We start from the raw sequence: 72,089 nt of genomic DNA on the forward strand, positions 1-72,089 counted from the left end.
TAAATTTTTCAGTAGTTTTTAAAAAACAAGATTTATTCATTATATAACATAATTTGAATTTTAAATTCGGATGAGAATTATTAAAAATTGTGAATAGTGTGTTTACAAAATTAAAATGAGATAAGGGCCAGTGAGATACTATAAAATGTTTTTATAAAATAGTGTTAGTAGTGACGGTATGGTGGTAATGGTGGTATTGTTGGTAGTGGTGGTTACAATGATCGTAGTGGTTGCGATGATGGTTACAACGATCGTGGTGGTTGCGCTCGTAGTGGTTGTTGTAAGGACATGGTGTTATTTATGGTGGTGGGTTATGGTGATCGTTATGGCTATAGTGTTGGTAGCGGTGGTATAGTAGTGTTGGTTACGGTTGTGGTGGTTACCGTAGTCATGGTTACAGTGAAGATAACCATAAGAAATAGCATAGATAACAGGAAAACAGTATACCCTAAAAAATACAACATAAGCAATCAACACGATCGAATTAGACACACACCATAAATGATATATTCTAAGCGATACAACATAGAGCATACTTGGGCCCCAAACCCTCCCCGGATTCGGGATGATGCTTATTGGGTGAACCGACAACTACATGGTCCACTTGGTAACATGCATCGTAGAAGGTCAAGGTTTCCAGAAGGAAATAATCTCGGTTCGGGGGCTGATCAGCTCGAGGATTTAGGGGAGCTTGGTTTCCGAACCAACTGAAGAGGCGAAGAGACAAGCAGTAAAAAAAATTTCTTGAGCTTTAAAAAAGATTCAACTAAGAGACTCTTACGTTACGGCGTGAATGCTAGGATCGAATATTAATTACCTTTTCAGTATAAATACGTACGGATCATTGTAACCTTACAAGGGATACATGTTTCTCAAGGCAAAAGCTTAAAAATACAAATATTTTCTCTAAACACTTGTTCTCAAGATCCGACTTGTTTCAGACCACTAAGGTGTGGGATCCAGCTCCCAAATTTTGGTTATGTGGGGACCAGGGAACTGAGAAAAAAGCAACTCTACTCCTCTTAAGATTAGTATCTCCAGAAAGAAGCTATGTCTGTTGAGTCCATCTTTGAAATTCTCCAAGTTCTTCTCGCCACCGTAAGGTCTCTATTGCGAAACTAACAACGGTGGAAAAAAAAACTCATCAAGATCTGTGATTCTCAGGTATCCATCTTCACAACTCTTTCTAAAGTGTCCACATGTTTGGGCACTTTGGTTGTGGAACATGTGTCTGAGAGACACGGACCTTTAGCTCACCAGCGCTTCAGTTTGGGTTTTTCACTCTCTTTGGTGGATCCGCTGTTTCCTGGAGCTCAGAAAAGACTATCAACGTCCTTTCAGATAATATGTCTTTTTAGCGACAATGCTAAATGTGACGTAGTAATTGCAGGTGAAATTTCTCTCTTATTCTGGGGTTCCCAAATAACATTTGAAGAAGAGGAAACTCGATGCCTTGCCAAGGCTCACGATGATGTGATGGTGGTGACCCTCGATATCACAAATTTCAAATTATCGAGAATCCTTATCGATACTCGCAGTTTGGTCAAACTTGTCTTTTTGAGCAAACTTAGTGGTATGGCTTCGGGGAAGGTGATGTGATAGGAAAGCCCTGTCTTTTCACTACTTTCACAGGAAGTTCAGTTATGTCGTTAGGAGTGATCAAGCTCCCGATAGTCTCAGACGAAACTATAATGATGGAATTTGCCGTGGTGGATGTCCCAACTGCTATAATGTTGTCCTCAGGACCCCTGGTCATGGTTAATGAAGGTGGTCCCGTCAACTTATCAGCAGTGTAGAAAATTTCCCACCTTTGGGGGAATCTCGACTATCCGTGGGGAGTAGAAAGCCTCTTGGGTGTGCTATATCCAACGTTTAAAAGGCAGTTTTCAGACTGGAACCCATTTTTTTGAGCAGGAAGGATCAAACTGAAGTAACAGTAGAGGTTTCATTATATCCTGAGTAGAAATCATGATCGGTGAAACATGATTTATATATAGTGGTGTGAATGATGATGTATGCAATGGTGAGATATGAATGGAATGATGGATGGGTGTTTCAATTCCCCTTATGCTATTGCAGTACAAGAGATATCAATCCTAAATGAGTGTTTGTGAACAATTAAGATATGCATATGAATCTAAGTTAAGACAAATGTAAAGATTGTTTGTCACTAACAATCCTAGGAAGAAAATGTAAAATGCAGAAAATAAACTACAAGAACTAACAACTAGATGCAAATGAAACTGAATGATTGAAACAGTAATAAAGCAAGAACAGAAACAGAGACTACTACTAATGAACTAATGCAAGATAATTAATGAACTGAAAACTAAATGTATGCAACTGGAATGAAACAGGAATGAAACAAGACAAACACAAATCATAGACACAGAGTTCTGGGGATGAACTCGAGCAGCACTCGACCGAGTGTAGGTCGAGTGGGTGGTCGAGCTAGACTAGACGCAAAAACAGAGCAATGCAATAAAAACAGAGTAATGCTAAATCCAATCAAACAACAAGCAAGCAACAGGATTAAGACTAAGATTTCAATAAACAAAGAAGGTCCTGAGGATGGATTCATGGGATGGACTAATCATTGTGGTTATCTAACTTGGTCAACAAATCTCAAGCAAACTTTGAGCTAACCTCTAGACATATTAATCTAAGACAAGTTTCTCCCACTCTCATGGTCAAGAAACAATCAAACCTATGCAATTCTAGACTTGTTCTCACACAGTAAAGAATCTACACAAGCAGGCATTAAGCAATACATCTCAAACCAAACAAGACCTCTAATCTCTTAGCAAGCCTAATGGTAAGCTCTAGATCTAGCCTTATCTATGCTTCCTAAACATTGGTGTGATGCTAAGAAGCTTGAAATCAGACTCTACCCTCTCAGATATAGAATCAGCATTAAGATCATCTACCCTAGAAGAGATCTACAACAATCAAGCTTGACCAAGTCACACAAACCACAAGATCAATCCATCCTAACTCATCCTCAAGATCCTAAGGAAACTACTCACAACAATACATGGTGATCAAAGTCAAAAACCCAGAAAATATTGAAACTTGCATTATTAGAAAGATTAAACAAAGATCTTCAATATTGATGAAAGGATGAAACTCAAATTCTCAATATCTTGAAAGTTATAGAACCAACAAAATATAAGAATCTAGTCTTCTTTCATAAGGAAGTACAAGATCTTAAAAATAAAAATGCAAAAGGAATAAAACTAAAAAAGGTAAAAACTAGGTTTAGGGAATATCTAAAAAGTTGCACACTTTGGTGGCTGCAGGTACAAGGCCTTATATAGGTGAGGAGGTGGAAGCCCTAAAAATAGAAAAAGTCAAAGTAGTCAACGGCTCGGTCAACTCGACCAGTGCTCGGTTAGTCCTAAATGCAAATGCATTAAACTCTAATGCATGATTAGTCCTAAAGCTACACAATAATGATGAAAATGGCTAGCAAAAGATGCAAAAGATGTGAATAAACTAAGGGAAAACATGGTAAAATATATGAACATCAACACCCCCAAACTTAGTCTTTGCTTGCCCTCAAGCAAATAAACAAGACATAAGAAGGTAGATGAGGTTTGAAAGTGGGATCTCAGCTCCTAAAGCTTGCAAATAGACTATTTAGAATCAATGTCCAAGTTACTAGTACTATGATGCAAGTTGAATGAGCAATACTTAAAGACTTTAGACAAGCATATCACAACCTTCACTGATTTGAGCCTTAGACATCCACATGCATTCAAATCAACCATTTCCTTTAACATTCATTAATCAAGAACATGAATCAATTCTATGCAATGCTTAAACTCATTTGGCTTGGCAGTAAAAGGTTTAGAGACAATGATGGTCTCTTTTTAGAGTAGGGCTTATCAATATCAAGGTTCTCTCATAAAAAATGGATTGAGCTTTAGAAGAATGCTAAAGGTAAGAACACTTAGACACATACAAGAACAAAACCTTGTCTACCCAAAGGCTCCCAAAGTGTTTATCCTATCAATCTAAACCCAATTGATCCTAGTGCTACCCTTTAACTTCTTATTTTCTCTTTCACCCTTTTCTCTTTTGGTGTTCAAGTCTTAGGAGAGGTTTCTTAATTGATCTTTCTAGTGGAATGGGAATTTTTTTCTTATTGCTATGGTTCTCTTTTCTTCTTATTCTTAAGACATATAAGCTTTTTGCTAAACTTCACTTTGCTTTCTTTTCTTTTCTTTAACTAGAACCATCTTAGATAACAATTTTTACTTCCCATCCTTTCACTAGACTTTAGCTTTTGCTTAAACTCATTCCCCTCCTAAAGACTCTACCCCCTTTTTTTTTTTTCTCTTTCTCTTTTCTTTCTTTTCTTTTCAAAACAGCCAAGTTCCAAACCCAACAAGTGAACCACCTAGTCCTATCTAGTTTGAAAAATGCAAACTAGAACTACACAAGGTTTTACTCTTGTCAGTTCAAACCTAACACTTTCTACCAAGCTCAATCCCAAAAATAGGCCTCACACACACAAGAATAAACACGGCTTGAAAGAAAGTTTGGTTAGGGGTAGGGAAACTGATTTAAAAGTGAAATCAGCTACTTGGATCAACAAGAGTGGCAAAAGGAGAAAGATGATCCAAATAAGTATATGGTATCCATGAGTTTAAAGCAATGCATACATTGATAATTAACAGTCAATATTAGGTTCTTATAGATAGGAAATGGCATCAAATCACAACATGCTTCAATTTAGACCAAATGCAATTCAGGAATTCAAGGCTTGGTTCAATCTTATGCTTCTAACCACTCAACTAGCATCAAAGTACTATTAACTTGGGCATTGATCCTAGTCTAGTGAATTAAGCAAGCTAACAAGGAAAAACTCATCATAGATCCCTAATGCAAACAGTCCTATATGATAAACAAAATACTTAAATATGCAATGCAAACTACATGAACACTCTTTTTTTATAAAGATTTTTGCAAAAAAATTTCAAATTTTTATGGTTTTCCTATGCTTTAGATGATTATGCAAGTGCTAACATGATGATGATAAAAATTTGAAATAAGAAAACAAAACACAACATCAAATGCTATCTCAAACCCTCCCCCAAACTTAAATCACACAGTTCCTTGTGTGAAAGAAATTTGCTTGAGGATTCAAGACTTAAAACAAAACACAACATATGAAATGCTATGGTATATACAATGGTAAGGTGATAATGTTACCTCAAGGATTGGAGAAGAAGCTGTCCACATCCTCCTGCATACTATCAAAGGTGTAGCTGGGGTCCTGCTGGTGACTTGGAGGTGGAGATTGGGGCAGCTCGACGATGGGAATCGACCGGGACTCGGTCGAGTACGTGCTCGAGTGGGGGGGGTCGAGCTGGACTGCGAGTCTATTTTTCCAAGTCCAATTCTCTCCAAACCTATCTACACTCTCATTAAACAGCCTGCCCAACACAAACATAAAGCAAAAATATCAAAACTACAAGGAAAATAAAGCATATGTACAATGATACCTTAGGGACTTCCTCCCTAGTGAGCTTGTTTAAAGTCACTAAGGTTGACTTTTGATGCCTTTTCAGGCTTGTTTTAGAGACCAAGGAGGTGATGAAATTCCCCCTGGTTCTACTTGGTAACCTTGGTGTTCCTTCTTGATCACTACTTCTTTAGCACTTGAACCATGTTTCTTCTTAAACTTGAGTCTTGGTATTGCCTTCTTCAAAGACCTCTTGGTGAGCTGAACTTGAAGACCCTTCACTAAACCAGCTAACACTTGAACTGAATCCTTGAGATGTTGAACTAATTCTTCATGAGATGAGACCTTAGCTTTTGAAGTTTCTTCTTCTCTCAAAACCCCAAAATCATCCTTATCTTCAATCTTAAATGGTTGACCTCCAATGGTTGGTAGGTTAGATGGATTTGTAATATCAAAGTTCATGGTCAAACCTTCAGATATGTTCAACCTTATCAGCCCCTCCTTAACATCAATGATTGCTCCTGCTGTGGCAAGGAATGGTATCCCAAGCAAGATTGGATCCTCTACCTCCTTATCCATCTTTATTATGATGAAATCAGTGGGAATTCTTGCCTTGCCTATCTTGACTAGGAGGCTCTCCAATTTACCAACTACATCTTTGTGTGAACCATCAGCTAGACTTATGTAGAGATTGCTTGGCTTGAATTCAGTGTGTCCAAGCTTTTCTGCTATACAGTAGGGCATGACACTAACAGATGCTCCAAGATCACACAAGCATTTGTTGAAGTGAAGGTAGCTGATGGAGCAAGGTAGATTGAATGGACCTGGATCTTCAAGTTTTGTTGGTACAATAGCTTTTCCAATCTCTTTCAAATCCTTCATGTCTTGGTCTTGAGCCTTCTGCTTGGATAATTCAAGAAGCATGTCCTTGAGTGCAGGATGGTGAGCATATTTTTCCAAAGGAGGTCCTCTACCTTCCTCCTTCTCCTCAATGACAACCTCTTGTTGAATGGCCAATACTTTCTCTTGTTGCAAAGCCATCATTTCCTTTCTCTCAATGATTTCCCTTAGTTCCTTCAGCTTCTGCGCCTTGAAACGTCCTGGGAATGGTAGAGGCGGTTTGTAAGCAGGAGGAATGTACTTAGCAGGCTTAACAGTTTCTGTGTCCTCAGCTCGATCGACCACTCGATCAGGCACTCGGTCGAGTGCTGGCTCGAGCACATGGTCGAGTGCACTACCGGATTTAGTCTGCTTTGCACAAACTTCACTCTGAGCTTCAAGAAATGACCAATCCTCCCCAGCTTGAACCGCACTGTCCTCAGTGACTTCTGCCTCATTGAGATGAATGGCCTTGGCAGTGCATTCCCTTGGATGTTGAAGTTGGTTTGGTGTAGGAGAGGAAGTAGAAGTTATGCAACTCTCCATGTTCGTGATTGTAGAGCTCAGTCTCTCCAACTGGTTATTCACTCCAGTAGAATAAGAATTCAACGTTTGGTGCAGCTCAGCAAACTGCCTTGCTTCCTCAATCTGCTTAGTGGCTTGCCCAAGCAACAGTTGTTGCATCATATCTCTTAAGTCAGGTTCTTGAGCTTGTGAGGTCTGGAACCATGGAGAGGGATACAATTCAGCCTGGTATATTGGTTGATATTGCATGGGTATGTAATTGAACATACTGTTGTTGTACATCATTACTGACTCGAACATGTACTCGGTCGAGCGCAGGCTCGAGTGGGTGGTCGAGTCGACTAGGAAATAATGGCTATTTGGATCCGGCTTCTGGCTCGATCAAGTGCTCGATCACAGCTCGGTCGAGTGGTGGTCGAGTTGGTGGTCGAGCTGGTACCTGAAACTCAATCACAGACAAGCAGTAGAAGAAACGAGATCAGTAGTGAACAAGTTGATAAACGAACTTAATCTTAGACTTCTTTTGATCCTAAATGTCACAAAATACACTCAAATGGGCAACGGCGCCAAATTGAAACATGATTTATATATAGTGGTGTGAATGATGATGTATGCAATGGTGAGATATGAATGGAATGATGGATGGGTGTTTCAATTCCCCTTATGATATTGCAGTACAAGAGGTATCAATCCTAAATGAGTGTTTGTGAACAATTAAGATATGCATATGAATCTAAGTTAAGACAAATGTAAAGATTGTTTGTCACTAACAATCCTAGGAAGAAAATGTAAAATGCAGAAAATAAACTACAAGAACTAACAACTAGATGCAATTGAAACTGAATGATTGAAACAGTGATAAAGCAAGAACAGAAACAGAGACTACTACTAATGAACTGATGCGAGATAATTAATGAACTGAAAACTAAATGTATGCAACTGGAATGAAACAGGAATGAAACAAGACAAGCACAAATCATAGACACAGAGTTCTGGGGATGAACTCGAGCAGCACTCGACCGATTGTAGGTCAAGTGGGTGGTCGAGCTAGACTAGACGCAGAAACAGAGCAATGCAATAAAAACAGAGTAATGCTAAATCCAATCAAACAACAAGCAAGCAACAGGATTAAGACTAAGATTTCAATAAACAAAGAAGGTCCTGAGGATGGATTCATGGGATGGACTAATCATTGTGGTTATCTAACTTGGTCAACAAATCTCAAGCAAACTTTGAGCTAACCTCTAGACATATTAATCTAAGACAAGTTTCTCCCACTCTCATGGTCAAGAAACAATCAAACCTATGCAATTCTAGACTTGTTCTCACACAGTAAAGAATCTACACAAGCAGGCATTAAGCAATACATCTCAAACCAAACAAGACCTCTAATCTCTTAGCAAGCCTAATGGTAAGCTCTAGATCTAGCCTTATCTATGCTTCCTAAACATTGGTGTGATGCTAAGAAGCTTGAAATCAGACTCTACCCTCTCAGATATAGAATCAGCATTAAGATCATCTACCCTAGAAGAGATCTACAACAATCAAGCTTGACCAAGTCACACAAACCACAAGATCAATCCATCCTAACCCATCCTCAAGATCCTAAGGAAACTACTCACAACAATACATGGTGATCAAAGTCAAAAACCCAGAAAATATTGAAACTTGCATTATTAGAAAGATTAAACAAAGATCTTCAATATTGATGAAAGGATGAAACTCAAATTCTCAATATCTTGAAAGTTATAGAACCAACAAAATATAAGAATCTAGTCTTCTTTCATAAGGAAGTACAAGATCTTAAAAATAAAAATGCAAAAGGAATAAAACTAAAAAAGGTAAAAACTAGGTTTAGGGAATATCTAAAAAGTTGCACACTTTGGTGGCTGCAGGTACAAGGCCTTATATAGGTGAGGAGGTGGAAGCCCTAAAAATAGAAAAAGTCAAAGTAGTCAACGGCTCGGTCAACTCGACCAGTGCTCGGTCGAGTCCATGGTCGAGCTGGCTTCTCTCGTGCACACTCCACTCGGTCGAGTCCATCTACCCACTCGGTCGAGTGCTTGGTCGAGTTGGACTCTGGACCTTGGTTCTTCAGCCTTAACTCTCTTGCTTTCCCTTCAAGATTGCTTCACTTCTCCTCAGGATTGTTTCCATGCTCCTTAAGCTCCAAAATCACCTGTTTATGCATGAAAAGATGCAAATGCAATGCAACTAAACTCGAATGCATGATTAGTCCTAAAGCTACACAATAATGATGAAAATGGCTAGCAAAAGATGCAAAAGATGTGAATAAACTAAGGGAAAACATGGTAAAATATATGAACATCAATCGGTTTGGAGTTGTCTCCCAAAGTGAAGGAGCAACTTCTCTCTTTTCTTACCAAGAATTTGGCCACCTTCTCATGACCTATAGAGGACATGTCGAGAATAGACCCACAAGTAATCCCTCATGAGTTGCAGGTAAATCCTATCTTCAAGCCAATTAAGCAAAAACAAAAGGAATGGTTGATCGAGCTAAAGATGTCAATGATGAAGTGGAAAGATAGTTAAAAGTTGGTTTGATATGTGAAGTTAAATATCCTGATTGGCTCGTCAACCCAGTCATGGTAAAGAAGACGAATGGCAAGTAGAGGGTATGTGTCGACTTTACGAATATCAATAAGGCATGCCTAAAGGACAGCTTCCTTGTCCCCTATATTTACCGACTCGTATAGTCAACTGCGGGCCATGAACTGTTGAGTTTCATGGACGCCTTTCCCGGACATAACTAAATTAAGATGAACCCAGAGGACCAAGAAAAAACCGCATTAATCACGGACATGAGAATTTACAGTTATGTGGTAATGCCCTTCAGACTCAAGAATGCCAGAGCCACTTATCAGCGTCTTCTTAACAACATGTTTAAACTATGCAAGTCTACATCGAAGACATTTTTGTTCGGGATGAAACTCAATCCTGCCAAGTTGAATGTTCTGGGACTTCGAAGGACTAGATTACCACGTGACGAAGCATGTAACAACCAAATGTTAGTAGATTCTATGAACACAATTTATGAGCGACGAGACCAAGCGCTGTTATACCCCGAACAAAGCTTTGAATCGCTCAGGAAGGAATGTGGGGGTCTCAAAGGCCTTAATATTGAGATTGTCTTTTTTGATGTCGTGATCGGCTGTTAGGTCAGTCATCTTCTTTTTATGAAATGTATGCATTTATGAGGAATAGTTGTGTGGATCGAATATTAATTGCATGTTTTAGTATAAATACTGATCATTCACTACACGAAAATACGATCATTGTAATTTTGCTACGGATTTTTGAGTAATTTGCTACGGAGACGAGGAACCTTGCAAATCTCTCACAAATTTGTGCGGGAATGTTTCATAACAAAATTGCGAGGGAATTGCAAGGTTTTGCGAGACAGAGTAGATCCATCGCAAATCTCGCAATATTGCGACACTTTAGCGAGTGACTGCTTCCATAGTAAATTTGTGAAGCACATCTCTTGCAAAATTTCGACGCATTAGCGAGTGACTACTTCCGTAGCAAATTTGGAATGGAGTTGTGAGGGATATTGAGGTCACCAAGCACGTTTTAACCGATAGTAACTATTTTATCGGAAGAAGTCTAACAACCTTGCAAATTGGTGGAAAAAAAAACTAATATAATATTGCTAGCGAATCCCTTGCAAATTTCCTAGCAAATCCATAGCAGTCTTTTTTAGTAAGGCTATAAATAGAAAGTTCATGAGACATCAAAACCAAAATATAAAATACTTACAAAAATACGTTTGCAAAAAAAAAGCCTAGAAATTTTAAAATTTCATAATAATATTTAGGCGCGAGAGCATGAGATATAATACGACGGTTGATGTATAATCATAGAGATCTGGAGACTGGTGATCTGTCGAAACAATTTTTGAGATCGGTTGCGCGGTTGGATGTATCAGGCGATAAACCATGACTTTGTTCTTGAAAATGGTACAAGATTTTGTCCATGTGCTTAAACGATATTTATTTGGAATTAATAATAGAGGATTTATGCCGAATTATTATGTATAATTACGTCATGGAGATGGTTGTAGCAGTAATGTAGGAGTAGTAGTATGAATTATGCTGTTGATCAACCTAGTAATTATGGGCACCAAGAATCTGATCAATTTGTTTTTTTTGGGTATAACGAGGAAAATAGATTTCATGATATGGTTAATCACTACAAGAATTTTGAGTTTTAATAGCACAGTAGTATAGTGTTTATGGCAATAATGCTATCGTTATTAGACCTTTATTTTTTAGATAGCATTTGTGTATATGTAAACGCTATGTTAGATTATATTTAAAAAATGAAAAAAAAATTGCGTAGTTTTAATAGCAATACCAAATAGTAAACGCTATGATAGTGTTAGGCGGTAAACTAAAAATTAGATCGAGTGACATTTAGAAAAATTTGGAGGCTAAAACTTTTCACTTCTCGACAAAAATCCCCAATTACCCACCAACCCTAAAAATTTCATTTCTTCCCTCTCTCTTTTTTTGCTCGAAAGTTATTAGAAGTAAGGTGTGGATAGCAGGACACACACATTCTGATGGAAGACCTGTGAGGGAAGAATTTGCAGAAACTGTTGTAAGAATCACCTAAAATCATAATGTATGTTCTTAAAGTTATTTGAAAGTAGTTTCTATATGTTGTGTATCAATTTTGAATTCAGGAAACGATCAAGACAATTGATAGTGAAATGGACTCCACAAACACGGATAATGTTTGAGACGATGATGTGAGTCAGATACTTGGAAAAGACAAACCAGAAAGACTTAGGGGCATGGGCAGAGGCGCTACTGTTACCAAGATGACATTCTTACATACTAGAGACTCCCATGTCCAGAAACTTGAAGCTACTCAAGCAGAATTACTTACCAAGATTGCAGATTTGGAGAATGTAGTTAGTAACTTAGCTGGTAAAAAGGTAACTATTTTAAACTGGTTCCATGATGTGAAATTTTAACATTTAATTTCCATTTAGATACCAACTTATATGCAACTATCTCAGTTGCGGCCTCGATTCATGATTATGTTTCTTCTAATTTAGTCATGTTACCATTTTTTGTTCTTACACTAATATTATCCTCACCACCAGCATCCATGGTCTCATCATTGCCACCATTAAAAATCCAAGTTTCTATGAAATCGAAAACACCACCACAGCCGCTTTTATCGCTAAGACTCAACCACTATTCCTCCCGAAATCACAACCACTACTCACCTTAATCTTCGTTTTGGATAATTGAAAACGAATCATTTTAATCTTTGTGTCTACTTCATGTAGATGAATATATTTCTCATATATTAACAAGATGTACAGAGGTTGAATATATATACACAAGGAAGAGAGGAGCCTCTAGGTTTAGGCTAATATAGAAGATTCCTAATTCAGAGAGAAGAGATATTGAGTCATTAACGTAAATCTAATCATATCGCTAACATTTCACTCTTAATTAAAATTTATCATTGTCAAAATCACCATTAACGGATCCACCAAATGAAACAAACTGATTCATTGACAATAATAGAATAGACTACCGTCAACGACAATGATATGCACTTAAAAAGGAAAAAAAAACTTATCGGAATTTGAAACCACCACCCGCTTTGACCTTTCACATAATCAGATATCCAGAAAGCTTACAAATGGTTGCTTCCGGTGGTTCTTATGTCGCCGATGAAAAAAAAAAGAACATAAAGAAGGTGTTAATAGTAGAAATATTGTCGTCTTTTAAACATGCACACATACACAATAGACGGCCCATTTATATAGATACCCATTACTAACTCATATAGTTTTACATTTTTCTTTCTGAATATTTGATATTGTGATGCATTTTTCCTTTTTGGTTTAAACTTAAATTAAGTTTATGTTGTAGAAGCGAACGAGACACATACCTGAAAACTAAAAATCAAAAAGACATAGGAAAACTAAACGTGGAATAATAGAGCACTTGACCATTGTAGCGGTAATTAAATCCATAACACACCTTAACAAATACATTAACTAGGAAAGTAAAAAAAGTGAGCGAGAGAGAAAGAGGAAAGCTATGTTTCCATTTCACTCCAGCTGGTAACGCCACGTCATCCTGCAAAATCTCAAATCCAGGGAGATAATGAAAACACAATTCCTCTTCTACGAAACCCTAGAAATCTTAACGCCATGAACCACGACGTGAACCACCGCCACGTAAGCCGACTCTGTCACCAAGCGTCGTGAGAGTGTAACCTGTGAAGCCATCACTCGGGGGAGAGAGAACCACCGGAAGATAATTGTCGGTGTGGCAAGTGAAACCTTGAGTCCTTGAAATGTTTAGTCAGCTCTTCTTTTCCCTATAACAAAAATCAACCACAAAATTTTAACAACTCTAAATACGCAACTGCAGTAACTAAACAAGGAATAAAAGAGTCTTAAACAACCAAAACAAGCGTCTTTAACAAACAAAACGATAGATATCCAAACACTAAATCATATCAGAAGAAGAAACGACGTTTACTCTATATAAGCAACAACAATAAAAAAACCAAGAACAATACAGAGTCTTTTAACAAACAAAACAAGACAAAAAGAGACTTAAAAACAAAAAAAATTGCACTAATTAACTCAAAACTAAATCATATCAAAAAAAAAAAAAAAAAAAAAACGTTAACTCTAACAACACTTACAAAACCAAGTATAAAAGAGTCTTAACAAGCAAAACAAGAAAAAGGAGACTCCAACACAAAATAAGAGACTCAAACACAAAATTGCGGAATTTAACTCTAAACTAGCAACAACAGATACTAAACTTTCACAAGAATAACAGAGAGTCTTCTAACAAAAAAAAGAAAGAGACTTAAACACAAAAATTTTATTACTTAATTCTACATAAACAATAACAAATTAATAACCAAAAAAGAAAAAAAAAAACTCAAACCTGATACTTAGCCATAGTGATTTCGCAAACCTTCCTGTATCCGAGAGTGCCCCAAGAAAAGTTTTCGAATTCCCTCCGGAATCTCTCAGCTGCGACGGAGGCAGTGAAGTTAACGAAGGCATAACCCAACTTTGCTCGTTTCCTGTAAAAATATCAAATGTATCCATCATCACCGACAATGCAAGAAGCATTTATTTCACTCTAATCTTGCCCAAAGAAAGTGAAAAAATTAGCATTAACTCACACAAAATCCATACGCAGATATAGAAAGTCATATGAAGACTCTCTGTTGTGTTTCCGACAATGATTGTCCAAAATCCTCAAAAGATCAGTTCGTCTACAAAATAAAATCTTATTTTAGTTCATCCATCACAACTAAAAGAAAACTAAGTTGAGAGAGAGAGAAGAGAGATAAATCTGACCTGAGACAGTTAGGTATATTCTTAACCATGATGGATGTTTTACCGGCGAGCTTATTTTCCGGTAAAGGCACAAACTTTTCGGAAGAAAACTTCTTCAAAAGCCGAGGTGGGAGACATCTCTTGTTACAAAACCCATTACGGAAAGGGCTTTTTGCCGGCTTAACATCTGCGCCGGTACTAGCTTCCCAAGGCTCGGTGTTATGAGGAAACGGCTTGGTCGTCTGAAGCTTGGTCTGATAAGGAAACGTCTTGTTCTTCTGAAGCTTAGTCTGATAAGGAAACGGCTTGGTCTTTTGAAGCTTGGTGTGGTAAGGAAACGGCTTGTTAAAGTAGAATATAGGTGGCGGGGGAGAAGGATGGTACAGATTAGGGTTTCGAGTAAACGCCGGTGAAAATTCCGGTGCGTTTGGGTTTAGTGTTTTCATGGGGTTTTTCTTTTCCATGGATAGAAGAAGGTGAAAGAAGAGAGAGAAAGAGGAACAAGCTTTGTGTTTTAGTGAGAGCGACAGTGAGGGCAAAGGGCTTTTGAAAAGATAAGGTTGTGAAAGTACATAAAAGACGTACAAGGGAGAGTGAGAGAGGCGTGACTTGTTGTGGGAGAAACGAGGAGAGATTTGAAGTTTTAAGGTGATTGAAAACGTGTCAGAAGAGAAGAATCAGACTAGAAGCTTTTTGAGACAAGTTTTATTAAGGAGTAATCTATGGGATATGATTTGATTACAATCTTTTGATTAGAATCTCTAATTATGTAAACTATATATTCTCCATAACTCTCCTAGACTACCGTAGTTTCTCTACACTCTTGTATATATAGTTATATACTGCTTCTCTGTCAATGAATATTATCATCGAGTTATATCACTTTAATATGGTACCAGAGCACACTTAATATCAAAAAAAAAAATTGTTTTTTTTCTCTTTTCACGTTTTTTTTCCTTCTTTCTTTTGTGTTTTTTCGATGTCTTCCGCCTCCTCTCCTACAATGACCGACACCATTGTTGCCACAACCAAACACTCATTCATGTCAATATGACAAACATCACAAAACTCACTCAAACCAATTACCTCAAGTAGAAACTTCAAGTTCGTGCCTTGGTCGATGGTCATGGTCTTGTTGGGCATCTGGATGATTCTTGCCAGATCCCGCCATCCACGTTAACCACCAACGATGTTGTCTCTGAAAATCCAGCCTATGTTGCCCGAAAACGACAAGATCAACCGGTCTATAGCGCCCTTCACGGCTCTATTTCTCTGACCGTTCAGCCTATCCTCTCTCGCACAACCATCGCTTCGGAGATTTGGTCTACCTTGGCGGAGACGTTTGCCAAACCGAGTCGTGGTCATGTGCAGCAACTGCGAGATCAATTGAAAGCTTGAACCAAAGGTAATCGCACCATTGATGAGTATCTCCAAGGTCTCATTACAAGCTTTGATACTCTCGCCAACTTGAGAAAACTTGTGGAGCATGATGACCAGATCGAGACCATCCTTGATGGGTTACCAAAATATTATCCCCCCGTCATTGATCAAATTAAAGCTCGAGACATCTCTCCAACCATTGTGTATGTCCATGAGCGTTTACGCAATCGTGAAGCAAATATCCTCTACAAAGCTGCTCCGTCTATGCTTCCTATCATGGCCAACATGGCCACTCAACGTCGCACCGCCAATTCTCGTGGTGGTCCCTCCAACAAGCCTCGTTTTAACAACAACAGCTCTCACCAGTCCTCCTCACACCATTCTTCCCAACAGTCTGATCAGCGGTCCTACCGTCCCTATCTGGGAAAATGTCAGTTTTGTAATGTACAAGGGCACTCCGCACGTCGGTGTCCTCAACTTCAAAACCACCCGTCCGTTTCTGACGGCCTCCATTCACTCCTTGGCAACCTCAAGCGAATCTTGCATTAGGGGCTACGGTCAATCCTGAGGATTGGATGCTTAACAGCGGTGCTACACACCACATCACTTCTGACTTACGAAACCTATCCCTTCATCAATCTTATTCCGATGATGATGCTGGTTTGATTGGTGATGGTTCAGGTTTGTAGATAACACACAAGGGTTTAGCTTCTCTTCCTACTGATTATCGTTCTCTCTCTTTACAAGACGTCTTATGTGTCCCACTCATTCATAAGAATCTTGTGTATGTGTATCGCATATGTAACACTAAGAATGTTTCGGTGTCTTTCTTCCCTGCTGCTTTTCAGGTGAGGGATCCGATCACGGGGGCTTGTTGCTCCAAGGAAAGACTAAGGATGGGTTGTATGAGTGTCTAGTGACGAGGTCTCAAATCCAGGCTCTTTCTGCTTCACCTAGCTCTAAAACAACCATTTCATTTTGGCATGCTCGTCTTGGCCATCCTTCCTCTACCACATTGAATACTATTATTTCAAAATTTTCTTTACCCGTTTTATCTTCTACTTTAGACAACTTGTCTTGTTCTGATTGCTTGCTTCATAAAACACATAAACTCACTTTTTCAACATCTTCTCTTCGATCCACAAAACCACTTCAATATCTCTTTCCGATGTATGGACCTCACGGTCCTCTCTCTTGACAATTGCAAGTACTATCTTATTTTTGTTGATCATCACACTCGCTATACTTGGATCTATCCACTAAAACAAAAATCAGATGTCAAAGCTACTTTTATAGCTTTCAAAGCATTGGTCGAGAATCGCTTCAACACCAAAATACAAACCTTATATTCCGAAAATGGAGGAGAATATGTGGCTCTTCAAAGCTATCTTACATCTCATAGCATTGAACACTACACGACTCCGCCGCATACACCGGAGCTCAACGGGTTGTCCGAACGCAAACACAGACATATTGTGGAGACGGGTCTTGCTCTTCTTTCTTGTGCGTCAATGCCTTCTACATATTGGCCGTTTGCCTTTTCTACAGCCACATATCTCATCAATCGGTTACCAACCCCTGTCTTGCACCAACAGTCTCCATTTGAAAAACGTTTTTAGTCCGCTCCAAATTATGATAAGATGAGAGTTTTTGGCAGTACATGTTATCCTTGGCTTTGACCGTATTCCTCTCACAAACTGAACAATCGCTCAAAGCCTTTTGTCTTCCTTGGTTACTCTGCCTCTCAAAGTGCATATCAATGTCGTGATCTTACCACTAGATGTCTTTATATCTCGCGCCAGGTCCAGTTTGTCCAAACAGAATTCCCATTCGCTCGATCTCCTTCTTCGACGAACACCACTCCACCATCGGATTCATCTCCTTCATTGGTCACTCTGCTCCACTCCCTTATCCGGTCTCTCCCTGTCAATCTGATCCCTAACTCTCCGTCATCCTCCACATTCACGCCGCCGATATTGTCCTCTCAGGTACGCGTCTCTTCTCTTCTTTCTCCATCACCACCAATTTCTGTTGAGCCCACTACTCATACTGAAAATGGGTCGCGACCCACGGCCCAACAACACACACACACACTATTGACCCAGCCCATCAACACCACCTCAATGTTCAAATACCAAATATTCCTATACAGCCTCACCCTCCAGCCCAAATTGATGCCACTCCTCCAAATCAGCCCAACAAAACGCCCGTACCATCACTGTCCTCTTTACTGTCACCCGATGGCTGTACTTTGTCTTCTACGTCGTCACCATCTTTGCCAGCAACCTCTCAGGCTCCATCCTCCTCTTCGTCATCCTCCATATCTTCCTCTCCGTCTATCACTCATGCTTCGTCGCAATCGCACTCTTTGCAATCTCACAACTTGCCAGCTCCACCGCCACTTACCAATCATCACTCTATGAAGACACGTTCAAAATTGGGGATTCGACAACCAAATAAAAAGTATGGATTGGTGGCTCGCCTTGCTCTTTCACAACCGTGAACCGCTCTTCAAGCTCTTCAGGATGAACGTTGGCGTCCCGCAGTCACAGCTGAGATCAATGCTCAACTTCGTAATCGGACTTGGGATTTGGTTCCTCGACCTTCCCGTCTTGTCACAATCGTGGGTTGTCATTGGATTTTCACTACCAAATACAACACTGATGGAACTGTAAGACGTTACAAGGCACGTCTTGTGGCAAAAGGGTACAATCAACGATCGGGAATTGATTATGACAAAACTTTCGATCATGTGGTGAAGTCAACAACTATTCGTGTGGTCCTCGGTGTAGTTGTTGCTCGCGATTGGCCGATCCGTCAGCTCGATGTGAACAATGCCTTCCTTCAGGGGACTTTAACAAAGGAGGTGTATATGTCTCAAGCACCAGGATTTGTTGACGCGGACCGGCTTGACTATGTATGTAAACTAAACAAGGCGATTTATGGTTTAAAGTAGGGGCCAAGGGCCTGGTACATGGAGTTGAAGACATATTTGCTAACAACTGGATTTATCAACTCGGTAGCAGAGACCTCCCTCTTCATTCTTCGTTGTGTCTCTTCCGTTGTTTACCTGCTTATCTATGTTGACGATATACTGGTCACTGGCAATGATACAGCTCTTCTTCGTAGTACTCTCATAAGTTTGGATGATCGTTTTTCGGTTAAGGATCATGAAGACCTCGCATATTTCCTTGGTATTGAAGCTATTCGCAACTCCACTGGTTTGTATCTCACTCAACGGAAGTATATATTGGATCTATTGACGAAGACAAACATGCTACATGCGAAACCGGTGTAAACTCCGATGGCCACTACACCAAGTCTCACGATTTACTCTTGTTCTCCGCTTCCTGATCCGATGGAATATAGGAGTGTTGTTGGTAGCCTCCAATATTTAGCCTTCACACAGCCAGACATTTCCTCTCGCAGTACATGCATCATCCCACAGACTTACACTGGCAAGCTGTTAAGCGAGTGCTTCGCTACTTATGTGGTACACCCTATCATGGCATTCTCCTCAAGCGTCAACCACCCCTAACGCTTCATGCTTACTCCGATGCCGATTTGGGTGGTGGCAAGGTTGATATGGTCTCTACAAATGCTTACATTGTATACCTTGGTTCAAATCCGATCTCTTGGTCATCTAAGAAACAGAAGGGGGTTGCGTGATCATCAATGGAAGCTGAGTACAGGGCTGTGGCCAATGTTTCCTCCGAGCTCCTATCGGTTTGTTCTTTATTAACTGATCTGGGAATCACATTGCCAGCTGCTCCAACGGTCTATTGTGACAATGTAGGTGCAACATATCTATGTGCAAACCCAGTTTTTCACTCCCGTATGAAATACATTGTGATCGACTATCATTTCATCCGCCAATGGGTTCAGAATGGTTCTCTGCATGTGGTTCACGTCTCGACTAAAGATCAACTTGTCGATGCACTTACTAAGCCTCTCTCTATGGTTGCCTTCCTCAACTGCTCTTCCAAGATTGGAGTTACGCAAAGCCCCTCCATCTTGAGGGGGCATATTAAGGAGTAATTTATGGGATATGATTTGATTACAATCTATTGATTAGAATCTCTAATTATGTAAACTGTATATTCTCTATAACTCTCCTAGACTACCCTAGTTTCTCTGCACTCTTGTATATATACTGTTTCTCTGTGAATGAATAATATCATCGAATCATATCACTTTATTAAGTTTTTGGGTTATTTATTTAATTTTTTTCTTTTTATTTTGTTTTAACTTTTTTGGCATTTAATGTCGTCTAATGTTCAATACTTTATTTTGATAAAAAAAAATGGTAGCTTTTATGGTCTATTGAATATTTTGATCTGGCAGCGTGATTGAGAAGATGGGAGAAACAGAGTTTATCCAGTGGGTTCTCAAACGTATTGTCGATGAGACATCATCTGTTTTGTACAATTTATGGGTTAATATTGCAATTGCAGGACAGATGTGTATATATTTTTCACATATTCTCGGTTCAAAATCGAAAATTAAAATGTTCCTAACTAAAAAACCTGATTTGTAGACATCTGGTTTCATATAAAAACACAAATTTGATATATATCTAGATATAGCTTATTCGTTTTTGTTGCTTCCGTATATAAAACTTTGTTTCTCCCTCTTAGATGGTTATTTAAAAACAAATGAAAAGTCCAAATTGATTAGAACCAAATTAAAAGAAAAGAAATATAATATATATAAAGTTAAATTTATCACTAAATAAATAAAGATAGTTTTAGTTAAAATGATATGTTGATATGCAATACTGCATTGCATACAATAATACTGATATAGAGTTTTTCTTCTTTCTATTCAATTTGTTTTGCTACAATATATAAACTTATTGACACGGTTGGTAAATTAATTTATGTAAGATGATATATCTTGATACAGTTATTGCATGTCCTTTTATTTCCATACAAACTGTAGACCATGTTTTTTTTTGTTTTTTTTGTTAAAAAGGCATTCAAATTAAAAACTGGGAAGAAATCAAATGTTTACGGGGCAAGGCCCAATATTGGAAGCCCAATTGATTAGAAACATAATTAAGTTGTAACTAAATTAAACCCTTAGTTAGGAGAGAACCAAGTTTGAACCAAGGAGTTAAAATTGAACCAGGAAGACGGTTGGGCGGTACAAAAACTTCAAACCACCTTCGTTTGTCATCAATGATTGAGAGAAAAAATTATCTTCGAGTTTAGATCTCATGGCCTCCGTCGGCGATTAGGGTTTTGTGGACTGGTCAGTGAGCGTTTCCTGCAAATCATTGAAGGAGCAGATTCGAAGTGAGTACCGGGTTTGAGTCGCGGTAGCTTAAAGCTCTGTTTCTAATCAAGGAGTCAATTTGGCGGATGATTAGATCCGCCGATCGGAAAGTGTTTCTGTGAATGCGGTGGTTTCTTTCCGTCCACACAAAGTAGATCATGCCTTGCCAAGCGATAAGGAGCATCGTCTTTGCTACTCTCGTTCCCCTATAGTCAAGAAGGTTGTCTATGGTCCCGTTCCACGATCGTGTAGCAGTGAAAGAGCAGCAGTGAGCAGTGGTATTCCAGATGGTCTAGGTGAAAGGGCAGTTGAAGAAAAGATGGTCGCGACTTTCATCGTCTCCATTGCATAGTATACAGACTGGGTTGACTTGTAATCCCCATTCTCTTAACCTGTCTCGAGTAGGGCTGCGATTCAACACAAATAGCCATGTGAGAAAATTATGCTTCGGGATCCCTCTTGAGAACCAGACTATCTTATGCCAAGGGACCAAAGGTGAGTTTTGTTTGAGAGTTCGGTTTATTTTTCCTGTAGTGTGGCCGTCTTTGATTTGATCGTCAATCCACCAGATATATTCGTCGGGGACATGTGTCAGTTGGAGAGTAGATAACTCTATGTGGTAACTGACCTGCGCTTCAGAGCGTGTAGGAGGTAATCTCCAAGCGCCTCGATACCATAGATCTGCCAGAGTGGCTCCTCGCGGAATCCCCAGCAAACCCTCTCTACGGCGGTAAGTTGACATTCTTCCTAGTTTCGACCATTGGTCACTCCAAAATTTGCATGACTGTCCATTACCCACTTGCATCTTAAACGAAGGGTAGACTTCTTCTCTAGTTTTTAGGAGCTTATTTGCTAGCCAAAAGTACTTATGGCTTCCGAGTCCAAAAGTTGTTGAGGTTCCCAGATAGGACAGATCCTCTATACCAAGCTACCCAGACAGATCCTGAACGAAAAAATAGTAGCCATATAAGTTTGATCATGCAAGCCTTATTCCAGGTTTTCAAGTCCCGTATTCCTAACCCTCCTTCAGATTTTGCAGATGTAACCGTGTCCCATGCTACTCGTGCTGAGTGATGACCCTCTTTTGTTATTTTCTACAAGAAAGCACCAGACAGTGAGTTCAAAATGCTTATACACCTCTTTAGCAATACAAACGCAGAACACCAGAAGTTAGTGATTCCATTGATTACTGTGTTTAGTAATTGAAGCCTGCCTGCGAAAGAGAGGGATTTAGTAGACCACGCATTAAATCTGCTTTTCACCTTTTGTATAAGTGGAGCACAATCTAGAAGGGTAAGGTTCTTAGTGCAAAGAGGTACTCCTGAATAGCGAATTGGGAGTTGTCCGTGACTTATGCCAGTGGCTGACTTAATCTGTTCAATTTCAGGTTCTAGGAGACCACAAGTGAAAAAACTTGTCTTTGGGAGACTGATTGCTAAGCCCGATGTTCCAAAAAAAGGGTCGTATATACATAGGAAAGGGAAAGGGATAGGGTTAGTGACGATGAGGGTCCTCTCCCTCGTGTGGGAGATTCTCCAAAGTAGAGCAGTTGGGTGAAGGGGAGTTTGGCTGATGGAGAAAGAGTTTGAGCTGGTGGGTTTGGAGGTGGGTGGAAAGTGTTTGATATGATTGATGGGTCTGGGGGCGATTTAGTTGAGGGATTGGTATTTATGGCTGACAAAGGTTGAGAAGCTAGTATGTCAAAATGATTGGGAGTGAGCGAAATAGTATTGTTACAGGAGGAGGTGGACTTGTTTAGTTGGGTGGTGGGAGGATTCTTAGGTTTTACATAAGGTTGGGCGTGGAGAGAGTGACGGGTAGGTTTACTTCTTTTTGAGCCAGTAGGTAGGACAAAGGTAGGGGTCTGTGAGATTGAAATAGTAGGCAAAGGGGATGGAGTAGTGGGGCAACCTGCAGAATTAGCCGGTGGATCCTCAGGTTCAGCTAAATTTGTGCTTTGAGAAGCAGAATTGGAAGGTTTTTCCACATTTTAACCTTGGGGAGGCGTGTCTTCTTTTGAAGTTCGTTTCTGGACCCATGTTTGAGTGACGGAAGGGCAGTAACTAATCACATTCCCTATTTCCTTGCAATTAGAGCATATGGGGGGGACCCAGGGGTACTCAACTAAAATGGTTATTACTTCACCACTTTCTCGAACAATCTCCACTGTGGAAGGTAATGGTTCAGTTAAATTTCTTTCTACCTTAACGTGGGCCTCTGTTAGGCTGACAAGATTCCTTGTGAACTCATCCATTTATTTTGGTTCACCAACAAGACCAGCCACCAGACTAATTCCTTTGTGATGCATCAGGTCAAAAAGCATGCCCTTTAAGTGAGCCCAAATGGGGATGGCATTCAATTCAGTATTTGCATCTCCTGATGAGTTCCATTGAGCCACAAGAAACATGCAGTCTCCAATATACCACAATTTCTTTGCTAAGACTTTAGTACGAATATATTCGTTTGGCAACCTGACTAACATTGAGTTTTTTGAGTGGTTTAGATGTATCTCTAACCTTTGACCTCTGTCCCACATATAACTAAGTATACTTTGAATGTGCTTGTAGGTCGGAAGTCTTCCTTTGAAGGTGCCAATGATAAAATCTTTGTGAAGCTCAGCTCACTCATGAAATATTGAGTCAGGAATGACGAGTCGAGGTCTCCCTTCTGGAGAGTAGTCGACAGGGGCTAAGCGTGTTAGCGTTCTGTCTGCATCTTTCTTTAGCTTCTAGGCCAACGTTTCAGTACTTGGACTAGAGGTTTTCTGCTGCACCGACTGACCACTCCGTTCTGATGGGCAGGTCTGGGTATCAGTAGTTGGGGCAGAGGAAGTTGGAGTAGGTAATAGTGGGGGTAAGGGAGTCGCAGGAGTGGTGCATATTGGTTCTCCAGAAGGTAGAGGAACGTGTTGGAGCTCAAATTGATAGTTGGACCTTGTTGATTTTGGGATCTGGAAGTCAACTGAGTACTGACGGTTGCTTGAGGAGGTTGAGAGAGTATTTTTTTGAGGCTCTTGCATCATGGTTTTGGGGATGGATGGGTTTAGTACAAGAAGGGCAACCTTTGATGAGGCTTTGGTGATAAGACCATCAGTTTGAGCTACGGTGTTTCCTTGTGACACTGTAATAAGGTTTACAGATCTAGGGTTAGGAGATAAGGAGAGATTGTATGAATTTAGAATAGCTTGAGCCTGGGGGTTTACGACCACATGAGTTGATTTATGTTGAGCAGGAAGTCCTAAGATTACTCGCTTAGGGTCAATATAATCAGTTTGGGAAGGGGGGAGGAAGAGAAGGGGGAAATTGGGGTAAGAAGGAGGAAATCAGAAAAGGAGACAAAAAGAGAATGGTCATGGGGTCAGGAGGGAAGGGAGGGGGATGGTTGGGGCTACCTTTAGCTTGCGTTAAAGCTGGATTGCTGTCGGAAACACGTTTCTCAAGAAACCAGCGGTTCACCGACGACATTCTTTTTTTAACTATAGACCATGTTCACACTTACATTTCTCAAACGTAGGATTCTAATTTGTATTCTATCTTGTTAGAAAGAGTTGGTGAAACAGATACTATTATTATTTAACACTAATTTTTCAGGTTGAACAGTGGAAGTGAATGTGTCCGTTTGAAGGTCTTTTTATTGACATAAATGTTTTGTCGTTTATACGGAAAGCTATTGGAATTTTTTTTTAACGTTAACGACATTTGTGTATTTTGATTCTTTCAATACCAATCCGTTAAAGAAAGTATACTATCTGTTCGAATAATTAGTTTTTTAAAAAATTAATATTTAGACGGGTTTTAAGTGAGTTTGATTTTAGATACTAGAAGTGCTGAAGCAATTTTGTATAAAACTACAACATTCAAACATATATAAAATCCGTTTTAACTCTAACTATGGGCACACGATGGAGTCCCAAGGTCTGTACTGGAGAGACCAATAGAGGTTTCAACGGAGAACTCATCATTATCAGCCTTGACAATGCTGACGGAATTATTGCATATCATCAATGCATGTCCAAACAGTTTCATGCCATAATTAAAATCAACAGTGGAAGAGGCTACGTACTCGAGCTAATCAAGTGATTTCAAATAGAACAAAATCTATGATGAACCGGCTTACATATTTTAATCTCAATAGATAAACAGGATTCCATATTGAATGTTTAGTATATCTATGGACTGTAAGATGAATCTTTCATTTCCTAGAAAACGTGTTCTAAGCAGCCACATTCAATTGCCTCTACGTACGTTAAGAGTACGTAATCTCCAAGACTCAACAAATTCGGAGTCATAGAGTAAATTTTTTTTTTCTAAAAATATTGTGAAGGGCTGTATATAAAAAATGAAAACAATATACTCTTTCTGTCTCATAAAGATTGATGTTTTGGGGTATTTTTTTGTTCCACAAAGATTGATGTTTTATAAACTTCAAAAAATAATCATTGAAAATATTTAAAATTTTGAATTGTTATTGGTTTAAAATTAAATAATATTTCTTTAGTTAAAAAAATATATTCAAATTCAGTAATTATTGTTTTCTTAAAATATATAAAAAATTCGAAATATGAAATTTTGTACGAGTAGGAGAAAAAAAAGTAACAGAAAAGAAAGGTCGAATTTTTACAAGTAGACAAATAAAAAGTCACATGTAATATTCTAATATGTTATATCTTATCTAACGTACCTTCTGTCTTGTCTCTTTAAGTTCCGTTTTGTCTTATTTTATGCTGTCTTATGTGGTATTTGTGAATTTATGTAGCTTTATTCATGTGAAAGATAAAAGAGAATTGGGAGCCACATGTATAATAACAGAGGCAGAGTCCCAAGAAAAACTTGATCAGAAAAAAAAAACTTTATCAGAAAAGCTTTGATCTTAAAGCTAATTTTAGCTTCTACTTGCATGCCACTGAGGTTTGAATTTTTTCTTTTGCATGTTTTTAGCTAAAGTCAGTGACTTCTCATATAACTTGTTCTGATGACTCGTTTCGACGTAACTTAACAGTATTTGACTCATTATTTTCGTATAAGTTATTTGAAACTATACAACGTGCGAATTTTCTTTTTTAATTTTTTTTTATCTGGTAAAATATACCAATTTATGATAAGCCTTTAATAATATTCTTAATTATTTTTTTAAAAAGAGGCAACGAAATGAAGCCATCATGAAACATATAAAACGTGTTACGAAAATACATTAGTCGATCTTCTAAAATACGTAATTCGTAATTCTTACTACAAATATCATCATGAAACATAAAGCGTGTACTCAGATACAGTAGATTTTAGGTAAATATGAAAAATAAATTAAAAAAGAAGAGTAGGCAAAAAGAGGTGATGATAACCTATATATGAAAACTAACGTGAGAAGTCTGAGTACAAAGTATGGGACTATGGGTTGATAGATTTGATAAGATCTGTATGGCCTCAAAAGTCTTCCCTTGTTTTCGGCATCATTACCTTTATGTATAGCTATCGGAAATACAAAAACTAATCTGTAGTTCTACTTACAATTTTGTTATTAATTTTGGTATCAAACCAAACACGACGATGTAAAAGCTGTTTTGATCTGTTTCACTCTTTCGATAACTATACTTTACACTTCTTCGAGTATAATGTACAAAATTAAAAGAGTAGACTAGTAAGGTCTTGTTTTACAAAAAAAAAAGGTCTTGTTTTACAGACTGTCTTTTTCCTGCAGGGCTTTTTTATCCTCCCGGCGGAAAAAGTGTAAGCTTTAAAAAAATATTCAATAATAGTCCTCCCTAATTATTATGACGTATGTATCGTAATTAAAGTAATATTTTTTAAATAGCAACCATATTTTCAATTTATTAAAAAAATAATCATATCTTATTATATAAAGTTGGGTTTTGAAAATTAGCCACTAACAAAATTTTAACATGTGTCAAGTTATTAATATGAGATTTTGACATGTGTAAATATTTAATAGGAAGAATTTGATTATAACAAAAAAAATAAAGTTTTTAAAAAGAATTATAAAGAGATTATATATATATATATTTCATAAAATTCGAAATTATAATATTATTTACTTATTTTTAATTTTAATTGATTAATTATTAAAAATAATAGAGAAAATGATTAAGGAAAATATACTTCTAATTATTAATTTCATATTTTGTACTCACTTCTATATAATCAAAGATCGCCTCATATTTAAATAATTTATTCAAAACATTACTTTTAACTTTGTTTAATTGGGAATATATTTTAATGGGAAAGTAAATTTTTCTTATTTTTTTAAATCAAAATTTTCTACTACTTTCTCCTTTTTCAGTTGGGAATAAGTAAGATTAATATATTGACAAAAAAAAATTAATATATGAGTTTTCTTTTTCTAATACTGTATTTTAAAATTTATTGTAGTAATTTTAGATTGTTTTAATTTATATTTTAATCTTTGAATGATTTGGGATTCATATATGAACATGCTTATAATTTTCTATTGTTTCTTTAATTATGCAAAATTATTTTTTTTTCAATTTCTCAACCTTGATTGGTTGGTCATAAACCATTTTTTTTGGGCAATCATAATTGTTACCATTATTCATTCAATCCTAAAGGGAGACAACAAATAAAAGCTCATCAACCTAATGAATTGATAAAATAGGCTAATCAAACACAAGCGTACAAGAAACAGAGATTGATAGATTGGAAAAAAAAATCGTTGTTGATAGATCCATAGGAGCTCAAAGACTCTGACACCTTGGTTTGCAGAAATTTTTAATAGAATTGATTTAGCCACATACGTCACCAAAATGCTCTTATTTTTCAGTCAAGGGTCTTGAGAGAACTTCATGATGGGTGATCTTTCTGGTCGAAATTGTCGAAATTGTGCGAGTAAGGACAAAACACAAGAAAATATCTTTTGTTGATTTGTAAGGTCTGTAATCAAGTTTTTAAAAACTTCCAGACGTAACAAACCGGCCATCGAATATAGGTTGGTCCACAAGCCGGGAATAGATGTAGGGCTCACTTGGGAAAGTGGGCCCATGTACTGAGAGTAAACATGGGCTCACTAAACAATGTGGCGGTTGAAGCGTTACAGAGACAAAGGCTACATCATGGTGTGTCAAAGACACTTCCACGAATACATTGAGAAATTTAGCATTAGTTACTATCAAAAGATTTTGTGACTATTGAAAAAAGTTTTGATGTTTATTGGTCGTCGGAGCAAGCTATTTTGAGATAGCAAAAAGACGTGAATATTTTCTCTCCACACAGAATGAGGGCAGAGCCTAGGTTCTCTCTATGGTGGAGAAGGTTGGACACAAGGTTATCTACCCAACAGAGGAATGTGGAGGACGTTGGACGCAAGGTTATCTCTGCAAGGGAGGAAGACGGAACCAAAGTTCTCTCCATGATGGAGGAAGTTGGATGCAAGGTTCTCTCCGTAAGTGATGAGGGCGGATCCGAGGTTTTTTCCATGGCGGTCATACATTATTGTGATGATACATCATTGATTAGTATATTATGTTATCTATAAACACATTAACCCAACTATTTTACTTTCACTTTGGCATAGTTACTATCACGAATACATTGGGAAATTTAACATTAGTTACTATCAAAAGATTTTTGTGTGAAGTTAGAAAATTGTTTTTACTTTCATTGGTTGTTGGAACAAACCATTTTGAGATAGCAAAAAGACGTGAACATTTTTTCTCCACATAGGAGGAGGGCAGGGCCGAGGTTCTTCTTATGGTAGAGAAGATTTGACACAAAGTTATCTCCGCAAGGGAGGAAGGTGGAGGAGATTTGAAGCAAGGTTATCTCTCCAAAGGAGAAAGACGGAACCAAAGTTTTCTCTATGGTGGAGGAGATTGGAAGCAAGTTTCTCTCCATAAGGGATGAAGGCGGAACCGATTTTTTCTCCATGGTGGTCATACATTATTGTGATGATACATCATTAATTAGTATATTATATAATATATTTTTTATTCAAAATATTTTTTGACCCAACAATTTTAGTAATTAAAAAATATGCAAAAGTGAAAGTAATATACTTGGCTTAATGTGTTTATATAGACGGTTTCTAGATGGTGATAAATAATATTTTTGTAACATACAAGAGTACATTTAGATGTAAAAAATATACTTTTAATAGTAACATACATAAAAGATTTGTAAATAGATATAAATTAGTGTATTATAACAAATATAAAATGTATATACAACATACAACAAATTTTAGCAAATTTAATTTTATTTATAAAACTTTAAACCCGTACATCGGGCGGGTCCTCATCTAGTAGAGTTATATAGAAAGATTTAAAGATTTTTTTGCACAAAAAAAAGAGCAAGATTTAAAGAATTTGTAGTAGGTGACGACCGACAAAGATTACAATTTTCTTACATAAACCAAAAGAAAAAAAAAAGATTACAAGGACATACATATTAGATGATACAAAAAAGTTATTTTTCAAAGATATTATTGTAGATGCCAGTTATTATCCTCTATATATTAAAAGGGAAACATTTTGGAGAAAAAAACTGATTTGTCAGCATTACAGAGCTCAGATCACATCTAATCATTTAACCTTCAAAACATCTAATTATTTACAATTATATGCCATTGTATTTATTTTATAAAAAAATTAATAAACCCATTAAAAAAACCCTACCCGAAGAGCCACAAGCCGCACAACATATCCTCTCACCTATATATATTGGGGATTCTTCGTTACAATCACCACAGGAAAAAAAACTATTCAATAATTTTCACATGACTTCTTTTGCTAAACTTTACATCCCTTGTTTCTCATCATGGTTGGGTAAGATTTTTTTTAAGGCTACACAAGTCTACAATATCAAAACTAAGGGTCTGAATGGTAACTGTGGTTAGGATAGCCAAATCCATCTGCGGTTTGGACCGCTCCATTTTTAAGGTGGACTACAGACCGCTGCGGACCAACTCTATTTGTATGCAAAAACGGTCTGCAGTTGGTTCGTGCGGTCTTGTCTCTGCTTTATTTGGACCGTACCACTGCAGACTACATTTGCTGAATGGTAAATAAAAAGCGGTCCAGTCCGCAGACGGATTTGTCTGCCCTAACCGCTGCAATCATTCACACCCTAATATTCTTTTAGAGTAAAAGATTTCATTATCAATAAAAAATATGTATTTAAAAAACATTTTAATATATTATTATCATGTGTATCTTATTCAAATTAAATTAATTTAAAGCACACCTTTTCATTCATCACATACACATTATAGCCTTATATCAAAAACTATACATATTATCCTAATACCAATGACATAAAGTCCATATATAATAATTACATTTTCGTAAAACATATTTTTTTTCTCCTTCTTATTAATATGTTTTAACTTTAAACCTACTACGGAATAATATGTTTGGTTCTACAGACTACGACTAAATATTCAGTAACACTTAAAATTCACACTCTAATCTTGTTTTTTTTTCAGCTCACACTCTAATCTTATATGAGAATGAAATGCATACAAAAATAGTATAAAACGGAAATATATTTATTTAGATGATTTTGTAAGAACGAATATATAAATATTTGGATAAAATTTTAGAAAAAATAATAATTAATATTTATTATAAATATATATGATATATTATGTTTTTTTATTCCAAAAACTTTTGCTATTTTTGGATTATTTTTCCTATGATATTTTGGAGATTATCAGTATCAATTAAACAGAAAACAAATATTCGATTACTAAGTACGTAATTGCTAAATTCATTAGAAAAAAGGAATAAAATCTATCAGGCCTAACAATTTACTTTTATTCAATTAAAATGCTAATAACATATTTCTCGTTTGATATAGAAAATTATCAATCAACAGAAAATGAATATTCGATTCAAAATTAACTGCTAAATTCAGTAGCTAAAAGGATGGGAATCATATCATACAGGTCTATCAATTTACTGTTTTCAATAAAGATGATAATTTAGAATCAAATTAGCCAGATTTTCCTAGATTATAGAAGTAAATGACGTATGATTGATTATTGCAATATTAAACAAATAAGTGCAATAATTCTAATTGAAATCAACGTCTTCCCAAAAAATCAGGACATAATTAATCAAATATACTACAAACCGAAATAAAATCAATTCGACCTAAGTTAATCCTTTTATTTTCCATTAAAAACGAATTTAATGGTAAACAATCTCACCAGAAATAAAGTAATTTCGCCTAAAAACCCGAAATCATAAGATTTTCTACTTCAATAGAAACAATTAACTTGGAGGGAAGTAAATCTTTTAAAAAATTAAAACATAAACACTCATTAGACTTACTACCCCTATATATATGAATCTTCCTATCATCATCATTTCCACCAGCTCACTCTTCCGAATCTACAGATAAAAGATAATTGACAAGTAATTTATAAGTAAATCGACCAGAATTTATAAATAAAATAAAACGAATCCATCTGCTCTGTGATGGATGATGAATTACCTGATGTAGATTTCGGAAAAGAAGCCCAAATTCTTCAACGGCTTTGTTCGATCAGCAACAAAAAGTAAAGATACAGATATTTCCCAGAAAGAAGAAAAAAAAACAAACGGACAGCTTTTTTGTTTCCTTTTATTCTTCTCCAAATGCTGTTTAGAGTAAAAAAAAAATACTGTGTAATAGGTTCGGATGGTGGCTCACTATTGGGCCTTATACAGACATTATAAGCCCAATACAAACGTACACATAATTGTCTTTCTCAAATTTAAGGCTTTAACATCAAATAACATATTCATTTAATTTTATTATTACACAATTAGTTGAGTTATCGTATTATACATTTATACAGCGTGGATATTTAAAACCTTCTATAATAAAAATATAAACTATAATACTTTAACCACGGTTATTATATTGTTATCAACCTTTTACGGAATCCATCTCTTTATAAATGTACTAGATGAGGACCGGCTCGATATACGGATTTAAAGTTTTATAAATGAAATGAAATTTATTAAAATTTGTTGTATGTTATATATAAATTTTATTTTTGTTATAATATAATGATTTATATCCACTTACAAATATTTTATGTATGTTACTATTAAAAGTATATTTTTTACACCTAAATGTACTCTTGTATGTTACAAAAATATTTTTTATCACCATTTAGATATTGTCTATATAAACACATTAAGCCAAGTATATAACTTTCACTACTGCATAGTTTTTTAATTACTAAAATAGTTGGTTCAAAAAACATTTTGAATAAAAAATATATTACATAATATACTAATCAATGATGTTTCATCATAATAATATATGACTACTATGGAGAAAACATCGGCTCCGTCTTCATCCCTTATGGAGAGAACCTTGCGTCTAACCTCCTCTATCATGGAGAGAAGTTTGGCTCCGCCTTTCTCCCTTGGAGAGATAACCTTGCGTCCAATCTCCTACACCTTCCTCCCTTGCGGAGATAACTTTGTGTCTAACCTTCTCTACCATAGGGAGAACCTCGGCTCTGTCCTCCTCCTATGTAGAGAAAATATGTTCACGTCTTTTTGCTATCTCAAAATGGCTTGTTCCGACAACCAATGAAAGTAAAAACAATTTTCTAACGTCACAAAAAATCTTTTGATAGTAACTAATGTTAAATTTCTCAATGTATTCGTGATAGTAACTATGCCAAAGTGAAAATAAAATAGTTAGCTTAATGTGTTAATAGATAACATAATATACTAATCAATGATGTATCATCACAATAATGTATGACCGCGATGGAAAAAACCTCGGCTCCGCCATCATCCCTTATGGAGAGAACATTCGTCCAACTTCCTCCATCATGGAGAGAACCTTGGCTCCGCCTTCCTCCCTTGGAGAGATAACCTTGCGTCCAACCTCCTCCACCTTCATCTGTTGGGTAGATAACCTTGTGTCCAACCTTCTCCACCATAGAGAGAACCTCGGCTCTACCCTCATCCTGTGTGGAGAGAAAATGTTCACGTCTTTTTGCTATCTCAAAATAGCTTGCTCCGACGACCAATAAACGTCAAAACCTTTTTCAATCGTCACAAAATCTTTTGATAGTAACTAATGCTAAATTTCTCAATGTATTCGTGGAAGTGTCTTTTACACAACATGATGTAGCCTCTGTCTTTGTAACGCTTCAACCGCCACATTGTTTAGTGAGCCCATACCTACTCTCAGTACATGGGCCCACCTTCCCAAATGGGCCCTACATCTATTCTCGGCTTGTGGACCAACCCATATTCGATGGCCGGTTTGTTACGTCTGGGAGTCTTTAAAAACTTGATTACCGCCTTTTAAAATCAACCAATAATATTTTCTTGTGTTTTGTCCTCCCTCGCACAATTTCGACAATCACTTCCAGAAAGGTCACCCATCATGAAGTTCTCTCAGGACCCTTGACTTTAAGTGCATTTTGGTGACGTATGTGGCTAAATCAATTCTTTTAAACATTTCCGCAAACCATGGTGTCAGAGTCTTTGAGCTCCTATGGATCTATCAACAACGATTTATCTTTTCCAATCTATCTATCTATGTTTGTCGTACACTTGTGTTTGATTAGCCTAATTTATCAATTCATTAAGTTGATGAGCTTCTATTCCTTATCTCCCTTTGAGATTGAATGAATAATGGTAACAATTATGTTTGCAAAAAAAAAAAACGATTTACAACCAACCAATCAAGGTTGATAAATTGAAAGAAAATTAATTTGGCATAACTAAAGAAACAATAGAAAATTATAAACATGGTAATATATGAATCCCAAATCATTCAAAGATTAAAATATAAATTAAAACAATCTAAAAATACTACAATAAAATTTAAAATACAGTACTAGAAAAATAAGACTCATATATTAATCTTTTTTTTGTCAACATATTAATATAAACTATTCCCAACCGAAAAAGGAGAAAGTAGTAGAAAATTTTGGTTTAAGAAAATAAGAAAAATTTACCTTTCCATTAAAATATATTCCCAATTAAACAGAGTTGAAAGCAATGTTTTTGAATAAATTATTTAAATATGAGGTGATCTTTGATTATATAGAAGTGAGTACAAAATTTAGAATTAATAATTAAAAGTATATTTTCGTTAATATTTTTTTCTATTTTTTATAATTAATCACTTAAAATTAAAAATAAGTAAATAATATTATAATTTCAAATTTTATGAAATATATATATAATCTTCTCATAAATATTTTAAAAAACTTTTTTTGTTTCTAAATACTGAAATTTTTTATAATTATCTTTTTACTTTATTAATATTTTTTAAAACAAAATATTTTTTTTTTGTTGTAATCAAATTCTTCCTATTAAATATCTACATATGTCAAAATCTCAGATTGATAACTTGACATATGTCAAAATCTTGTTAATGGCTAACTTTCAAAACCCAACTTTATTTAATAAGATACAATACTACAAATGTAGAAGATAATACTGATTTGTTTAATAAAATAGAATAAAGAAGTATAAATTAAATAATAAAATCAAGTTATATGAAATTAAATTTTAACAGGGATACTTCCGTGCAACGCACGGGTCCTGTACCTAGTACAATATTAATTTAGGTACAATGTGAAATGTCCAATCTGCTTAAATTTTTTTATCATATGAAGCTAGGTTGCATGGAAATGAAAACGGATACGTGGAAGCAAAACGTTTCAGAACGAAAACAAGTTTTTTCTAAAATAAGGAAATGATAACGTTTTAGAACTGTATGTATATATAATTATATATACATATATATAGAACTATATATATATATACACAAAACATAAAAGCCATATTAAAAAAATATTTGAAACAACAAAAATTTAAAATATAAATATTAAATAGTTGAACTAAAACACTATTAATATTATATATTTATATGAAAAATAAATTTGTATATTTCCAAACTTTTAATTTATTAAGTTTCCAACATAAAAAAAAAGTTTATGTTGTGTTTCCAAAACAGAAACGGAGTTTTCAATGTGTTTTCAAACAAAAATTTATAAGAATCGTGTTTCTGTGCATTGTTTCCGTTTTTCCACAAGTTTCAACTAACTTTAAAAAGAGTTCTCATTCAATGTAGATGTGAAGTATAAGTTTTAAGAAATTTTATTTTATAATATTATATTTTGGCCCAGATTCCTCATCAAAGATTCCAAAATCCAAACAAATTATACTATGTGATCATGGCACTAAGACAACATTTGTTACGTTTTCACCAGAAGTTGCTTCCAAAAATAATTGGTTCATAATTTTCTTCGGAGCATCCCGTTGAAAAAGTCAAAACTGGAGTTGAACATATACACACAATATATTAGCTATAACATGAAATGTAATCCTATCCGTTAAATGGATAACATGAAATGTAATCCTATCCGTTAAATTGTTACCTATTGCTAGCTATCGGATATGGCAATCTAATGTGTAAATTAGAATAAACTGGTATTTTTAGCCAAGCAAACATGTTATAACTACATATTGCCCAATTGAAAAGCATTTACATGTTAATTGACAAAGTTTTGCCATTTAGTTCAGATAGTGACAAATGGATCAGAATAAGCACAAAACAAGTTCAGATTCATATTAAAGAAACCTTTCAATGAGAAGCACACAGAAAAATGCAATGGACGACATAATCGTTAATTGTGAAGCCACCATGTCTTGTAGTAAGGATCCTCGAGAGTGATAAGCTTTTAGTATGCAAACTCTTATGAACTAAAGGCTTAATCCAATAATACTTGTGTATCTCTCAATTCAAGCTCAAATCGAGAAACAATAAGATCCAAACAACTCTTAAAACCCTCAGATTACAGAAATAAAAATGAAGAAACAAATAAAAAGTGAGATCAGAATCCTCAGCTCACCTTCGGCTTCTTCTCTCCCCACAGTAGTCTCATGTCGACTAACTCTCCACTTGATTCATCATGTCCTCTTTGTGATGCTTCCTCTTTATTTATACACACTTTAGACTTCTCCTCCAAGCTAATCTTATTCCCTCTCACGTGTGAAGTCAGCAATATCTTCGGTCAACAAGCCAGGTGGAACTTCACACGCCTTGCTCACAACCTTATTTGCATTTGTCCGCTTCCTGAAATAAACCCTCTGTAGCTTATCAATACTCCCCCGTTTGAAGACAGCTTGTCCCCAAGCTGTAAAGTAGCAAAAGTGATAAACACATAAAGCAAAGAAGACAAATGTTGATGCCAAGGTAAAGCTATTGTGCACACACTGATCTTCTGTTCCATAATGAATTCGTGAAACTGCAGGTCATGACTGAATCCTTGCATATGTGGCTCTGATTTTGTGTGCATAGTAGCTTGTATAATATGGTGAAGTAGAGGATGTAAGAGCCTGTTGCTGTAGTTTTTTTTTTCCAACAATGCCACACAGAAAATAAATGTTTCTGTCCCCATTTGTTGAGTGCAATCCAATAAAATTCCCTTCATAACTCTGTTGCGCAGTAATGTTGCCAATACAACTCGGTTTTGATCCAGCGTAAACTTGTTCACAAAGATCTGAAAATACCGAGCTTTCCAACGATGCCAAACATGGTAATGAGAAATCCCACTACAAGATCATTCTTGACCCATAAGTTGTACAAATCAGAAGATGTACTCCAACTAAAGTTTCCCAGCTTTTGTTCCCCAGAGGTGTGTAAAACTATGGCCAATTGCTGGAGGTTCGCTCCTCTTGTGCCAACCACTTCAATCAATGTCTTCGTGTGACACAGCTGGATACACCATCTTCTTATGTAATGGTCTCAACTCACTGTATACTCAATTTGTTGTAGATTGTGGTGAGTCAGTAGTCTAAAAAGACACAAGTCCCTGTTTCTCCAGCGATGCAACACCGAAAAGAAATAATTGGAATCACCGACTAAAAGTTTGTTTTCGTCTGCTGTAATATTGTTATTCCATGTGTATTGTTGAGCTTGAAGCAATTGGTGATGGACTTGAAATTGCATAAATGCTCTTTCTTCCCGCATCAGTTTCCGCTCTGCTTCAATACGTGACACTTCGTCAAGTTCAGGCTGCACTCTTTCAAGCATAGACTCTTGCACAATATCCCTCGATCTCCCAGCAATCTCAGTAATTCTAGCCATGTACACAACATGAGACATGAATTCAGTAGTCCCTGCCGTTTCTTTTGTTGTAGCAGTACTCTTGGACATACATTGTTGAATGTCAAACCATTATAGCCTCAAACCTAGCTCTGTCCTTGCTGGAACTGAACTAAGAGAGCCTGATTTAGCAACTGATTTCTGTAGACTGGAATGACCTATTGGGAATAGATCATGCTTCTGGAAAATCTGCAGATTGTGTTTAATAGTCACGTTCTTCAACAAGAATTTGATGAACTTTGGATCAGTTCCCCTTGTCTCCTTAACAGCTGAAAATAGTAGCAGGTTTTTACCTGTGTTCTTCTCCCAGATTACTCTTCTACTCTCAGTTGTAAACCATTATTGAAATTTCAACCAGCACATATACCACAACTGAATGTGCAGTAGCTTGATGCCCTCTCCTGCGGTTTGGGAAACGTCAATTCCCAACTATGAAGCAACAATGCAAAAATTCCGTTCCAAATGTAGGAAAATCGTCTTTTATGGAAGGGTGGATACTCAATACTCAATACTCAATACTGATGACTGATGATGGAGTAAAATGATTATCAGTACTCAATACTCTATTATTCCCTCTCTTACTCTACTCTCTTCTAAATAACTAATCAACAAATATTTTTTTGGAGGATAGCTCTAAAGGGAGAAAGATGCTCACGTTTTATCTCTTCTCTACCCTCCACCCTCTTTTGTGTGTGTATGTATTCAGAGGACGACGATGTTGGTTCAATTAATTTGGATTCAGAGGAGGAAACCTGAAGACATTCGTTGGGAACAGAAGAGATACGAGTATACGACGATCCCTTTTTAATTAGATAAACTCATACTGTGAAGTGTGAATTTCCCACCTGTGTACTCCAGATAGACACACATATGCATATATCAGTATTCACACCAAAAAAAGAATTCAGAGATGAACATTACATACAATTAGTTTCATATTTGGTGCTGCTCTTAATTCTGAGTAAAGGCAGATATTAAATGATAAAAGTCAACCATATCCTATCGTGAAGTTTAAATGCTTCTTGTTTTGGGTTTATAATTATGTTAGCTTAACCCTCTCGTCATGTGTTAAAAGATGTGAAGCTTGCTGACTTCGTTACTCTTTTTTTTATTTTTATAAGTTTGGTGGAGATAGAAAGTGTTTTTTTTTGCAGAGTTTTGATCTCTGGAACTAAAACAGAGTTATAAAAACAGAGTATGAACTATTAGACTCTTGAAGCAAACGAAACTTGGAAGCCGGTCTCGTAGCTCTTGTTGATTGAATAAAAATGCCGCAGGTCAGTGACAAACGAACTATCACCAAAATCACTCGTACAATTTCTTAGCCTAAAGAGTTCTGAGAGTCTTGGTTTGGTTCTTTGTAGCTTTTTCTTCATACTTCGTTCTCTTCATCGGTATTCCTATCCTCTTGCAGTCTTGCTTGTCCTAAAAAAAAACAAGAAATGTCATATGGATTATAGGAAAGCAAAGCGTAAGAATAAATCTTTTACCTGCAACACTTGTGAGGCAAATGACGTATTATATAAGGTTGGACTAGTGGTAGCAACATATAATTGAGTATCCAGAGTAAGACTTGAGTCCTGAAACATTTAATCAATTTAATCTTGTCATATTTGGATCAAAATTGGACATAAAAAACAAAGAAAATTAAATATGAAATACCTGAAATGATAACTTTTTCTTTGTTGTAGCATTAGATGATGTTTTTGATGTACTATGTTTTTTTGTTTCAAGAACATTCAAATATCGACCATGGGGTCCGACTGTTTTGTTCTTTGACCGTCCAACAGTAGCTTTCCTTTTAATTCCGCAATCATGTAAAGAACAAATATGAAACTAATTGCAGCTAATGATCATCTCTATTTTTTTTTTTTTTTTGAGAAATTGAAATTTCATGTTTGGATATAGAGATATGCATATGTGGATATAGATTATAGAGTATGCAAGTGAGAAATTTACAGGAATTTGACTGAAAGTGATAGTAGTAGTCTCCTTCTCCGAATCCAATTGACCAAATCAACGATCGTCTGGTGTCGTAGTTTTCACGTTTTATCTCTTCTTCTACGCCAAAAAATAAAAAGGATGGAGAAAACCTAAAAAGAAAAGGCAACGCCGTTAACGAATGCCAATAATTTTATTTCTTTTTCTCATTTTTTTTTTTGCTTATTTTGTTTATTTATTTTAGATCTTTCAAAATATTTACAATTTAAATGTAAGGTGACATGTCATATTTTTATTAGATAATATAAGGAGAAGTGAATGAATGGGTTCTCCCTAGGCGTGAACCCAAGAATTGTTATTTCAGGAAGACACCTTCTTGTCATAAACATATTTTACTGCCTCAGTTGCATGGACACACATATGTTACAAATATTTCTATTTAGTTATTTAGGATTATTTCTATTTTCTTATTTCCTTTTCTCTTAGGGTTTTACTCTACGAGTTTGATTATATATAGAGATGAAGTCTAGGTTGTAAGACTCATCAAAGCTAGAAAGTGCTTTGGAGGTTTCAATCGGATTAGGCCGAGGGAAGAGAACATAGTTCTCTTTGGGAGTTTTACTCTTGTTATTTTATTATTCTGTTTCTATACTATTATAATAAAAGTGTTTTTGATATTACTTCTTGTTTTGGGATTCTATCTCTAACAACATACATACTGTATCAAAGGCACAACTCAAACATCTTCCATTTATAGAGTAAAAGAATACATAAGACAACCCTTTCGAGATTCCCAAATATTCTTCGGCATTTTCGTCGATTCCAGACATTTTTATTACTTGCTTACTATACTATCTAATCCAACATTGTTTAAAAAACTCTTTACCTCGACCTGTGACACAAACAAAACCAACTGGAATCTCAAATAAGTTACTGAAAGAAACTTAAAAACAACACCTTAAGAGAATACAAAACAGATGAGACCAAATGAGAAACTAAAAGAGCTTACCGAGGAACAAACAACATCGTGAGTGGAAAGCAACCGCGAAGACAAAATGAGAAGCCTCCCAAGCCTATGAGTTGAAATAGAGTTCATGAACAATGAAAGATTGAAGGAATCATTATCTCTGACTAAATACTTGATCTCAGATTGTAAAAAAGATTGAAACTTTGGAATTTATCTGGAATTATTGTGCTTCAAACGAGTTGTTGTATCAGTTCCCACAGAGGATTTCCCACACAAAAACAAGCTATACGAAGCATCAATGTCCATAGCTAAAGCAAAAACACAACACAAAAAGTTTCAAAATTTAATTAAAAACAAAATAAATAAAAAGATAACACTTTTGGTAATGGGATTCTCAAATCACATCCCGTATGTTTGGTTAGGAGATTATTTACTTTCCATAATCTTTAGTGTATATTCGTAGAGATCTGTAGCATTTACGATATGGGATACGTTCTCGTGTTTATATGTATGTGTACTCCTCTTTCAATATTGAAGATATATCGATTCCATCCTCTGTTTCGTTCATGGTATCAGAGCTAGAAGCACAATTTTTTTCTTTCTTTTGTTAACTAATCATGGCTGGTACGAACCCGACGAACACGAACTCGACGACCCCGAACCCGATGAACACAAACTCGACGATCCCGAATCATGCCACTGTGGAGGTACGACGTACAATATCTCCATATGATTTGACTGCTGCCGACAACCCGGGAGCTATCATCTCTCATCCGCTGTTAAGAGGGATGAACTACAAAGAATGGGCGTGTGGTATGAAGACGGCACTCTGTTCTCGCAAAAAATTTGGATTCATCGATGGATCCATTGCTCGACCAGCAGAAGGATCATCTGATCTCGAAGATTGGTGGACTATTCAGGCGCTGCTAATCTCCTGGATCCGGATGACCATTGATCCGGTGTTGCGTTCCAATATTTCGCACCGAGACGTAGCTAAGGATTTATGGGATCACTTGAAGAAACGGTTCTCGGTTACCAATGGTCCCCGTATTCAGCAACTCAAAGCGGAATTGGCTTCCTGCAAGCAACGAGGGCTTACCATCGAGAGCTACTATGGCAAATTGAACCAGATCTGGGATAGCATGGCTCATCACAGGCCATTGCGTGTGTGCAAGTGTGGGAAGTGTGAGTGCAATCTCAACGCATTGCAGGAACAAGATCGAGAGGAAGACAAGGTTCATGATTTTCTCTCGGGTCTTGATGAAGTCTTCAACACGGTGAAGTCGACTCTGGTTTCACGTATGCCGATTCAACCTTTAGAGGAAGTGTATAATGTTCTTCATCAAGAGGAAGACTTGAGGAACAATGTTAAAAAGGAGGATAATGTGGCTGACATCACCGCCTATGCGGTTCATCAACGGGGTCGTGTTTCTTCGTCCGTTCGTGTTGACGATGGAACAGCCGTGTGTAAACACTGCCACCGTAGTGGTCATTCATCGGATAGTTGTTTCGCTACAAGGCTCGTTTGGTTGCTCTTGGTAACAAACAAGAAGAAGGTGTTGATTACGGTGAAACCTTTGCTCCGGTTGCGCGAATGTCCACTGTCCGAATGTTTTTACAGGTTGCTGTTGGGAACAATTGGCCTGTGCACCAGATGGATGTGCACAATGCCTTTCTTCATGGAGATCTTGTTGAGGAAGTCTACATGAAGCCACCTCCTGGTTATCTCATAAACGACAACAAAGTTTGTAGACTGCGCAAATCATTGTATGGATTAAAGCAAGCACCTCGTTGTTGGTTTGAGAAGTTAACTAAGGCTTTGCGACAGTACGGTTTTGTTCAATCTCTCTCTGACTATTCCTTGTTTACGTTTGATAAAGGTGGTATACGGATCAATATTTTGATCTATGTTGATGACATGATTGTCTCGAGTAACTCTGATGAAGCTTTGCATCTCTTTAAAGGTTACTTGGCTTCTTGCTTTAAGATGAAGGATCTTGGTCCTTTGAAGTATTTTTTGGGTATTGAGGTTTCTCGAAGCATCAAGGGGTTTTATTTGAACCAGCGAAAATATACTTTGGAGCTCCTTGACGAAGCAGGGTTGTTAGGTTGTAAACCTGTGGATTTTCCGCTGGACCAGAATCACAAGTTGGGTCTCTCCACCTCGCCACTACTTTCCAACCCCGGACAGTATCGCCGCTTAGTTGGAAAACTGATATATTTGGCAGCTACAAGACCGGATTTAGCTTATTGTGTTCATGTCTTGGCACGTTTTATGAAAACTCCACGGCATGATCATTGGCATGCGGCTTTACGAGTTCTTCATTATTTGAAAGGTAATCCAGGCCAAGGTATTCTGTTACGTGCTCAGAAAAATTTTCAAATCACAGGTTGGTGTGATTCTGATTGGTCTGGATGTCCTCTTTCTCGTCGATCTGTTAGTGGTTATATTGTTCAAATCGGTGATTCTTCAATATCATGGAAGACAAAGAATCAAGATACAGTGAGTATGTCCTCCACAGAAGCAGAATATCGGGCAATGGCATACATCACCAAAGAGCTTCTTTGGTTCAAGCGCGTTCTTCGCGACCTTGGAGTTATACATGATCAGCCGATGCGGCTATACTGTGATAGTAAGTCAGCAATCTACATTGCCATAAATCCCGTTTTTCATGAAAGGACAAAACACATTGAAAATGACTGTCACTTTATCCGGGATGAGATTAAGCGAGGAGTTCTTTTGCCAGTTCATGTACCCACCACATCTCAGCTTGCCGACATTTTCACCAAACCACTTGGTCAACCGGCGTTTGAAGCTTTCCGTTACAAACTGGACATTTTCAATCTTCATGCTCCAGTTTGAGGGGGGGTAATGGGATTCTCAAATCACATCCCGTATGTTTGGTTAGGAGATTATTTACTTTCCATAATCTTTAGTGTATATTCGTAGAGATCTGTAGCATTTACGATATGGGATACGTTCTCGTGTTTATATGTATGTGTACTCCTCTTTCAATATTGAAGATATATCGATTCCATACTCTGTTTCGTTCATTTGGCATTAAGATGTTAATTAGAACGACAGTGTATCAATCGAAGATTCACCAAAGTCAAACAGTCCACAAATCAACAGTGACGACAAATTAACGCTAAAACAATGCTTGGTGTTATATCAAATCAATAGTGTTTTATGTTTTGAATTTGTGTTATTTCAAATATTCCTTTTTGTATTGTTTTTATGTTTGTTGTTTTATTAGATATACTAGATTTAAACCTGCGGTATATAGCGGGACAATTTTAAAAAAAATATATTTAAATTTTCTTTTATTTTATTATATTTAGTTTGTTTTGTTTAATTAATTTTGTTTAGATTGTTAACTATTAGAACAATAATAAGGGAATTAAATACATAAATATGTAATTTATAAGCTATTGTCTCATTAAGTCACAATATTACTAATGATATAATTGTTTTACAAAATTTTAGTTAAATTACCTGATTTAATATGTCTAATATTCTAATATTGTGACTTAATCCTAGGGTTCTAATATTGGTTTTCTAATCATTCTAAAATTGGATTTTCGGTTTAGAAAATTTATTAATGTTAATATAATTATGGAGATTATAACCTTTTTTTTTTTACAAATCTGTTGTATATCATTTAAATTTGAGAGATTCTAGCATTCATAAAAATAGTTTTCGAGATTTAATGGGTTAAAACTTTAATGGGTAAAGTTGTTTTTGAAAAAAATGATAATGTATAGATGTTGTTAAGATTTTTTGGTAATAAATGTAACAAATGTTGGTTAATTTAAGAAAGTTTAGTATTTGAGTTCCTCTGCAATGTTATTTAATGAAACTTTTTTAGGGGTTAATGTTGTAAAAAAAACTAAATAAGTAAAACCAAAAGGGCATAAACCAAAATGTATTTCAAAAATGTTAATATATATACATATATATATATATACACGTATGTTTCCAAAATGTTTCCATTTCTTATTTTTCTAAAAATCGTTTCACGTATCCGAAACGTTTTGCTTCCGTATTTCCATTTCTTTGCAACCTAGTTTAAAACTAAAAAAGGAACTGGCTAGAAAATATTAAAGTTTTGTATAATCTATAATCAGTTAATTATGATGTGATAGTTTGTGTTAGATAATTTTCCTAATTTTAAATTCCAAAATCAGTATATTACATGAGTACCCTTATTCCTTGAGATGAATATACTTAAGAGACCTAAGCTAGATAGATTTTCAACTTCTTAAAGTACGTACAATAATTACGTAAACTATTGAATGATGATGAACCAAGGTGTGTTGCAATACAATCAAAGGTTATTAAAGCTAGATTTTGTACGTCATTCCTCAATCGTTGTCTACGGTGTAGTTTAAACCTTTGAAGATCTACGTGCATATTTGCATTGATTCACATATGATTACGAAAGAGGAAGGTGTAATGAAGACGAAAGAGAACATGTTTGCGGAAGCCAGATCGATTGAATGTAAAATCTAGTGGGAAGCTGGGGACTGTTACAAAGAACTTTCAGAAAAAAAAAAAAAAAGACCAACTGTAAATTTCTCTATACACTTGAACAATCTGAGAGACAGAGTGTAAAGTAATGACAAAAAAAGAAGAAGAAGAAAACCTAAGTACAGAAAATCACCAATGTTTTTGTGACTATCCTAACTCCTACATGACCAGAAATAGCAAGCAACACAGTTTCAATCCTAGAGAGTTCTTACACTTGTGTGAACTCAATTCCCTCACAAAAAATCTCCTCCATATATGATTCCGACAAGAGCACAAAAACGTTCAGGACTTGGCACAAAGCTTCAGTGTAAGGGTCAAAAAGAGTCGAGACTATAGTCTTGCAGTACTCATGAGGTTGGAAGTTGGATGAAGTGCTCCAAGATTCTGAATGTTTCCGGTAGCTGAGAAATTGGAAGACAAATGAAAGATGCATTCGCATTCGGGTAAAGGGTATGTGTAAATGGAAGTTTTCCGGTTGATCTTCCTGACCCTAGGTACCATCACTCCCTTTCTATCACTTTCCCCTAGCATCAATTTCATCTCTTTTTTGAAAACTTCCCACCTGTTCAAGATTCAGATTCAGAGGAAATTTGTACAAATTCCTATTCAAAAAGTGTAAAACGGCTCATTATAAGGTCTCTTGTGTGCATGAGAGCTATGGAAGATATGTCAAAACTCTGCGTCGTTTCTTGGTTCTATATTTTATCAAAAGGTTCATCTCTTCCTAGTGTTTATATATATTATACATTAACTCTACGATGAGGAAAGGAAGAGTTATTGCACCTCACGTCCATGTTCTGAAGAAGGAGAACGAGTTTAGGTTTGTCCGGTATGACAGTTTTAGCATGTCCACCGAAGAGGAATCTCCGATGGCCCATCAAAAAATGGGGAAAGTTTCCACCTTGAGTTGTCACAAACACTTCACTTAACAAGCTCACTGTGTAGTCCAAAGCAGCCATTCTGGAAGAATATCCCTAATAAAATCAGAGCAATAAGACAAATTATCAGACTTGGAAATGTTGATTTGGCTTAGAGACTGATGTAAGTCAAAATAAAAAACCTCAAATGGGGCAAGCTCCTCTGGAGTTGCAAGAGACTCTTTTGTGTAGAGACGGGGAAACATTTCCTGGAGAGGAGCCAAATGTTTCTCACGCTGATAGATTCGTCCCGAGGCCAAATATATTGAAGTGTTGTTATCAAATCCCATACCACGGAGCATCATACCGACCTATGTTGACAATGGAAAATACCAATTAGAAAACAAAGCTCAATAAAGAAAATTTTGACGGAAATGTTGTTAATCAATGCCAACCTCTAACGGGGTAAGGGGACATTTTCCATTAACTCGGTTAAGGTCGGGCCTAATGACACGGTCTCTTCGTTTGAACTTTCCTTTCCAACTTTTCTGTCTGATCACATCCATTTCAGATTTCTCAGCTCTTCCACCTTCGTAGAGACAACATGAGAATGCCACCATGTCCTTAAAAAAACAAGGCTTTTTAATTAAATCCTTGTCTCTCTAAACCATAAAAGTGACTCTAACTAAATACATCAAAGACAAAAAAAAAAATATACCTCCTCAAACCGAAGGTGAACTGAGACATACTTTCCTCCGGTCTCTGAGCTTTTCTCGACCATCCGATCGACTAACTTTTCAGCTAGTGTTGATATGGGTGAAGAAAACTTCAATGCATTGTAATTAGCTATGCACCTCAAAAGTTGGATATATGGTGGAACACTCATCGCCAATCTATTTGCGAAAGGAGAAATCCGTATAACCCTGAAAACAAATAAACAATGACATCCCCCCCTTAAGAGACCAAAAAAAAGAAAAAAAAGAGTTGTTAAGTCATGTAAGAAGATATAATATAAGTCAACCTACCCATGTTCCTTTAAGAGCGGATAGACTTCCCCATTATAGTAGTTTACGGTAGCCCAAGCTTGAACCCGAATAGTAGGGATACTTGACATGTTGTAATTAAAACGAGTCATTATCTCATCAGGAACATCTCTCACAATTTTCACATAACCTTCGAGGCTAGATATGAAATGATCTTCGTCATAAATATCCCCAAATGTGCTGCCACAATTATTATACATTCCTTAGTCCAAAATATTTTAACAAAAACTGTGATATTTTTAAAATGGCTACTTACCTAGAATCCTTCCAAATAGCATGAAATTCAAACTGGGGTATGACTAAAACTGCGTTGAGGAGTCCAGCAACAGCCACAGCATTGCAAATCTGAAACAATCGAAAAAATTGAATAACAAGAAACATGTTTTAGCAAGAGGAACAAGAAGAAGATGATACCGCTGAACGCTGCTGATTAAGACCACCATTTGCCTCAACGATCAAGTAACCAGTAGGAATAAGATGAGAAGATTCTGAAACAAAAATTCATCAAAACGCATTTGTAAGATTGTTCTAAAGAATCAAGTTTATTTAATGATCCAAGAAACTAGGAAGCAAGCAGCCATAAATAAAAACTAAAAAGGAAATAAGTTAGCTCCTTACCACTGGTAAGACCAAGACGTGATGAAACTGTTGAATTAGGACAAGGTTTTGGCATTTTTGGTCTCCTTTTGTATTTCCACACAGAAGACAACTGCTACCAAAATCGAACAAAGGGACATTTTTTAAACAATCGACATAAAAATCGAGACTTTACTGTGGAAGACGAAGAGAATGCAAAAAGAACCTACCTCAAGGGCGGTTGAATTGTCAGAGAGAATGTCATCTTTAAGTTTCCGGTAAATCTCGGGGCTCCGATAAACAGACCCGGGAACATAAACCCACCCGACAAGACCCGAGAAAGGACCGACACACATGAGAAGCCCAGAAGCGTAAATCATAGGAAGGAGAAGCAAGTAACGGAGATTTCTACGGAGAGAGAAAGAGGAAGCTCTGAGTAAAGTCTGCCGCCGTTGACGACGGAGGACACGCCGGTTTGGAGATAAAGGCGGGCTTGGTGACTCACTTCGACAGCCATTATCGTTACCTGTAACAACACCATTGGGCTGGTGGTGGATTTTACTTTTCATCAAGCAGAAACTATGAAGTTTCGATTTTTATTTTGTGTGGAGAGAGAGAGAGAGAGAAAGAAAGATCTGGCTTTTGTGTGTGTTTAATATACTCTCCGAGCTTGAGAGAGAGAGAGAGAGAGAGAGAGAGAGAGAGAGTGGTGTATCACAGAGATCTCATGGAGGTTTGTACAGATAATGTTGGAGGAGATGGATCTGTGGAAAGTTTCAGTAACATTGTCGAAGTTCTTTTTATGGTCTGACGCATAAGACAGTGAGATTATTAAAGAGACGAAACATGATTACACCAAGAATAAATTAGTCATTTAAAGATTTTCTCTGTTGTTGGTCATTTCATTTTTTTAAATAAAATTTAAAGTAATGTCAAGGTCGTTTTATGATTCAATCCAACAGATTCAAAATTTGATTAGGAAAATGTTTCTTTCAACTGATTAACTTATTTTGGAGTAATTTCAACTGATTTTTTTTTCTTCTAATGATTACTATTTGTAGAAAATTAAATGATAATATTGGTGATGTTAAAGAGAAAACAAAAATGTGTAGAATAATTTATTATTTTAAAAAAGTTTTATTGATTTTTTAAGCACATGATAACTTCTTTTTAATGGTAATTTTCATAAATACTACTAAAATGAGTTTTCTCTTTTTTTTTTGTAAAAAAAAAATATCACTTTTAGTTTGATCCCAAAAATATCATAATTTTTTTTTCTAAAAATACCATTAAATTTGTTTTTTTTCTAAGAATACCAAAAAAATAATAAAAAAAGTTTTTATATACTCTAAACTTAAAAATTTCAACCCAAACCTTAAAATTTTTTTATATCCAATGAAAAATAATTTTTTTTGTGTTTGTGGTATTTTTGGAAAAGAAAAACTTTGTGGTATTTTTGGAAAAAAACTCAAGTGTAGTATTTTTGGATAAAATACTTAAATTGTGATATTTTGAGGAATTCCTCTTTTATTAACTGTGACATGAATAGTTAATAGTTTGTTTTTTGGTTTTTTTTGGGGTGAAAGTTTATATTTTGTTTTAAATATATTGTTGATTTGATTTCAAAGTTAGAATAGTATACTAAAAATTTTAGATGTTTTTAAGATGTTATATTTCCAAAAAGATGTTGGTAGATAAGAAAAAATAATGGTTTTATATTAAATCGTGGAACAAATCTATAATTTATTTTCTTATAAATTTCTATAATTCTACTTGACCATTTTTTCAACTTAACAAGTTAACTAAATTGGCTGTGTAAATACACCGATTAATTTTATGCGGATTGTTTACTAGAAACGTTACCTTTACTAAATATTTATGGGATTGTTCATCCAATTTCTTCACTCTAGAATACTCGGTTCCTCCAATTGGCTTTCCGGTCGCATGAAATATTCTTGATTTAATAATACAAATACACAATAGCAATGCATTTCCTAGCCGGAACAAGGTAGAAACTAGTCGAATAGCGGAAGAAAACAAAGTTTTTTTTTTGGCTCAACATCAACTTTTCATTTACCAAATCAAAGACACATTACATTCACCTCTATAGATTTAGACCACAACAAATACAATGGTTGATCAAATACAACCCTGGAACAATAGCCAGATCCAACGCTACCCAATCGAGAACCATTGCATTTTTTAACCACTATGAGATAGATATCACTCCACGACTCGGAGTGAAATCATCTCTTAAACCACCTAAATTGACCCAATGACACGAAAACAAATACTAACACAGAAGAGGCCTAAGCTGCTACTGAAAACAGCTCAAAATCCAGCTATGAGATCCTCATGATCGACGCGTAGAACTTTTCTCAATAGCTTCAACACCCATAGACGCATTATCAGAAAAGCTTGGTCTCTCCGGTTTTCCCTGTTCTGGTCTTAAACCTAAAATGGACACGACATCCAACTGATCCGACTAAGAGTCATGAAGCTATAATAATCGGCGAAATAGATGGTTCTCCGAACTAACTATACAAAACCAGAATGCTAATCATTAAAATTAGAAATTGGAGCACAGATTAGCATATCATCACCTTACAGTGAAAGTTCAAATTGACAACATCACTTCCGTTCAGTTATAAAGCATTCACCACCTTGGTCGGACTGAAAGAAAAACAAAACACCACCACCTCTTGTTGCAGGACACCGCCATGGCTGATATGAGAGGTAAGGTTTGAGGAAGAATCTAAAACCCACCACTAAAGCTCGTCGAAGAAAGCTTCAGCCCTCACTACTCCCCTAAGCCCACAAACCACCGGTTTCGCCACAAACCGCCAGTAACAAAACAGAAAACGAATTCGCCACAGATCCACCAGACATGGCCAAGATTGGACGCTGTTCTCTAACATCTGCATCAGAGCCTTCACTGGCGACCTCCACCCAACAGATCTTCGCTTCACACACCAAGGAGTCGTCGGATCCACTACCTTCGGGAAGCATCCAACCGACAATGATAACATAACAAGAAACAGGAGACTGAAAGGAACAACAAAGAAGAAAAAAAACTAATCGGGACGGAGCCCTCTCCGGTTCTCCCTCTCACGGCGAATTTAGGGTTTTCGCAGGCTCTAGTGCTTTTCTGTTTTTAATACCCTATGTCGGAAAAACAAAGTTACAAAGAGAAAATTGGGTTTTTGGAATAATATGTGGCCTGGTCTTTAGTTATTTGAGCTCAGGTTTTTTTATATATATATAATATCAATGAGAGTCACATAATATTTAGTTATCATTACAAACCAAAAAAACAATGTTTTGAAGAAAAGTTAAAAGTCTTTGGAAAGATCTAAACCGAACGTTTTGGTAAGTGATGATTACAAAAGAAGCATAATATGTGGACATAATAAGACCGAAACACCATTTAATCCGATAATATGCATGTTTTCTTAAAAATAATAGACATGTTTTTTTTCTTTTTTTTTTTTTTTTTTTTATAATTCAGGTTTCAGGATAAATCTCTATATTTATATAAGAATCCGAAATTAATATTTGGAGAGAGAGTATTTCATAAGTTTACAAATATATCCAAACCAATGAGCCCATATTCATTTGGTTAAAGAGATAAAATTAAACAATTCTAAAAAAATCAATTCCTCACATGTACTAATAAAACAACTCTTCCACCAAATTTGAATGACTAGCCCACCAGCTCGTAGTTAATAATATGCATGTTGCATATTATATACATTATAAATAGATATTTGTTATCAACCTAAAATCATCTACACAAATATATTTTGTTCTGATTAATTACAACATAAAGCATAAAAAAATTAAATATCGATAATGAAATGTTGTAAAGCAAACAGATGTACTTTACGTCCAGTTAAGTACAGCTACGGTGATACTAGCATTATAAGTATGAATACGCACTTCGATTTTTGTATAATTTCACTTTATTCATTACAGGTCTGTAATATCGAATATGAGACGGTACTAAAATATTGAAAAAAAAATATGAATTAGGTCCGTTAAAAGAAAGTGGTCACATACTACACATAGGCACTTGGTGGAGAGAAAAATGTGCTGAGTATTATTTTGTAATATCTTTCTCCCAACATCATAATATTATTTTGTCTTTTTTTTTACTACTAGTAGCCATATTTTATTTACACATAGCTACCAGATTTATGAAAATTTAGATACTTACTTGATTTTAGTATAATTCAATGAAAAAATATTTAGGAAATGTCCTATTTCCACATCAAAACCATCGCATTATATCGTAAAGATTAGTTGTCTTCAAACCTCGAGGCTATTGTGAGATAACACAAAACCTCAATATACACTAATCTCACCTACCAAAAACTCCATATCATACTCATATCATACTCCTAGGCTGAAGTCGATCGTTTCTGATTCGGAGCATCTACAACAAAGTTAGCTTTACCAGGATGGTCAGCTATCTCCAGATCATAATCTACCACCAACTCAATCCACCGTCTCTGCCTCAAAATCAGCTCAAACGGAGTGAGAATGTACTTCAGGCTGTTATGATATGTAATTACTTGTACTTTCCCGCCATAAAGATAAGACCTCTAAATCTTCAAGACAAAAACCACAACTGCCATCTCCAAGTCATGAGTAGGATAGTTGTCTTCATGCTTCCGCAACTGCCACAAATCATAAGCAACAACCTTCATATCCCGCATCAATACACACCCAAGCAGACTCTGGAAGCATCTGTATGCACCATATAAGCCTCATTTTGCTCAGGCAAAGCCAATACTGGTTTAGTACTCAACATCTCCTTTAGGCTTGCCAAACCCTCCTCACACTCCGGTGACCACACAAAAGGAACATTCTTCCCTATTAGCTTAGTCGTCGGTCGTACCTTGTTCACAAAATCTCCTGTAGTAACCTGCCAACCCAAGAAAACTGCTGATCTCAGTGGCATTATGCGGTCTAGGTCAATCTCTAGTAGCATGAATCTTCTCTGAATCCACCAAAACTCGCTCCTCAGAGACATTGTGACCTAGAAAACCCATCTGTCTTTGACAGAAACTGCACATACTAAACTTTGTGAACAATTTCTGCGCCCGCAGCTTCTCTAGAACTGCTCTCAAATGTACGACATGCTCTTCAGAACTCTTAAAATACACCAGGATATCAGCGATGAAATTGATGACATGCACTCCATGAATGACATTATGCAACTCCACGAGACTAATAATCAAATCCGCTGGCATTGACACTCATGCAATATGAATATCTACCCCTCTCGCACATCCAAGAACCGTTAGTAATTGTCTCCCACAACCTTAATGGCTTTGAACTGCTCACTATAATCCCCTCTGATTTTTCTCATTCGACACATGTCGGGGTAATGAAGCGATGAATTGCTGTATAGTCAAAATAGACGTGGGACCTAAACCCACCCATCAATAAAGTCACTACACAAACCTCATGTGGCAAGAAAACTAACATTTTATCACAGATAAAAAAAAATCCAAACTACTAAAATTCACCAAGTATGATTCTTTGAAGTTATATCTATGATCGCTCCAGTACTGGTTCCTCCGGTCTCCATGATCGAGTACATTCGAGGCGCCTGCTTTATCCGCCCAACACCTACACTCCAAGTTGCACTCCAAACTGTGCCACTACAACTACCACCGCCATTTCCTGCAACTAGGGACACTTGGGTGTGATATAACCTAGCTCCCTCCATTGATAACAAATTTAAACTGCCGCCTGAACTATCGTTGGAGCACTCATTTGAGGACAGTTTGCTACCTTGTGGTTTATGCTACCGCACCTGTAGCATCCCACACCACTTGACTTTTGCGTGCCCTCTCACTTCCTCTTAGTTTCCTGTGCAGGTTTGACGCCCTTGCCAAAACCACCATGATGTTGAACCTTCCTGGGCTGAACCGCTAGACTGGCTGTTTGAACATGTGTTCTCATGTCATCTTTGATCTCAGTTGAGGTCTCAACCAACTCCACCCTTGTGTGTGTTGTAGTTCTACATTCTGTAATGGACTCTCAAGTCCTCATGAAGTTTCCTCATGAACCTACGCACTTGGGCCCCTTGGACTCCATCGTCTGACCTCCATACACTATGAATCAACTAATCTCTACATACAACTCACGAACCAACTGAGCTCCCTGCATCAACTGCATAAACCGCACTTCTATCTGATCTAGTTCCTCTAGAGGGAAATACTTGCTGTTGAACGCCTCCACAAAGTCACCCTACGTCATCTCCTTCCGAACTCTCCTGGCAGCCACCGACTTCCACCACACATGAGCATCATCTGCTAGGTCATGAACTCCAATGTCAACCCGATACTCATCGGGAAACCTGAGGGACTAGAAGTTTTGTTTTATCCTAATCCTCCAGGCATCAGGTAAAGTAGGCTCAATACCATTAGTGAACAATCTTTGCAAATGCTCCAACATACAGATGGATTGTGACAAATTTCCTGCGGCTGCAGCCATGTGGTGTTGCATTCCTGCTACCCTATGCGGTACAACTAGAGCCTGCATCATAACAACTCATGGTAGACGTTCCAACAATTTCATCAATAAGTACGTAATGCGGTCATCTCGACCAAGGGCTCCACCTACTGTGACTCCCACACCTGGAAGCCCAACACCACTGGCCACGCCGACAACGACATTGTCCACACCAACTCCACCCTACCTCCACCGGCCAAACCCTCGATTTTCTCCTAAAATAACCAAATATCATTAAATACTGAATCCAATATACGAATAAACCAAAAACCAATAACCATCAATCCAATAATACCAAGAAACAATAAACTAGCAACCTAACACTATTTTAATAACCCACTCTAGAAACCTATCAATAGCCATACAACACATCTACGAGCCATTAGAGGATTGGTTTGGTTGCATGATCACACTTTCCCTTTACTTGGACCACAAACAAAAATTGAGATGCATGAGTAGTATCACAAATACTCAGTGAGACAATCCTCTCATCTACTAGCTATACACAAAAACTTTGAGAATCTCAAATCAACAAGCAAGAACAAGAACAATCAAACTAGGCAAGTAACAAACAACAACCGCCTACTGAAGGTTGTTGATCAACACTGGCCTCCTGACGACTCGAAAATCTTAGCTTGTTTCGACTGACACCTCCACATGGAGTCGACCGAAACTCACCAAAGCTCTCGTGATATCAACTCATTGTTGTCGACCGACACCCTCCAGGTGTTGGTCGACACCGATGCCAAGCTTTGTTATCCTCAAAGCTTCAAATCAGATCTCCTTCTCTAGTCGCACCAAGCTAAACCAAGGTCCACACAAGAGTCTTACAAAGCCATATGAACAACAAAATCAGAAAAAAATAAGCAAGGGAATCAATCACACAACTCACAGAACACAAAACATAAAAATATCAAACCTAGATAAGCCATGGTCATGCACTCACGTCTTAAACAAGACGATTCTGACCAACAATGACGAAACTAACACCACAAAAGCCTCCAACACTTCCTTAACCTTAGATCCCTACTCCTAGAACAAATCTCACCAAAATAGACACATAAAGCTCATATCAAGTTAATTTGATTAGTTTACATTTTACGAAACAAATTATTCCTACAGATTAGTTCTTAGTATAATTTTTTATTATAGTCATATATTAAGGATAAAAGCTATTCATCTCTCGAATAGTAGCTTTATCATAAGATTTTGTAAAACCGTTTATAATTTTTTCAACAAAAGAAATATTATCGAAATCATTATTTAATACAATTAAAGATGATGAAACTATGATATTATTTAATAGTTCATATAAAACTATATATAATAATTTTTTTTGGAAAATTATTAGTTGTATATGTAACTAAGATTAAAATTCGTTTTTTATAAAATTTGCTTGGTAGAAGATTCGAATGGGTGGCAGAGTGTCGAAGAATTGATCTATTTCAGAAGGCTTGTGATGGATTCGAATTACCGTTGGTGATGGTTTTGAGATGAGATCTAAATACTCCGGTTAAAGAACTCATTCGGCGATAGAACTCATTCGCTTAACCATTAAAACCTAAATTTGTTTTTTCTATTTTCGTTCCCAAAAATTTCTTTCGTTTTGTAACTGTTCACTAATAAAAATGTTTTAATTAAAAAAATTTATAATTTTTTAATTTGTATTAGCATAATATACTATATACATATATATTGTAAAATAATAATAGTTATACAATGATGCCAAAAGAATGTACTTTTATGGGAAACTTGAATTAATGGTATAACTGAAAATTGGACAATTAAAATCCACATGGGACCGTGATTTATGAGTGGTCCTTAACTGTTTTCCTCTTCTAGTCAAAGCTGAGCCGTTTGATTGATCACAAACGTGGGATCCCCAATAAAGCGGGCAAAGCTTATGTTTCTTCTTCTTATTATTCTCATTATTTTCTTAGCTTTAGATTTTTACCTAAATTACCCTGTAATCTCATTAAGAAAGGTCGACACTTTTAAGGGTAATCCAGTCCACCAAACCTTAAAAACAGCTGGATAGTGACGAGAAGCACGCTGTGATTGATTTCTCTTAATCTATGTAAACAAATTTTTTTTTTAAAACCCCACTTGTTGTATTTTAAACTAATGTCGTAAATTCTACAGTTTTTGAATAATTATTATTGTCCAGCTTGTGAATGTGTCAAACATCCATGCATGCATGTTGGTGTCGCCTCATGCTGACAAATATATATGCATGTGTGTAGTATATGCATGTTTTCTGTTTTCATGCATTTGAGTTTTGACTTAAGCATGCGCGATCGTCGGGTTTATTATATCAGTATATCACGTGATAGTGTGCCTTTTCAGTAAGTTATCCTTCATCAGGTATTGATTTTTTATTTATTTACTTTCGATAAAGTAGTTTTTGTTGTTAAAAACTTACAATACAAAGATTTTTTGGCATAATGTAAATGGTTGACATAAGAGGGAGGTATTGAATTAGACATTTTAAAGGATTTTGGAAGATTTGTAAAATGGCTTGTTATTCAACTAGTGATTTCAGTTTATTCTCTTAAATCATATGTTATTCAACTTGGATTTTTATAAAATCATTCAGAATCATATACAATCACTTGTTATTTAATATACAATTTGTGAAAATCATATCAAATCCATTGTTATTCAAAAATTAACAAATTCTTTGTAAAATACTTCAGAAACAGATTTTGGGAGAGTTCTAATGCTCTTTTCTAATTATTTTATTTTTCAATTGAAATAATAATTTATCATCATCGATCCCTATGTTCTTCAATTTAGGAAGAATGACGAAAATGGTCTGTATCGTTTTGTTCTTGACGATAGATTCATATTAGAAAGCTTGTGGAAAGAGAAATGGAAGCTGGCTTGTGTGGAGAATTTCCAGAGATATGTAGAAACCATTGTGAAGAAACTATTACGATGGTATATTGGTATGGTACAAATTGGATAAGGGTCTGCTTTAGAGATTCTGTTCGATCATTAACATGATGATAATTATTATCATCGTCTTCTTCTTCGTCGTTCTTAGATTCATCATCCACGATGATGATAATTATCAAATTGCTCTTCTTATTGATAAATTATCAATACACAATCTAAGAACGACGAAGAAGAAGACGATGATGATAATTATCAAATTGCTCCACAGCTCTTCTTCTTGTTAATTATCATCATCGGCGGTGGCAATGTCATCCACCACCTGATAGAGCATCTCACCAGCGGCGGTGGGGAAGAAGAAGACTCACACCAACTAACAATGCTTATGAACATCAACTTCTTGATGATTGTGTATTGTTTTCAATTGTTCTACATGAAGAAGAAGACTCACTAGAATTAAGAAAACCTTCTCGGCTTTCTCTACACAATTATGTTCATAAACTTGTCGATGATTGTGTATTGTTTTTACTCTTCACTATCTTTTAAAATCTCACCAAATCTAACCAAATATATCTCTCCAAAAAAACCATTGAAATTCTTTTTAAAATCACAAAAAATATTATGAAAATCCACCAAAATCATTAGATATCCATCACAGTCTCTCAAAATCTAAATTTGACAAAATCTTGTACAATCCCTAAACAATACCCCCTCTTAAGTTATGAATTTTTTCTTCACAATTTAACATGTGACATTTGATATAGGTTTTGGCTGGTTATTTTTGGTTATAGAGACCTCAATTTTAGAATTTAATCTGTAGGTGCCTTGACTGTAAAAATTTTAACTGTTACTGATTGTTTATCAACAAATTTTAAAGTTGTAGCTGATTTTTATATTATTATTATTATTATTATATATTAATAATATAATTATAATAAATATAAATTATGTCAGAATTTAATTCATATAGCAATTTAATAACAAGAGTAAATTTTGTTTATGATAAATTAAAATTTTAAAAATGTAAGTCAATTAAATATGTGATTTTGTATGAAAATTCTCTTTTTTTTTCTTTTTGTTTTTGGTGATTAATTTTTAATTGTTTTGAATGTGTTTTTTTTTTGACTAGTTATATGAGTAGTCAAAAATCTATTAAACACTAATCAATGCATTGTTTTGAATGTTACTCTCTTACTAATGATGAATTTCATAAACTATTTTACACCATTATTAGTGATCATGATGAAAATAGAAAAATGATTATTGAAATAGATCTTAAAAGAAATAGAAAAGAATGATAATTATTAATTTGTAAAAATATATTATGTAAATATATAAAAATACTTTTGGAGAGCTCTTAAATACATTGGGGAGACAAAAAAAGAATATTTTTATAAGTATTTAGTTTTAAAGCATGGTTTTGATACTTTAAAAAAAATAAGAAAACAAGGAAGGAAAAAAAGAAGTTGACTTAACTTGCTTTCGAAGCTTTAAAAAAATGTAAAAGCAAAAAAAGTGTGACTTACAATAAAATAGCTGTCATGCTTTAAATAATTTGAAAGTCTTAAATGTCTGTTACTAATCAGGGCCATAGAAGAAACACCTCATCCGAATCCAAAATTGAATCCTAAACCGACTAAAAAACTCGATCCGAATCAGCTCTATTTTTTTCTTTCAAGAGGGGTTGAAACAAACCAACCCATATTTTCTGTTTTTAATATAATAATAATTTTCTAGTAGTCTCATACTTATTGTCAATCTAACCATTCAAATCAAGCAGCGGAAATAACAGAACATTATACCAATGAAATAAATAACCAATAATGAAGAAATCAATAACATCTATCTAACAATACCAATAACATAAATCAAGTCATAGAACATTGAACCAACAACCTAAGCATCCGTTTTAGACCAGTACATTCCATTCTAGCAACCTAATAACAGCATAGAACAAAACAATGAAGCCTCTAGAACATGCTCCTCTTTATTGCATTGATTCCACGATCACACTTTACCTTTACCTGAACCACAAACACAAATTGAGAAGCATGAGTATTTTCATAAATACCCAATGAGACAATCCTCCCATCTACTGGCCTATACACACAAGCAATTGAGAATCTCCTACCAACAAACAACATATAAACAATTTAACCAGGGAAGGCAAGTGTCAGCCGCCTGCTGAAGGGGTTGTGTTAAGTGACACCCTCCTGGTGTCGATCGACACGGCCACCTGGCGAAGGTTACATCGACCAACATACCTTCTGTCGCTCGACGACTTTCTTCACGCCTACATGGTGAAGTCTGGGCGAACTAAAGGCACTCTTTATGCCAGTCCGCTCTCGGGACTTAAGGTCTTTGATGAAATTCCCGAGAAGAGTGAAAAATGGCACAAATCTTTCTTATTCTTTCCCGTTAATGAGCTCACCTTTGGACAACTCAATGATTTATTTGTTCTGAAGTGGTCGTCAAAAATTGGTAACGTAGAACACTTTGTGGGATAAGTTTTTCCTGTTCCTTTTTCACTTCTAACTTCCTTTTTTTTTTAGCTCACTTCGAGCGAGGTCAGCTCTCTCCTACCTTCGTACCGTACATATCCCAATTCTATAGTGGTAAGATCGCTTGGGACTCTTTCTCGTGCGCCTGCATTAGGGAGTCTGGAGTGAGGCTAGAAACTGTTCTTACGTGTGCTCCTCTACTCCTTGGATCCTCGACACTTCCTGGGACTCCTTCTCGTGCTACCACATTAGGGAGTCCGGAGTGAGGCTTAGAAGGATCTTGATCTCGGTGAGAAAAAAGTGAAGAGACTGATGTTCGTCGCGCTTGTAAAGGGGAAATCTTGTACTCCCGTGAAGGAAAAAGCACTGACTCTCCGGCTCCTGAAGCGAGCACAGTTCACGCTTCGACACCCGAATCGTCTAGGCCCTCCTTTATTATTAGATTCTTCTGATGAATCCAAGGAAAAGGGAAATCCCGCCCCGGTTCTCAGCGGAGTGCAAACTAAGAGCAGCTCGTAGCAGTCTGAGCAATCTATGAAGAGGAAAAAACCGTTGTCTTCCTCGACTTCTCGAAAGAAATTCAGCGCTGAAACTAATTTCTCAGGGTATGAGCAAAGTAAGACCAGTTCACGAGGGGGAGTACCCTCGTCTGAGAAGAGATCTAGTGATACTCCCACCAAGGATTCGAGTGGTTCATCGAGCAAACCTCTCCTAAAAGAACAGCGCTACTCACCCCGTGGTAAGTGGATTTTTTTTAGATACAGTAGTAATGAATTCATATTACAAGGAAAAACCTTGTTTACTTCGGGAAGCTCCCCCCACAATTCCAGCATACATAATGCGTAGCTACGTTTGTCTGAGAGTTCGTATCGCGTCCTTTGTGGATATGTCCAAGACCAACCGTGAGAACTTCTTCCGGTTGCACGTGGGTGATGGCTGCGTATGCTACTACTTCCACCCATTGATATGATTCTCCCAAGAAATTGGAACCTTCTAGTTGGTAGATAGAGAGACCTTGATTCTAAAGACAATGAAGCCTTAAGAATAAGGATGGTGGAATGAATACTCGCACAATAATTGCTGAAAAGCTCTTGATATAATGGTTTGATCTCTCAGGCTCGCACCAAGTAGATCGGATCTCTCAGCATCGCACTAAGAACATCAGTTTTATTGAATGTTGGAATCACACCAAGCAGTCGGTTTTGATTGTTGGAATCACACCAAGCAATCAGTTTTGTTCACAAATAACATAAGAGAATTACTCTTACAAAAGAAAAGGTTTTGATAAAAAGTTGGTTGATTATTTCATTGCTGTTACATGAGTTTATGTAGGAAAATAAACTTGGAAACAAAGCCAAGTATTAATTATTCTTGAAGACTAAAAACAATAAAGATGGATAGTTGAATGAAGACCCGATTCTTAGTGTTTCCCTTCTCAAGGTGAAGAGAATTACTATATTTTCGTTACTTCTCTTTGACCACAAAATAAAGTAACTATTTTGGGCTCTCTTGTACATGAATTAGGATCAAAGTGGGCTGGACTTGATAGACATCATCTCCATTATAATTTCCCTTGCTCTCTCTGGCCAAAAACATTTATATCAGCCCATTGAGTGCATCCTTGAAGTGATTCCGGTGGCTTCTCTTTGAGGGAATATATGACTCCATATTGTTGACTATGAGGCAGAAGTGCACCCCTTTTAGTGAGACCTTTCTTTATTCCTTCAAAATCGAAAACTTGCTTCATCTTACTTAGCCAGAAGTGTATCATTGTCTTTCCTCTAGTTGGTTCCATAATCTCTATTAGTAAAAATTTTACCCCGTTTTGTTGTTTGAAAAATGCTAAATCTCCAAAAAAAAAGTCCATTGCTTCCACCATTTTGAAATCTAGGGTATATACTTCAAATTTGGAAAATATTGGATACCTCTTTCTTGGTGCACTATCTGAATCATTCATACTGCAAGGTTGTTGATGATCATGCTTTCTTTTGTGGCTTCCTCACTCTGATCTTTGCTGTCCTCTTTGGTGATGGTGACAAATCAAATTCAACTTTCTCTTCCTTAGAAACAAGAGACGTCTGTTCTCCTTGGTAACATGATGTGATAGTAGATGCTCAATCAGTTGGTCTAGAAGTCCTCCTTATAATATGTTTTGAACCACGATGGTGGTGGTGGGGAACAAATCGTTTCCTCAAAATAGACTTCAATTTTGCCCAAGTTTCAATGGAGTGTTCTCCATTTCTTCTACTTCTTATCACCAACTGATCCCACCAAGCATAATCAAGTAGTTCAGTGACTGCAAATCACACCTTCTTCATTTCGTAATAGTTTTGACAACTAAACATCGACTCAATCTTTTTCTCCCACTCTAGATATGCATTTGGGTCGTTCTTTCCTTGGTAGGTAGGAATCTTTAACATCAAACTACCCATGTTATCATCCACTCGTCTTCTTGCTTCTCTAGCATTTCTTGGTCTCATATGGCTCACTCTTGATTATTGACTGCTGAAATAATCATCAGCCCTGGCTACTCTAGGTTGATCTCCTTCTCTTCTATGATGCAAAATTTTTTATTGCCTCAGTTGTACCTCCGCTTGCACTTTATCTTTCTCTTGTGGATGACATTCATCTTAACCCTCATCAATTGTCGCATCTATCCCATAAATGCTTGAACTTGTAGATTTCGAATCTCATGCTCTCTGTCTTCTTTGATCTCACGTTCTCGACTTTGGACATTTTTTTTTCGTTCATTTCTTTTTGTTTACTTTTTGTTTTCCTTTGTTTTTAGTTTCACTAAATAAAATAGAAATAGAAATAGAAGATGAATAGATGAAAAGATGAAAAGATGAAAAGATGAAAAGAAAGAAGATGATAGAATGATATAATACCAAACTCAAGGGTATGCTCTGATACAACTTGATATGATTCTCCCAAGGAATCGTCACCTTCGAGTGGGTAATTAGAAACACCTTGATTCTAAAGACAATAAAGCCTCAAGATTAAGGATGGCGGAATAATGGTCACACAAGAGTTGTTGAAAGCCTCTAGATATACCGATTTGATCTCTAAGCGTCGCACCAAGTAGATCGGATCTCTCAGCATCACACCAAGAAGATCGGTTTTGTTGACTGTTGGAATCATACCAAACAGTCGATTTTGATTGTTAAAATCACACCAAACAATCGATGTTGTTCATATAGAATAAATGTGAATTACTCTCACAAAAGAAAAGGTTTGGATAAAAAGTTGGTTGATTATTTCATTTCTCTTACATGAGTTTATATCGGAAAATAAACTTGGAAACAAAGCTAAGTATTAATTATTCTTGAAGACTAAAAACTATAAAGATAGATAGTTGAATAAAGACCCAATTCTTAGTGTTTTCCTTCCCAAGGTGAAGAGAATCACTCTATTTTCGTCACTCCTCTTTGACCATAAAATAAAGTAATTATGTTGAGATTTCTTGGATTTGAATTAGGCTCAAAGTGGGCTGGACTTGATAGACATATTTCCCAATATAATTTCTCATGCCCTCTCTGGCCAAAAACACTTGTATCAGCCCATTAATTGCATCCTTGATCTTCTCTCTGTTTTGACTCCTTGATCCAATTTGCTGATGAGAAACAGCATGAGCTGTATCATTTTTTCACCATAGGCTTAGTGCAAACAACTCCTGGTTGTCATAAATAATTCTGGAAGCTCCTAAACCAATTGGACCTAAAACTCTTCAACTGTAGAACTAGATTCACCTCCTTTGGCAAATGGGGCGTAACCTTGTATTCCCTATGCAAATCTTCTGTTCTCCATCATGTTGGAAACATAACAGATCCATTAACATCGTCCAAGTAGTTTCATGTCAAAAATGTTTATGAGTTGGTCTATGTAACACGATCTAGTGCGCAGGGACTATGACAGATCCACTGACTTGAAATATTCATATCTTTCGTATATGAACAGATCTTAATGTGATTCCAATTCTCTGTTGTTCTAGAATGGATAAAATGTAACACCTGTAACCCGTAAACTGTTTGTGTGCTTAGTGTCGAGCGACATCAAAGGGTTGTTGGTCGACACTAGCAATGCTTTGGGTTAGACGGTTAGTTCATCTCCGGTTTTAGGGTAGTTTAGTATGGTTTGAAGGGAACCCTAAACCTTCCCTATAAAAAGATGTCTCTCTTTCTTTAAGAGTTTTCATCCCCAGTCAATTCTTGCCCTTGAAGGAGAAGAGAGAGAGAGAGAGAGGTGATTGTATCTCTTAGAAGGGGGACTAATGAGATGGTTTCTGGGGGTGGAAAGGAGAAGGAAAGAGGTCGTGATGTGTTAATCAAGCATGTCGGAAGAAAGGGAAACACCATTGGTCGTGTGGTGTTGTTATTAGCCCAGATTCGTCCCTAATCCCAGGTAAGTAGGTGAATTGGTGCTCATCTAGGGGATTGAGATATGTGAGATGAATTGTGATGGGGTAACATGGATTGAAAAGAATCAATGTTTTGTTTTTTTATGGCTATAGTCTCTATGAATGGTGATTAATGTGCTAAATTGTTAAGATTGAATATTGGTTGTCGAATTAGGTTTTTGATGTCGATAGGAGCCAGAATTCAATTTTAGGTCGTGTTTTCTAGGTTGGCATCGCTCGACACGTAACAAAATTTGTAACAAAACCAAGTATTAATTATTATTGAAACTAAAAGAAAATAAATATAGATAGTTGAATGGAGACCCAACTCTTGAAGTTTTCCTACCCAAGGTGTTCTTCCCAATGTGAGTTGAACTCCATTTTCGTCACCCTTCTTTGACCACAAAGTAAATTGATTATTTTGCGCTTTATTGCGCTTGTATTAGGCTCGAAGTGGACTTACAAACAAAAGAGTAGACCAATAGTGAAGTGTGAGTTCATTGCCTCATTAAAACCTTTCCTGGAAAATCCATTGGGGGGACAAAACCAAGGATAAGGAAAAGGAGTACAATTTCCACTCACCCTACGGTCCACTTAGCTCTTCATTGTGTTCGGATCAAGGTTAGGGTGTTGTGTTGTACTTGGCTTCAATCGCAAAACATCAATTGGACAGCTCCAACATGCTGTTTGGTCCTCGCCCTGGTCATTGGTCAAACGGGTACATGCATGGCATCTTCCGGAACAAGCTCAACTTCCACTTGATATTTCTCAATGCTGCCCATTATCATATCAACTGTCTTCATCCTAACCGGCGAGTGGCAAATTTATGAGGAAGTCCGCTAAAACCAGTACTTTAGCCCATGTTCGAGTTCAAAACTCGATGTCATACTCACTTAGCTCAACAGAACATTTGCTTAATTTGTCCGACTGGCTCAGACTGTGGAGAATTGTGCGAAGTGGCTATGTTGTAAGTACTACAATTGAATGGGACTGAAAATATGGTCCTAACTTCCTTGCCGAGTGACCACGGCCAAGGCTAATTTACTCTCCATCTAGATCTCTAATTTCTCTCCTCACTCTCATTCATTCATTCATTCATTCTCCTTCGAAACCATGGAGAAATTTGAGGCGGATCCATACTATGGAGAGCAGAAGAAGGAGAGGAAGTTAGACGTGATGCAAACTGCCGTTGCCGATGGTGATTTGGGCATGCCTCTAGTATGCCCGAGTGGCGAATGAATTATCGAAGAGATCTCTCAAACAGAAACAGAGAAAAAGAGATGGTTGACTTGCGTTAAGTATGAGGTAAATTTTATCAAATTAAATCTAATACAATTGAGAGATCTGAGTATGATGTCCGTTCATTGATATATTGTGCATGATGATGGCTTGCAGAAGCGAAAAATTTGGGTTGATGCAATTGAAGAAGAAACAAAAAGCTTAAGGAAGGATGTTGATAACCATTGGGAGAGATTGAGGGAATTTGAACCCCATCATACTCATACTCAGATCTATAATTTGATCTTGATCTACACTTGTTGGTTGTTTTAGAATTCTCTTGTTTTTTTAAATGAATTCTCTTGTTTTTCTATCTTTTTCTATGAATTCTCTTGTTGTTCTATCTTTTTCTATAAATTCTCTTGTTGAATGGTTCTGTTACGAAGGATACGAAGTGGTTGGTTTCCAGATAACAAATATAGTTTTACTAGTAATATGATGGCAAATACAGGAAAATAACATAGTTTTACATAGTTTTACGTAGTTTTACTAGTAATACGATGACAAATCCAGGAAAATAACATAGTTATACTAGTAATACAATGACAAATCCAGGAAAATAACATATTTTTACATAGTTTTACTAGTCTTCCGTCTTTCTGCTACTTCTTCTCTCTTCCTCTTCTTCTTCTCTCTTCCTTCTGCTACTTTCGAAGTACCCGGCTGCTTGTTTGGTAGATCTACAGGGAGTTCATCTTCTTCATCTGCAGGCGCCTGCCATGAAACCAAATATAGTTAACACCTTATACTATAGTATTACCAAGTATTACTATAGTCCCTTACCTTTGATTTCTTTTCCTCCTTCACATATTCTTCCATCGGTTCTATCCTTTTTTCAAGCCCATCAATCTTGGCCAAAATGTTATCGAAGCGGATTTTCATATCTTGCTTCATTGTGTTTAGAAGATCCACCAATTCAATAGTATCTACTCTTGGTTGTTCAATGGCGTCTACTTCCTCGACCACCACATTCGCATTGTTTTGTCCTAACCGAGAAGCCACATCTGCTATGTACATCTCCTCAAATAATACAGATAATCCTCTACGAAGAGGCCACATCCAACTGGCAACACCAACATCATGGGTATTGTCTTCCTCAGCTTCTTCTATGATTCCATTGAGAAGAGGAATTTCTTCATCAATAGATGGAATCACACTAGCAATTTCCTGTGTAAACGATTAACTTTAGATACATAACAAACCAATTTATACAAAGGATAAGTAACTGATTTTCAGTTATTAGGATAACTAACCATTGTTGTACCAAGTTTCTCAGTTATTTCCTGAAGTGGAAATCCTTTTTGCCCGGTTTTCTTAAACTTTCTCCTGCACATCCTAGGATAGTTTTCATCTGCATAAGGAATTTCTTCAACTTACTGGTTCCCCAAATTTGGAATCGCCTCAAATAGTAAAACCAACACAACCCACATATAACTAAAATCAGCTTTAATTATAAGAAAAATCAACAATGAAAAAGATTTTAAGGTTTTAAAACTAACTTACCTCCAAAGGAATACAGAAACCTGGAACAGGCCATAACGCACCCACATTCTTAACGACCCCTCCAAAATGGCTCATTGTATGGGAAATCAAATTTAGCATGTGATCAAATGATAATCTCCCCCAAGCAAAAGTTGTACAAAAATCTAGATCATTTACTACTCTTAGACAAAAATCATCCACACCGTAGCATCTTTCCCCGAGTCTTTTTTTTGGCCTACAATGATGCTTCCTAGAAAGAAGAGGACCGCCATCTTCAACCTATCATGAGAACGATCAGGTTCCATTTCCTCAAGCTTTTTCCTCACGTCTTCAAGTCAAACCTTTTTTTATTTACAAAATACTTCCTTTTCAAGACGTTACTGTCGGCTCTCTTGTAATGAAGTGGATAGCTCTGACAATGTAATACAGACATCAACGCGTGTTCTCTCAGACTATAACGGATTGGTACACCATTTACAACGAACCATGCTTCCTTTTTTTTTCTTCTATTTTTGCCGTTCGAAGAAGGAGCATCCACATTCCCATAAGCTTGTGGGTTGGGTCCCTTGGAATGTGGAAAATGTGACTGAATTGTGGATGCTTCTCAAACCAATCACTCTCATAACTAGTCAGTGGATGCTCCAAGCTTTCTAGGATTGACAAAGTTTCATAAATATGACACCTGGTCGATAGCTTGATTTTCTTGTTGTACTCACTCAAATTGAAGTGCATCCTAAAGGTTGCATCGCTTCTGTTTCCTCCTCTGATTCCTTCAACAAAACCAGTTTTACCTAGTTATACCAGTTTTAGAACAAACGAGTTGTACCCATTTCTCCTAGTTTTACACCCAATAGTTTTACAAGTTCTGCTAGTTTTACAAAACACTAGTTGTACCAAGTGTTACCAGTATTACACAGACTTGTTCTGCTAGTTTTACCTAAATTTCAAAAATCCTTTTCAATTCCAAATGACAAATCCTATTACTTACACTTGAATCAATGTGGTCACTTCCGCTTGTACTTCCTTCAATATCTTCTTCTCTTTCTCCGTCTTCTTCTTCTCCGTCTTCTCCTTCTCCGTCTTCTTCTCCTTCTCCGTTTTCTCCTTCTCCGTCCTCTTATTCTCCGTCTTCTCCTTCTCCGTCTTCTTCTCCTTCTCCTTCTCCATCATCTTCTTCTTCTCCATTACTTGAATCCAGAGAAGTGGATCCCTCGTTATCTACTCCTTTTTCTCCTTCTTCTTCCACTTTTTCTCTTTCTTCTTCCACTTTATCTCCTTCTTCACTCACAGCAATGGTTGGTTCTGGAACAGGAATAATTTGCCTAAAGATCGAATTTCCCTCTCCTCCTATTGCCGCCGAAATCAAACCCGAATCTAGTTCTTTTTCCTGATTCGCATTATTCGCTTCTTTACCCACCGAAATTGTAGGTTCCGGAACCCCACTTTCTTCTTCCACCGGAATAATTTGTCCCAGATTCGAATCTGTCCCACTCTTCTCCTTCAATCGAGAGCTCCTTCTCGCCACGCCTCTTGTTTTCACCATCTTCTTAATCGCTTTATCTCATGATTGAAAGATGAAAACCCTAGTTCTACTTAGTTTCACCCAAATCGATTGATTTGCTCGACAAAATAGTGAGGAGATAGCGGTTTTTTCAAAATATAGTGTGAGTAATGTTTAATTTTTGGCTTTTTTTTCTTTTTATTTCTGGGTTTGTGAGTTAGATCCGAGTAGAATTTGGTCGGGTAGATATTACCCAGGTTTGTTGTCTATTTATCTTGATTTTTTTGGGATAACACTGTAAAACACCATTTTTTCGTTTTTTCTTTTAAAATCAGAAAAAATTCGTTTAAATAGAAGGACTTTTAAAATTGTCAGAATTCTTTTAGGGACATATGAGATGAAAACTCGTTCCTACACAACGTCATATTTCACACAGCAAGCTGTTCCATAATCATCCAAAACCAAATTAAAGGTCAAATTGCCAATGAAAAACATCACCATCCCATTTAAATGTTTATGCTCACGGGTTTCAGTGAATAATCTCATTAACCAACATATACCAAAAAATAATTCAAAGATTTTTAATAAGTAGTTAATATAATGCTAGCATTTCTGACATAGATTTCAAATGTTTGTACTATCAAGAGTATTTAAAGAAATTATGGACAGCTGTAGTGTTGTAAAAGAAGCAATTAGAAGGTTATATATGAACTAAACTTTTCTTACATTCCTTCAAATTTTGTTTACTTCAGAAAATATTGGATCTTGAATCACTGAGGCCAAGAACGACACGTACAACCCCTTCTTACTCTAGAAACCTGACTCTTGATATAGACAGGTTTACAAAAGCTATTAGAGCTAGCATCGTATAATTGTTGAGAGGGTAAAGCCAATTTTGTTTTTCCGAATGCTATTAATTATGTTATCACTTATCAATTGAGCATATATATATCATCCATCGTCAATCACCGAGAATTGGTGGAAGCACAATGCTCAACTAGATGTCATTTGTCTTAGTTCTTTTCCAAGTAGACAAACTTTCTATCCTACACGTTCAACCATTATTTTATCACCATGACGTTCTAATAATTAAATAAACAAATTCCAATGTCATAATATTTCTAAAAATCTGACCGGAGGAACCTAACAGACAAATATATAATAAAGGCTAAAATTCATCAAATCTCTCCATAAAACAAAAGCTAAAATCTCACGTTTTTATCATACTATTTGTTTCAAGGTCAACCCCATATGAACACGGCACACTATACCTTCTTATCGAATATTTGCCAGCCTCACAAGTCACACTGTTAATCACGTTTCATTATTTATTTTTAAGTTTAATCTTTAAACTATACTAAAGTCAACTACACATGTAAACAACCCAACAGACAGAATGAAACACCGTTAATCCCAAACAAAAAAAATAAACCTTCAAATAATCCTTTCAACTTCAAATAATCTTTACAAACATTCCAAAAGAAGTTATCTTAGCAAAGTATATATATATATATATACATTGTAAGGACTCATAATAAAAAATAATAAAATATCGATTTGGAGAGCGTTCATTAATTTTTCTTGACAAAGTAATCGGCTCAAGATTGACGATGGCAGCAAACAAAATTTTCCAACAATTTCAAAACAATTGGCAAGCATAAATATTTACAAAAAAATGTGAACAATAAGATATTCGTCTCTTGCGTGATTTGGTATTAAGGGATTAGTTCTTTAATTTCGAAGAGAGGAGATGTAGTTGGGGGACATGGGATAATATGCTCGAAGCATGTGATTCGAAGTTTACTTTTAGTGGGGTGGCACAAAAAGTTAATTTTTCAGTGAAGCTTCCGTTGAAGTTGGTAGGCCATATATGTATATAGATGCCCTAAATGCACCTGTCCACTTCTTCAATTCCTATTTATTTAGTTTTCACCAACCAACCTTGGATCATTTGTCTTTGCCCTTCTATTTCATGTATCAAACATCCATATATACAGCTGGAATTTAATTACTTGCATCGACACCAAAACTATAAGAATACGTCGGCATAAAAGCAATTATGTTATAAATATGAATATCAATAACAAACAGGAACAATACAATAGCAATAATTTAGTTTAAAAAAACAGTGAGTTTAGAATTTTAGAAGTTTTTCATCTCTTCGCTGGTAGATAAAAAATTTAGAATTTTTGGCCAAAAAATAAAAAACATTCAGACATCATATTGAATTTGTATTTCTCCTCATTAACTTTACATATATATCATGCGTTTTTCCCTCTTTTGTCTACTAATTTAAGTTAACTAACTACTATTCTTTTTGAGTGGGTTGTGCATGATGTGATGTCCAAAATAAAAAAGAGTGGTTTGTGCATGATGAACTCAAACCCAGATATTAATGAAACTAACACCATAAGATAGATAAGAAGAAGATCTTTAATTCAATGCAAAATACCAAACCCATATTCTCAACACACAGAAAGTTCTAAAGAATATAAACTAAGAAAATTGTGAAAAAACAAGAACAAAAATAGATTATGATGCAATAAAGTAAATAAATCCCAAAAAGGAAAAAACTAGGTTTGCTGACTCTCTCTCACTCCTAAAAAGATATTTTCTGCCTTTTTTGCGGCCACATAGTACAAGGGGTAGATATAGTAAGGGAAGAAAGTCCTGATTTAGCTAGCAGATAAAACACTTAGGCGGCTGGAAGTGCTCGACCATGCACGTTCGAGTAGCTATGGTCGAGTGCTTCACTCCTCTATTTCTCACTGGTTGAGCCCTTCTGTAGCACACGGTCGAGTGGTTGTTCGAGTGCATTGGTCGAGTGGTTGGTCCGTCAAGTAGCTCCAGTCTTCGATGATATTCTTTCAGTAAAAAAGGGATAACTCTTGTAATAAAACTCTGATTGACTTGAAACCACCGGCGGTGGAAAGGTAACTCAATTACCTATAACTTGGATGAGCACGATGAAGCTGAATTGCAACGAAAGATCTTCATTCGAATTGATATATGAGGAGCTCGTTATGAATCCGACCACATGCTCAACCTTGTGAATGGTCGAGTGGTATGGTCGAATGTCTTCTTTTCCCTTCCTGATACTTCCAATCAACTTATTTATCTCCAGAAGTTATACCAAGTCCTTCCTTATAGCCTTTTAGAGCTCCGTAACACCTAATAATACTCCAAATGCACAAATGTATGCAATGAATGCTTCTAAACATTCTAAGTGCATATTTGGACAGAAATGGCTATAAAACTTAAGGAATTACTACTAAACAATGCAAAAGAGAAGAATAAACTATGCTAAAACATGGTAAAATATATGTACATCATTTTTCCAGGAAAGGTTTTAATGAGGCAATAGACTCACACTTCACTAATAGTCTACTGTTTTGTGTGGAAGTCCACTTTAAGCATAATACAAGCCCAAGAAAGCCCAAAATAATCACTTTATTTTGTGGTCAAAAAGGGGTGACGAAAATGGAGTTCAACTCACCTTGGAAAGGAAAACTTCAAGAATTGGGTCCCCATTCAACTATCTATATTTATTGTTTTTAGTTTCAAGAATAATCTATATTTGGCTTTGTTACTAAGTTTCTTATCGCTATATAAATTTATGGAATCTCATTTGAGAATCATCAAACAAATTTCCTTTTCATTTTATGAGTCTATCTCTATGTTCTTTGTCTAGAACACTTCCTTACAGGCCTGCGAGTTCGGGTTTTCGGGTCGGGTCGGGTCAGATATTTCGGGTAATTGGGTAATCGGTTATTTGAAAAGTGTGCCAAAGATAACCGAAGTAAATTTTGGTTCGTTGAGAGAAGCAGATGATTCTTGTCTGACAAGCAATCAACATATAAGCTAAGGTATATCTTTTTTGGTGATAACGAAGGCTCATGTGGCTTCCCTAACACCCCTTCTATCTGTAACAAACGTCAAACAGACTTTATGTGCTCAGGTAACACCGGTATTCTTCCACCAAAACCTCAGGTTGAAACTGCAAACTAGATCTGACACTTAGTTAATTTCTGGGCTCAGAAAACAATGATTTTTCACTAACTTTGATCATGTTTTCCGGATCGAGCTTACCTCGGATCAAAGTACCATTTGTTGATGCTTCTGCCTTGTAGAAATATCTTTCCAACAACACCAAAAGCGTGATCTGGTTCCTTCAGATCCAACGAGAAACGGATCACCAAAACCACTACTTGACACTGTTTCTGAATTTCTCTTCTTCACTAAAACCAATTGTGGTGTCTAATTTACTAACTCAGTAACCAATAGAGGCATATTCAATAGAATATATCATATATCCATGATAGATTTGCCTTACAAATATGAAGCCGGTGTTAAACGGTGAAACGAGACGTCCAACTCTTCTCTCCGCTTAACGTGATCCCGAAAGGAAATAGAAAACACAACGTCAACTCTTATTCACTAACGATGATGGCGATGAAGGATTGAAACCAAGGAGATCTGATGCTTTAGGGTTTTGTCTTTTCTATGCAATGAAGCGGCTGGAGGTAGAGGGAGATATATACATATGTACACATGCGCACATAGGTTTACGATTAAAACTGTTGGGCCCTTAGTGGGCTGGAT

At 36.4% G+C, this 72,089-nt stretch overlaps 1 protein-coding gene, 1 long non-coding RNA gene and 3 pseudogenes across 4 annotated transcripts; all 5 read right to left on the bottom strand.

The window, feature by feature from the left end:
- Positions 1-12,838: 12,838 nt before the first annotated feature.
- LOC104777518 (protein MEI2-like 4) lies at positions 12,839-14,836 on the bottom strand (annotated as a pseudogene). The gene is made up of 4 exons (XR_015587136.1): positions 14,253-14,836; positions 14,075-14,167; positions 13,831-13,972; positions 12,839-13,246 (listed from the first exon to the last, which is right to left on the bottom strand). The product of XR_015587136.1 is annotated as a protein MEI2-like 4 (transcript).
- A 16,173-nt stretch (positions 14,837-31,009) lies between these two features.
- LOC147947068 (uncharacterized) lies at positions 31,010-31,472 on the bottom strand. The gene is made up of 2 exons (XR_015587474.1): positions 31,352-31,472; positions 31,010-31,248 (listed from the first exon to the last, which is right to left on the bottom strand). It is a non-coding gene; the product is annotated as an uncharacterized LOC147947068 (long non-coding RNA).
- An 8,214-nt stretch (positions 31,473-39,686) lies between these two features.
- Positions 39,687-40,031, bottom strand: LOC147947069 (biotin--protein ligase 2 pseudogene; annotated as a pseudogene).
- A 4,348-nt stretch (positions 40,032-44,379) lies between these two features.
- LOC109124410 (O-fucosyltransferase 11) lies at positions 44,380-47,801 on the bottom strand. 2 transcript variants are annotated; one of them, XM_010501789.2, is made up of 10 exons: positions 47,140-47,801; positions 46,952-47,042; positions 46,748-46,821; positions 46,590-46,678; positions 46,316-46,513; positions 46,009-46,213; positions 45,746-45,913; positions 45,494-45,661; positions 45,217-45,407; positions 44,380-44,995 (listed from the first exon to the last, which is right to left on the bottom strand). In XM_010501789.2, exons 1-10 carry the CDS (start codon positions 47,476-47,478, stop codon positions 44,764-44,766), a joined length of 1,755 nt encoding a protein of 584 aa, XP_010500091.2. In that variant the 5' UTR covers positions 47,479-47,801; the 3' UTR covers positions 44,380-44,763. The 2 variants fall into 2 exon arrangements, with proteins under 2 accessions (XP_010500091.2, XP_010500090.2); XM_010501788.2 differs by having other exon boundaries at positions 46,952-47,045; positions 47,140-47,757.
- Positions 47,802-71,255: 23,454 nt separating this feature from the next.
- Positions 71,256-72,089, bottom strand: part of LOC147947070 (uncharacterized) — a 3,723-nt pseudogene continuing 2,889 nt past the window's right edge.

Source organism: Camelina sativa, chromosome 3, assembly GCF_030686135.1.
Source record: "Camelina sativa cultivar CO46 ecotype springtype chromosome 3, ASM3068613v1".
In the NCBI taxonomy this organism is placed as follows: Eukaryota; Viridiplantae; Streptophyta; class Magnoliopsida; order Brassicales; family Brassicaceae; genus Camelina; species Camelina sativa.

Bases quoted from the DNA above. Each gene is read 5' to 3' on its own strand.
- LOC109124410 (XM_010501788.2), bottom strand. From the start codon at position 47,478: ATGAAAAGTAAAATCCACCACCAGCCCAATGGTGTTGTTACAGGTAAC. The intron at 47,046-47,139 runs GTAGGTTCTTTT...CGATTTTGGTAG, and splicing joins ACAATTCAACCGCCCTTGAG to CAGTTGTCTTCTGTGTGGAA. The intron at 46,514-46,589 runs GTAAGTAGCCAT...TAATTGTGGCAG, and splicing joins GCTATTTGGAAGGATTCTAG to CACATTTGGGGATATTTATG.